This window comes from Octopus bimaculoides, chromosome 19 (genome assembly GCF_046866305.1).
Source record: "Octopus bimaculoides isolate indiv1 chromosome 19, ASM4686630v1, whole genome shotgun sequence".
Classification (NCBI taxonomy): domain Eukaryota; kingdom Metazoa; phylum Mollusca; class Cephalopoda; order Octopoda; family Octopodidae; genus Octopus; species Octopus bimaculoides.
This window is the reverse complement of record NC_142946.1, coordinates 48,054,637-48,126,725: the sequence shown is the minus strand read 5'-3', so window position 1 is coordinate 48,126,725 and position 72,089 is coordinate 48,054,637. Positions and strand designations below refer to the sequence as shown.

The 72,089-nt window shown below is 35.5% G+C and overlaps 3 protein-coding genes across 4 annotated transcripts; 1 reads left to right on the top strand and 2 right to left on the bottom strand.

The window, feature by feature from the left end:
• Positions 1-141: 141 nt before the first annotated feature.
• Positions 142-6,853, top strand: LOC106868366 (uncharacterized). Its single transcript, XM_014913585.3, has 4 exons — positions 142-203; positions 4,538-4,555; positions 4,894-4,997; positions 6,245-6,853. Exons 1-4 carry the CDS (start codon positions 191-193, stop codon positions 6,425-6,427), a joined length of 318 nt encoding a protein of 105 aa, XP_014769071.1. The 5' UTR covers positions 142-190; the 3' UTR covers positions 6,428-6,853.
• An 8,951-nt stretch (positions 6,854-15,804) lies between these two features.
• LOC106868362 (importin subunit alpha-4) lies at positions 15,805-40,935 on the bottom strand. Its single transcript, XM_089337581.1, has 14 exons — positions 40,791-40,935; positions 31,270-31,314; positions 30,257-30,420; positions 29,112-29,207; positions 24,699-24,784; positions 24,415-24,501; positions 23,300-23,514; positions 21,503-21,634; positions 20,431-20,559; positions 19,551-19,655; positions 19,283-19,354; positions 18,380-18,542; positions 16,680-16,771; positions 15,805-16,124 (listed from the first exon to the last, which is right to left on the bottom strand). Exons 1-14 carry the CDS (start codon positions 40,854-40,856, stop codon positions 16,029-16,031), a joined length of 1,548 nt encoding a protein of 515 aa, XP_089193707.1. The 5' UTR covers positions 40,857-40,935; the 3' UTR covers positions 15,805-16,028.
• Positions 40,936-49,392: 8,457 nt separating this feature from the next.
• Positions 49,393-70,194, bottom strand: LOC106868365 (uncharacterized). Of its 2 annotated transcripts, none has more exons than XM_014913583.3 (3): positions 67,599-70,194; positions 56,444-56,762; positions 49,393-49,995 (listed from the first exon to the last, which is right to left on the bottom strand). In XM_014913583.3, exons 1-3 carry the CDS (start codon positions 68,217-68,219, stop codon positions 49,550-49,552), a joined length of 1,386 nt encoding a protein of 461 aa, XP_014769069.1. In that variant the 5' UTR covers positions 68,220-70,194; the 3' UTR covers positions 49,393-49,549. The 2 variants fall into 2 exon arrangements, with proteins under 2 accessions (XP_014769069.1, XP_014769070.1); XM_014913584.3 differs by lacking the exon at positions 67,599-70,194 and adding an exon at positions 63,623-64,705.
• Positions 70,195-72,089: the final 1,895 nt, after the last annotated feature.

Sequence of the window (72,089 nt, the reverse complement as noted above, 5' to 3'; positions counted from 1 at the left end):
ACACACACTCATTCACTCACACCTGCACATATATATATACATGCGTATACTTACATAGATACACACATAATCATACACAAATGTGAGTGTGTATGTGCGTGTGTCCGTGCATATATAAGAACCATTTTCAAACAAGTGATTAAATCAGTTTGGCAAGCGGCAAGAGTATTTGGTGTTAAATCAGAAAATCATGAATCCTTATAGTAAGTAAAAATTCATTTTTAAAAAAAACCTCTTATCTCTTTTACTTGTTTCAGTCATTTGACTGCAGCCATGCTGGGGCACCGCCTTTAGTCAAGCAAATCGACCCCGGGACTTATTCTTTGGAAGCCTAGTACTTTTTCTATCGGTCTCTTTTTGCCGAACTGCTAAGTTACAGGGACGTAAACACACCAGCATCGGTTGTCAAGCGATGGTGGGGGGGGGGGGGAAACACAGACACACAAACATATACACACACATACATATATATGTATATAATAATATTAGGGACAAAATCCAAAATTACAGGTAAAAAGCTCAATTAAAATCAATTTATAAAAAATTAAAATTAAATTGAGCTTTATAGATAAAGTATATATAAAATATATAGTTTTAGGGAAAATAACCAATTTTCAAGAACTCATCGATGAAAATCCACTATCACATATAGAAAAATTAATAATTAAAAGCACAATAAATGAGTATAATATAAAGTAAAGTAAATATCATAAGATAAATATAATATAATAAAAAGATATATATATATATATTATATTTATCTTATGATATTTACTTTACTTTATATTATACTCATTTATTGTGCTTTTAATTATTAATTTTTCTATATGTGATAGTGGATTTTCATCGATGAGTTCTTGAAAATTGGTTATTTTCCCTAAAACTATATATTTTATATATATGTATATACATATATACGACGGGTTTCTTTCAGTTTCTGTCTACCAAATCCACTCACAAGGCTTTGGTCAGCCCGAGGCTATAGTAGAAGACACTTGCCCAAGGTGCCACGCAGTGGGACTGAACCCAGAACCATGTGGTTGAAAAACAAGCTTCTTATTTCTTTATTGCCCACGAGTGGCTAAACAGAGGGGACAAACAAGGACAGACAAACGGATTAAGTCGATTACATCGATCCCAGTGCGTAACTGGTACTTATTTAATCGACCCCGAAAGGATGAAAGGCTAAGTCGACATCGGCAGAATTTGAACTCGGAACTCAGAACGCAGGCGAAATACCGCTAAGCATTTCGCCCGGCGTGCTAACGTTTTTGCCAGCTCGCCACCACAAGCTTCTTACCACACAGCCACTCCTGCACCTTTGAGTACCCCAGATGTAAAATAAGAGAGAGATTAGTAAGAAAGACGATGGAGAATATATGTTGAGACATACACTCAGGGGACATTGGAGATAGAGAAGTATTGGTCACTTTTACCAAACTTTCTCATCATTATTCTAAGAAACAAATTCTGATTTTATGCTATTGTTCATTATTTCTATGAAAACTAAGGCAAGCTAGCAGAATCATTAGCATGTCGGACAAAATGCTTGGCGGGATTTATTCCAACTATACATTCTGAGTTCAAATTCCGCTAAGGATGACTTAGTCCTTCGTCCTTTCAGGGTCGATGAAATAAGTACCAGTCGAGCCCTGGGTTCAATGTAATTGATGAAATGCTCCCCTAAAATTTCAGGTATTGTTGTCTATAACAGAAATGGTTATTTCTATGAAAGCGTCAAATAATATTTTTTCTAAAATGTTTGTTATAAAATCATTAGAAATGTAGGAGATTTTAGTTAAAGGTCTGGAATCTTCAGGGTAGTAGACCTGTGGATCACATCTCACCGTTTGAATAACTAACTTTATGTCATCGGTACGTTAGATCTATGGGTTCAGACTTCAACATTTGATTCTCTATCTTCATGCCATATTTCTGTATAAGCAGGACTGACTGAAGTTTCACCTTTCAGCCTTTAAGGGCTGATAAAATTAGTCCTAGCTGAGTGTGGTAAGAAGTTTGCATCAGAACCTCAAGGTTCTGCTTTCAATCTCACTACATGGTACCTTGTTAATGCATTTGTTTGCATGTAATGTGTTGAAAAACAAAAGTAGCCATTAGTTAGCTTAATATACATGCGTGTGTGTGTGTGGGTGTGTGTGTATGTGTTTAATTGACTCCTCGACTTGACATTGTACAAATGTAAGCGAATGTCACCATCAAATAAGCAGTGTCCTTCACTCCCAATCTTCTATAAAAAAAAACATATCTGGTCATGGAGAAACATTGCCTCACTTGGAAACAGGTGAAGGGCAGTTTGCTATTGAGAAGCCACCCCAACAAATTCCTATCCAACCCATGCAAGCATGGGAAAGTGGATGTTAAGAGTATGATAAACATTAGACACAATTCCTTGTGGTGCATGTAGATGTACATACAGTCATTCATGCATACATCACTGGAACTTTAAAAATCTGTAAGACTTCCCAAAAATTTATCATTTAAGTATATCTGAGTATGTCTAGATATGCAACTACATGCATGAGAATACACACATAAAACTAAACATACAAATCTGCACACATGCATACATTCATACATACAAAAATACCCTGTTATTGATGTTGAAATTCCAATGAAGGAGCCTTGGGTTTAGGTTAGAAACCAGATCTTTCTCTATTGGCAAGAAATCTTGAAATAAAACTGAACAATGACATACATACATACAAACAACACATACAAACAATGCATGTATACATACATACTTTGTCTGTAAAGTCACTGAGATATAGTTATCTTAGACTGTGAGGGCACATGTACTGCTGGGAGTTCTTTATCGTTTGGAAATGTGTTTGCAGAGACATAGTCGGAGCAATTTACTATCAGTTCTTAGCAGCGACAGAATGGAAGATAAAAAGTATGTTGTAGATAAATGCCATATTATTTGATAGTCATTCTGATATGGGATGGAAGAATTGGGTGCAGAGAGTGATCGTCTGTCAGTCAGTCTGTGTGTCTAGTTGTCTGTTTGTCAGCTTGCCAGCCTACCTACCTTCTTGCCTGCCTCTCTCTCTCTCTCTCTCTCTCTCTCCATATATATATATTCTTTTCTACTCTAGGCACAAGGCTCGAAATTTTTTCAGGGGGAGGGGGCTAGTTGATTAAATCGACCTCAGTACGCAACTGGTACTTAATTTATCAACCCCGAAACGATGAGTGGTAAAGAAAAATGTATATATGCTATGTATGCATTGACTGTATGTTTGTGTTTGTGTGTGTAAAGCATATTTTCCACCAAACCTACATTTATAGCTGTGTACATATATACACACATACACACAAGCACAGGCACACATGCATTAATACATACATACATAGATATGTGTGTGTGTATATGTATATATATATATATATATATATATGCATGTGTGTACCTATGTATGTATGTATTTATGTGTACTTCTACAGATACCAAAAGTAATTGTGTCTAGCTTTCAGTAAGGTCACAATTCAATCAGTTTAGTTGCACCAACAAAAGACAAAAGATAAACCATTGAAACTCGAAGAAAGCAAAGTCTGAAGTCTGTCTTCATAGAATACAAAAATGTATAAATACAGCAGATAAACCTGTTTACTGATAAATACGTTGACTGATAAACATGTTTACAAATCCATACATCTTTCAATTACTTCATCTATTGATGTAATTATGAAATCAGTTAAAAGATAAGAGATAAAGAGATCAATCAATAAGGTGATCTGCCCTGATAACCTGATAGAGGAAATTCTGAGTATTGACCTAAACATCTTACAGAACTGATTCAACATAGAATAATAAGGTTTTCTATCAAGGAATTCTACAAATCACCCAAACTAGATTGAAATCTAGATTCCTGATGAGAATTACTTGGGTAGGGGTGGGAGATGAAAAGTAGAAGAAATTGTTGTGGAATAGTTGCAGAATGGTTCTAATAATAATTGGTGAGATGTTAAAAACACCTTTGGTGGTGCAATTAAGATAATGTTAAGATAACGAGATCACATAAAAGAATATTATTTTCTGTGATAATTTGTTATAGCAGCTATTTTTGTAATGATTCATAGTGTTGTTATGTTTGAGTCAAGAAATGATGCATGGGCATATTAACTGTGCCCTAATTTCAACAGCACATATTCAGGGAAAAAAGGCTCTGGTGCATTGAAGTCTATAATATAGGTCCAACATTGCATATAGGACCCAGCATGATTTTTTCAAAACTTCATTTCTTTTTAAAGAAAAGTGTCTTATGTACCGTCAAATACAGTTTATGACTTTGTTACAACACTTAATCAGTTTGACTCAACCAAAATATGAAGTTAAATGAAACATCAAACACTGAAACCAACATTATCAGCTCAATTCCTTATAATGTTTCTAATGACATCAAAAATAGAGTATTCTTACTTTTGGAACAACATTAATAAATAGTTATTTCACTCATATTGAATATACTTGCCTCCTAATGTATTTCATTTTATTTTTCTTCTTCCATTATAGATCCATATGGAAATCCAGGTAAGTACAATTATTCTCAACTCATATTAGATAACCCCATCAAGGATTATTTAAATCAGAGAGAGAGAGAGAGAGAGAGAGAGAGAAAGAGAGAGAGAGAGAGAGAGAGAGAGAGAAAGAGAGAGAGAGAGAGAGAGAAAGAGAGAGAGAGAGAGAGAAAGAGAGAGAGAGAAAGAGAGAGAGAGGGGATCCGTTCTAGTACTTTTCTGATAATTCTAAATGATGACGGGCAAAATTGACTTCACTATGATTTACTGCCACTAAATGCGATGCAAAAAAACCAAACTATTAAATGATACATCAATAACATGCAATTTTTGCTTTGCTTTTTTGTTTAGGAGGCCCTCCACCATCCGGAGCCTACCCTTACAATGGACCATATTACCCACCCCAACCATACCCACCACCAGCTCAGAGACCACCACCAACCATTGTTATAGAAGTAAGTGTATTTGACAAAGTTTTACTTCAGACATTTCTTGCGAGTTTTAACATGTAACAGGAATTAGGATAGAGATAACTTTATATACATATGTATATATACTATATATATATATATATATATTAGTATTAATGAAATAGATGGAAAAAAGAAATTTTATACTCTTACCTCAACTGCCACTATGAAGTTCCTGCAATCTAAGGATAATAACAGGTAATCGAAACTGTGCTGGTGCTTTACTCATAATCCACTTGTACATTTTGTATAATTTCTCCATTATATATATATATATGATGAGGGGGTGCTGAAAAGCCCCTGGCTTTAAGGATATCATGGAAAGCCTGATTGGAGGCCCAACTTTCTCAGTTTTTTTTACAGGGTTTATAACAACTGAAGGACCACTGCAATACACGTGTGAATCTAGGAGGGGATGATGTTGAATAATTAACTGATACTCCTTCACTTTCCTTTACCCGAAGGCAGGAATTTTTCAGCAACCCCTTGTATAAATATATATGTATATATTCTCTTATTTTTTGATTTGTTTCAATCATTTGCTTGCAGCCATGCTGGAGTAGCGCCTTTTAGTCGACCGAATCGACCCCAGGACTTAGTCTTTGTAAGCCTAGTACTTATTCTATCGGTCTCTGTTGCTGAACCACTAGGTTACGGGGACGTAAGCACACCAACATTGGTTGTCAAGTGATGGTGGGGGGACAAACACATATATAAATATATATGTATACATACATGACGGGCTTCTTTCAGTTTCTGTCTACCTAATCCTTGGTTGGCCCAAGGCTTTAGTAGAAGACATATGTACATTTAAATGCTAAACGGTCCAATTTAGCAAGTTTGGCGGCCATGAGTTTGGTGTTATATGATCATAAAGATTGTCTGACATCCATTTTTGGGTTCTGTGGGTTTTGTGAGAAGGTGCTGGTCATGTTGAAACATGTTATGGCTTAACAACCATTTCCAGTGCCTCAATGTATCCAGTAGTGTTAATTCGGTCCCTGTGGAAAGGTGTCAGGTGGCATAACATGATCTCCATTCTCAAAACCATCACAGTTGCAGGAAACTTCATGTGCATCAGAAGTAAAAGACGCAACCATTAATAGGAGATCAATATGTCTAGTGGTGATATCAATCGATAGATTTAGAACCAATATCATCCGTTAGAACAAAAAGATTCAAAATTTACATTTCTTGATGTTAACATTGTTTTCTTTTTTTAATAATTTCAGGAACATCATGAGGGTGTTGGTGGCGCCATCAAACATGCAGTACATGACATGGTGTTTGGTCATGACCATCACCATGGAGGCCACCACGGACATCATGTTCACTATGATCATCATGGTCACCATGGTCACCATGGTCATCACGACCATCATCATCACGATTACCATCACCATGACCACTGCTAAAACACTTCTTCAGTGTAACATTGAAGACAACAAAATTAAACCAATAATTGTTTCCCATATAACTTTGTTATAATGACTTTATAATAACCTTATAACAACATTATAATGTTATTATGATAGCATTATAATAACATTATCAGAAAATTATTTTTACAAGAAATGAAGGATAACGCTTCTAAAAGTTATGCTGTATTCTTCATGGCTGCTGAAAACTTCTGTCAGACATTTGTAAACCATTCTAAAATGCTCATAACAAGTTACCAGAGATGGCCACATAAAGATTGTCATATGTTTATAATAAACCAGGAAGGCACCATTTTCTTGAGTTCTTGAAAATTCAAAGTATAAAACATGCAAGCTAACAACCAATTGTTCAATAATACTTATTAAAATATTTCCAATCAATAAAATAAACATTCAAAATTCTTTTTGGATCATTAACTGGAATATTCAATATTGGTAACAAATTACTTTACATATATTTCTCATAAACCGATAAAGAAATCTCTAAAAGATCTTGTAAGAAATTACAGCCAAATCTTTTTAAAAAACTCCCTCCACTATCAATTTAACTTCTTGGCATTCAGATACATTCTGTCATACAGAACACTTATTTATTAACCTTGTTTTGATCATGCACTATCGTGGAGCTTTGCTGTCTTAATGTTCTGAGTTCAAATTCAGCCAGGGTTGACTATGTCATTCATTCTTTGAGGGTCGATGAAACAAATACTAGTTGTGCACTGGGGTGCAATGTAATCAACTAACCCCTTCCACAAAATTTCAGACCGTTACATTCTGAATTCAAATTCCATCGAGGTCGACCTTTGTCTTTCATCCCTTTCAAGGTCGATAGATTAAGTACCAGTCAAACACTAGGGCTGATATGATCAGCTAGCCCCCCCCCTCCTCCTCCCATCAAATTTCAAGCCTTGTGCTTATATAACAAAGGATTATTATACTCTCACATAAGGCAGTAAGCAGGCGAAATCATTATCATGTCAGCAAAATGCTTAGCAGCATTTCTTCTGGTTCTCTATATTCCAAGTTCAAATTCCATTGAGGACAACTTTGGCTTTCAGGGTCAATAAAATAAGTACCAATTGAACACTGGGATTAATGTAATTGTTTCCCCTTGTCCCTCAATATTGCTGGTCTTGTGCCAAAATTAATAAATATATTCTTTTCTACTCTTTGCACAAGGCCCAAAATTTTTGGGGAGGGGGAGGGGCAGTCGACTAGATTAACCCCGGTACACAACTGGTACTTAATTTATCGACCCTGAAAGGATGAACGGCAAAGTTGACCTCAGCGGAATTTGAACTCAGAACATAAAGACAGATGAAATACCGCTAAGCATTTCGCCCGGCATGCTAACGTTTCTGCCAGCCTGCTGCCTTTTGGAAATATATATCCTTTTCTACTCTAGATACAAGGCCTGAAGTTTTGGGGGAGGGGGGGGGGGCAGTCGATTAGATTGACTCCAGTATACAATTGGTACTTAATTTATCGACCGCAAAAGAATGAAGGGCAAAGTCAACCTCGGCGGAATTTGAACTCAGAACATATGCTAATGTTTCTGCCAACTCACCACCTAGAAAATATAGTATTATACACTAATATACATTATTTACAATGGACGGATAGGTCCACCCTGATATATTTCAGACTCATGTCTTCTATCTTGGCTGTCTTAGTCATTGTATCCTCCGCCATTTTTCAAGAATTATCAATATTATATAGTAATATTAAGACAGCAAACTGGTAGAACCATTAACACGCCAGGTAAAAAGCGTATTAGTATTTCTTCACATTTCAAGTTCAAATTTTGCCATGGTCAACTTTGCCTTCCATCCTTTCAGTATCGATAAAATAGTACCAGTAAAATACTAGGGATCAATGTAATAGACTTACTCCATCCCATGAAATTGCTGGCCTTGTGCCAGAATTTGAAATCAATATCATATAGCAATATATTCATCCTGGTTGTTATAGTCACAATGTCTCAGCCATTGTGCCCTAAGGCAGAAACATCAGCCACAACGTTCTGAGTTCAATTTTGCCTTTCATCCTTTTGGGATCGATAAATCAAATACTAGCGAAACATTGGGAGCGGGGTAGGTGGGTGTAATTGACTAGTCCCAGCCCAGAAAATTTCAGGCACCCGTCCCTGTCTCTAGTAGAAAGGATTATCACATATTGATATATTCAGACTAATCTTGGCTTGTTATAGCCATTCTACCTTTAGGTCTTCATCTGGTCACTGACATATTTAGTAAGTTTCTTGGAATTTTGAACTGATTTCTTTATTCAAGTCACAGACGAAGATGGTTCTTATTCCATGCCTAGAATATTCTTGTACACATGATGCTGTTTGCATCTTCTACTTGAACCAGAATATATAGATATACAGAGTATGCGTATATACCAATATACACTCTGGTATATTTGCATATACTTAGTGCATATATTTACTCACAGTGAGTATTTAGACTATATATATATATATATATATATATATATCTCATCATTTGACGTCCGCTTTCCATGCTAGCATGGGTTGGACGATTTCACTGAGGACTGGTGAACCGGATGGCTGCACCAGGCTCCAATCTGATCTGGCAGAGTTTCTACAGCTGGATGCCCTTCCTAACGCCAACCACTCCGAGAGTGTAGTGGGTGCTTTTACGTGCCACTGGCACGAGGGCCAATCACACGGTACTGGCAACGGCCATGCTCAAAATGGTGTTTTTTATGTGCCACATGCACAGGAGACAGTCCAGTGGCACTGGCAACAACCAGGAAAGTTCTCAAACCACTTGTTTGGATGCTTTTAGGATCAGCACCTTAATGTTGAGGTGACAGTTTTGTGGGAACTTCATCTACTTCAAGCTCTGAATTTTGAAAGGGTTAAACTGGGTTTTTTTTTAATCCTTCCTTGAGATGTTAATGCAAGATAAAGCAAAAATTTTGCTAAAATATCCAAAGACTTTGTACCAAACCTATAAAGGTGAAGGCTTGGCTGTGTGATAAGAAGCTTGTTTCTCAACCACATGGTTTCAGGTTCAGTCCCACTGCACAGTGCCTTACGTAGATGTCTTCAACTACAGTTTCAGGTCAACAGAAGCTTTGTGAGTGGATTTGGCAGTGATTCAGTAAAAGAGACTGAGAGAATAAGTACCACAATTGAGGAAAAAAAAAAAAAAATACTGGGACTGATTTGTTTGACTAAACCCCTCAAGCTTGATCTTGAAGATGGCCCCAGTCCAATAAATGAAACAAAAGATAAAAGATATACCTTTATCCAAATACAGGATAATCATTACGATTATATGTCAATCAAGCACATAATATCTCTAGACTGGATATAATGGTTTCTTTATTGAATATTCAAGATACAGCAATCTGACTGGACTTTAAAATAAACCGGAAGTTATGAAGCCAGGATGTCACAAGGGGCCATTTTAACAATCTTCTTTAAACAATGTCTTCCATCTAAATATTTAAACTGTGTGCTCAAGACCTCACTTAAAATATCATGCATATATGTATACATACATGTATATATTTATGCATATGCATATGTGTGTATACACACACACACACGTGCTTGTGCGTGTACATACACACACACAAGATAAGTGAATTAACTGTATAAAATCATAATCGTGAGAAAGTACCTCATTTCTTTTCAAAATGGTTCTACTGCAAAGTTTTTCTTATTCGTTAACTAATTAGTAGCAAAGTGTTGCATTAATGAATTTAGAAATTGTTTCATTCTAACTGAATTCTTCAAATCAAATCCTTTGAGTATCATCTCGGAACGACTATTACATTCTATGAATCTGGAACTGGAAAAATCAACTCTTATACAAAGTAAAAGAGTTAAAATGACCCCCAGGTTATAAAAACAATCAAACAGTGATTTGATTTGGAAAATTATTGTTAAAGAAAACCGAAAATCAATATATACAAAAAAATCCAGTTATTCTGAAAATACATTGAAATAGAAAACAGTAAAATAAAATCTATTTATGTATACACACACTAACATTTGGTTGGCTAGTGTAGAGCGGTTTAGAGAGAAAAGTTGGCAGCAGGAAACTGAAGTTTAAAAATTCATTATAATATAAGTCTTCCTAAAAATAATAAGTCTATCTTTAAATGTAAAATTCCCATTTATATGAAGCCCTATTTGGAAAGAAAAAATAGGGAGTGATACTACTTTAGCATGCAGTCTACCACAGTATCCTTTATTTATACTGTGAAAGTACCTGATCAGGGTTAGGGTGAAGGATCAGGGTTGGATTGAGGTTAGAGTTAGGGTTTAGGAATGGGTTAGACTGCATGCTAAAGTGGCACCAAAAAATATATAAAAGTGATATTCCAAAAGGTTTTGGTAAATTTATTCAGTATAGCTAGATAAAAGATTATTGATATGTTTAAAAGTAGTTAATAACTAAATTCAGAATTTGTTCCCTTTTACAAGCAACTTAAATGTTTTTTGGTTATTTTAATTATTAATATCACAGCCAAATTTTGTTGTCATTGTTAAATTTCTATAATGCTAAAAGTTTGAAGAAGATATGAATCGAGTTAGGACAAACGGTTTCACAATGTTATGGACGGAAGGTGATGTTTATGATATTTATTTTCAAAGAAACAAGCTTTATAGTGACTGACTAAATTCTTCACTAAAACAGGAAATCAAACTAAAAAAAAAAAAAAAAAAAAGCCTTAAATTCATTTTAGTGAAAAGTCATTACCACTAAGTCAGAGAGACTGAAGTCTTCATTTGAAATGTTTTTACAACCACCTGCGGCCATCATACAAGATTAAGTTACGAGATATTTTCTATTTTGCTGTTGCTCTGACATAGCTAGAGAAATGTTCAAAAATCTATTTCAGTTTCAACCACTCCTTTTGTTTGTTTTGTTTTGTTTTTCTTTCCCAATACAAAATACAAAAGTTGTCAAACTTGGCTGTATGGAAATAAGAATGAACCGTTATAAGTGTTGCAAGTAAAAAGCAACAATACAAAATATGTCTAAGAATTTAGAAACTTTGAGAACGGGAAATTAATTTTAGGAATGGTGAATCTCAAAGCAAATAAAGCAATAAATATTGGGTCAAAAACCCTTTGGATAGAGAAATTTTGAAGGATTGCTTTGGTCCAATGCTAGAACTGTCATGTTTACAGAATATGTAGGTGCATGTTCCATGACCAGCTTTTTCGACTTACTGCCTGAATGATTTTTAATCCAATGTTTACAGTTTATTTTTTTATAGCTTTATCTGCTTCAAGCTTCACTATTCTTAAAAATAATTTTTTAAATGTCCGTTTTAAAAATTTTGAAAAATCCAATAGATACAGAAGTTGTTGAATCTAAGAATAAAAAATATTGATCAGGTTAAAATATTTAGGAAAGGAAATAATGTCAAAAATAATATTTTAAAAATTAAGGAATTTTTCAAGTTATATGAGAGACATTTGCTAGTCAGGTTGAGAATTTAGTTCTGTAATTATCAAAATTTATCAAACATTGGACTATCAATTTCACAGCTGCCAACCTAAAATGTTTTGAATAACTGGAAAGAAACTGTTGTAAGGACTATAATAAAGAACATTAAATCTCATTATAAAACTTGACATGCCACACTGAACGAAGAAGACATGTCATCAACAATAATAAAAAAAAAAGAAAGGAAGAAAGAAAAAATGCACGCAATAAAAAAAAAATGGAATTGCAAGTGAACTTGAGAAGAAATATAGCCACTTTTTATTGACTAGGTGACAATAGAGGATTCTGTACAGGTAGGAAACTAAAAAAAAAAAAAAAAAAAAAAAAAAAAAAAAAAAAGTATAAAATAGAACAGATAAAACAGAATTAGAGAAGTTAAGAATGAAGTTTTCTAGCAAATAATATCCATGTATTTTGTTCAGTTAGAATTCACAATTTAATAAACATATGGCTGGACGTTGTTTTTTTGATAAAGCTTAAAAGGCCACAGAGTTGATAAGACATGGAAAACGTTAGCTTATAATTTTAGTTTGAAATAAATCAATTAGTTCCATAACTAGTGGTAACCTACCTTGAAGGTAATGAAAATAATTTTTGTGGGATTTTGTTATTTTTTATTTTTTTTTTTTAAAAAAAAAAGGAGTTCTATTCAACTCTAAAAGAAGGTGGCATGCAAGTTATTTCTTAAAACTAGCTGTATGTGTATGTGGATTTGTTTCAATAAAACAAAAACAATAATTTTAAGAAACTATCAACATTAAAATACAGGCAAAGCAATAATAACTGCTATTTTCCAAACCTGTGCCCAGTGAGAAGTAATGCTGTGTATAAATAGATACAAAGGTAGGGCCGGCCAGTAATAAAAAAAGAAAACTTATTGGTAAAACTCCATGTGCAACAAGTGTACCACTGTTATGAGGACAACCAAATAACCCAGTGAATGGGTTAAACAGAAGTATCATAATTTGACCAATTAAACATTCTAAGCAGCCATTCCACCAAAGTGCTTTGAAAGTTTCTGTTGCACAGAGAAAAACTTGTGGTAAGTTTGTGTAGAAACGTTTAAAAAAAAAAAATTTTTTTTTTAAATTCCACATATACACATTCGTTACAAAGTTTTATTTTAACAGTGTATTAGAAAATTACAATCATCATTGCTAAGCCTGTATAGCATGGACAGAAAAATCATATTGTTGGTAGAGTAAGTTACACTAGTAAATTTTAGCTTTCACCCAGCTCTTCGTTCAATATCACACAGTTGATAAGAGACACACTCACAAGAGTGGTATAGAGACCATAGCAGTCAGTCTTTTCATTCAAGAATATCCTGAAATATTTCACAGCATTTCAATCAGTCAATGTTAAGAGAAATAGCACCTTCACACTTGATAAACACTCATTCACACATTCAGTCATACAAATTTATAGTTTTTAAATTTACAATCACCACCTCCATTCTTCAGGTTCACATTTCAGAGAATATAGACACACATTCCCGAATTTCATTTTTTGACATCTTTAAAGATTTATATTTCAAATCACCAATTTCTCAAACTTCCAAATCAGCCATCTTCTGAAAAGGATAAAGACAGAGTCAAGTTTTGTTTTTTTTTTTATTAAAATTATTGTATAAATTAGTTGGCCAGTTTTAAAGTTTGAAGCCAGAAATACCTATTCTTTTCTAAATCAAACTGGGTTAGAGAGAGAGAGATGACCAGTAAAATTAATAACTAATTAGCAAAATTCATCGGAGAATTGCTAATGTAATCAAGTGGATCATATAGAGAAAGGAAATCTAAACAGTCAGTTTGGTCGATACACAAGTAATGTGTCGTCGATAAACGGCCTTACTGGAGCATCATACAACAAGATCAGTAGTAGTCGTAAATACTTTGCTAGGTCAGACCCGCAAGGAAACCCATGCTACTACCATCAGGTGAGAAGTGAAAACATGATACCACTACCACTTAGTTTAACTTAGTCACTTTAGAAAGAAAGAGCAGCTGGAATGTTTATTATAAACTATATATAAAAGAGGAAGGTTTTTTTAAAGTAATTTTCAAGAAGCCCTTACATCATTCAATTTTTAGCAACAATGCACCACCAGCACCAACATTCACAACTTAGTTCCAATACATTCTGCAGAGAAATCACAGCATCATAAAAATTTACTAGATGCATTAATAATAATAATAATAATAATAATCATAGTAATAACAATAATAGTAATTATAATAAAGCTAACACATACACCAATATCAATGATAACTAATAAATTCAGCGATAACTGGGAAATGATATTATGGCTATTTCCCCATAGTAAAGAATAATTCAACAGGAACCCTTATCTTTGTGTCCAACCAGTGCTGCAATGAGATAGCTACTGCAAAGCCCACTGATTAAAAATAGAAACTTTAGTCTCACACTTGTTCCTCTACTCAACTTCATTAACAAAAGAAAACAATTCTTGGCTAATATTTTAATTCCTTTTTAAAGTTTCTCTTTTGTCAAAGATATTGACATTTGCACAGTTTTCAATCAACAACAATAATAATAAAAATATTCTTCTTCTTATGTTTCAATGCAAATGAAGAAAATTAAAAGCAAAAAAAAAAAAAAAGAAAAAAAAAGAATAACCTATGGAAGACAGATGATCCGACTAAAATAATTACCTATTTCTAATTAAGAGAAAAATGATTCTGCCTTCCTATATATTATGTGTGTGCGTGTATATATATATATATATACATATATATACACATACACACACACAGACACTCACCATATATATGCATGTATGCACACATGCCATACACACACACACAATATATATATATATATATATATATATATATATACACGCACATAACATATATATTAAATTTTGCCATCTCTTGAAATAGATGTTCCAAGCAGCACAGAACTCTATTTCTAGGGAATAAAGAAAAGTCGAAGGAATAATAATAATGAAATGAAACCAAGTACCTTAGAAGAGCCTGAATTTTTTTTTTTTTTTACATATTTAAGAACATTTTTGAAACTTAGCAGAAGAATAAGAAACAATCGCAACCTAAGAATTAGCATAGTTCTCCTGTATTTTGATCAAAATTAATAAAATATTGAATTATGATAATAAAAGAATCCTTTTAATCTACTAAATAGTAGGATTACTGTTAAATGATAAACATGGATCTACAATCAGCAGGTATTTCTTTAAGAAGAAGGGAATAATCTGACAATAATAACAGCATTGAATACAATGCGATTTAAGCTGGATGAGAAAAATACCAGCAACAGACATTAAAAAAATGAAAGGAGAGAAAAAAAAGAAAAGAAAGAAAACCAAACAGGGTTTGAATGCTAAACTGAAACATTTTTTAAAAGGGTGATCTAAGACACAAAAAAAAATATATAAATTTTTCCATTGCCTAAATAATATAAATTATTCACATATATATATATATATATATATACATACACACACACACACATATATATATATATACACACACACACACACACGTGTGTGTGTGTGTGTGTGTATGTGTGTAGGTTTGTGTATTATATATAAATATATAACAATAGATTGCTTCTTAGAAAACACTATAATTAAAAATTTAGTTTGGCAGTAAAAGACAGTCAAAAGCTAAAATAATAATAATAATAATCATAATAAAACAAAAAAATAAATAAAATAAAATAAAACTGGGGACTAGTATTGTTGCTTGACAGTAGTATTGGGAGTTGAAGTTGATAGAATAAAGAAGTCTAGAAAACAGAAGGGCAACAGAGGCCAAGCCAACAAAACTCATAATTTGTTGTAAAGAGTAGCTGTTGCTGCTGATGAGTGTATTCTTTGTTCTTTTTTGTCTTTTTTTTTTTAAACTGCAGTAAACGATGTAGAAAAGTAGTAGTAATAGTAGTAGAGTACTTGTAGTAGTAGTTGTAGAAGTAGTAGTAGTAGTAGTAGTAGTAGTAGTATGTTCATCCCCAAAACTGATTGCAGTAATCTTCAAGTTGTTTCTGCTTCCAACAGTGCGTAGATCAATGAATGCACAGCAGACGATTTGTGGATTTTCTCAAAACTTGAAACCTTCAGAGGGGATTTGAGCATTGGGATCAAATTGATAACTCTGTTCTGCAGCTTGAGGCACCAACTGAGCATCTTCTTCAATCTGTGAAATAAAAGAAAGAGAAAAAAAAAAAAAATTAAGTCAGCATGTTCAGAGGAGAGAATAAGTCGAATAAATCAACCCCAGAATGCAACTGGTACTTATTTTATTGACCCCCCCCACCCCAAGATGAAAGGCCACTAAGCCTTTTGCCTAGCATGCTAAATATTCTGTTAGCCCATTGCCTCACAATATATGAATATTAGCGTCAATTTTTGACACAAGGGCAAAAATTTTGAGGGAGCAGGGTTGATTACATCAACCACAGTGCTCCATCATCATCATTTAACATCCGCTTTCCATGCAAGCATGGGTTGAACGATTTGACTGAGGACTGGTGAACCAGATGGCTACACCAGGCTCCAATCTGATTTGGCAGAGTTTCTACTTTTAAATTAACAATCAAATTCAAGTTTATATTCAATTAAAATCCTCCTTCTCAACCAGCTTTTTTCAATGATAAACTTGTCGAGGTAGTCTTAACAACTCCTATTTCACAGAAGACAGATATTTTGCTTAAAAAGAACAAAACTACAAGCTCAAAAAGTTATTACTTACTTCCCCAGAGAAATATTTATCAATGATGTCATAAGCTAATTTATATATATCTTCATTTTCATGGTTTTGGAGGTTTTCTATCTTATCCAAGCCTGAAATAAACAGAAAATAATGAAAGAAAAATTGCAAGCATTTCCAGATATACAGAAATATATTTTGAAAATTTAAAGGTTTCATGTATAGCAGTTGTATAAACATACAAAAGTACACGTCTTTCACTTTTTTTTTTTTTTTGAACAATGGATCTGAAAGCATACATAACACCATGTAAATATTGAGTTGAAAGAAAAAGAAAAACAGTTTTGGTTAGAAAAAGTCAAAGGCTGCCTGTGGAATCCGAACCCACATCTTTTTTCTCTACAGTTGTAGATTTGACTGCTATGGACAAGCATTTGACCCACTTTATCCAAAAAAGGTTCATCAATCAAATATATACATATTATTTATAGATTTCTGGTTTTATTCGTGTTCAGATATTCACTGTTGAAAAAAAAAAAAAAGAAAAAAATCACATTCTCTTGAAAGTTAATAAATTCTTCGGAAGTCAACGATGTAGAAATATACTTTACATCATAAATGATGTATATTTATATATTAGTAAAATTCGAGCTAACATATTTAATGCAGAGAACATTTAAAAGTTAAAGATTATTTCCTAATCAGGTTTTTATGTTTAGTTTAGAACAAAAGTATTAAGTTCATTAATGTTTCAAGACTTTTGATGTCTCATCTGAAATATTTTTAATGAAAAATACAGAGCAAGTCACAGAAATGCTTTGTGGTTTCAGTACCAAAAAATGGAAAATGGTATGGGTGATTCATTAAAAGATGCCAGTCCACCTAGTGGATCCCATTTCAAGGAATAGCCATCGCAATCCTGATCAAATTGATTAGGGAGGTAGTTCAGGGGGCCCATGACAGTGGAATATATCTACTGTTACAGCCCTGAAAAGAAAGCCACCAAAGTGCAACAGGCAGTACTTTGCCAGCTTCTGAGCTACAAATTTTGAACAGTTGGATACACTTCGTGTCACCAAACCTCACCCATTTCCAAGCTGGATACCTTTTCCAGCTCCCAAATACCTTCCCTTACACGTTCACACTCTTCATAGACAATTATATACAAACACACACACACATACTCTTCACACTCACTTATACATGCATACATCTATTCATCCACCAGCACACAGGTACATCTATTCACACACATACACAATTTCTTTTGACATTCCTTGTTTCAATCAGCAACTTGAACTCTTTCACATTCAAATTACTCTGCCAAATGTAAAGCTTATTTATTTATATTGCTTTGAATCAGTCACGTGTTGCCTCATAAGCTCTGAGATTTTGATGATGTTATTCTCTAGTTTTAGAATGCATTGCAGGGTAGGTGTGAGAGGTTAGATCAGACCAGTTTGAACATAAAACAGGAGGCTTATTTTGGCTGGACATGGCCAGTTTGAATTACCAATCTGCCCTCCTATGTGGCTTCTCCCACCAATCTTCACAAATGCACAGATGCTAACATTCTTCAACTGCTTCTCTCCCTTTCTGCCAAATCCCTCTCTCACTCTTGAAAAAAAAAAAAAGACCACATCTGTTCTTTTCTTTGTCACTTCCATTAACCTTTTTGTTTACATAAAAAATAACCAAAGATAATTTATCAACAGTTGACTAAGTAGAGCAAATATACGAACCACCACATTCTTCTATTTGCTGGCATAAAGATTCAACATCATCACCAGCCATCTTCAATATGTTGTTAATGCCATCTAAAACAACATTAACAACTTGTGGATCTTTAACTCCCAGTAAATTACAGAAGGGGCCAATCACTCCTTCATGAACAACATAGCCAACCTACAAAAAGAAAGAAATTAAGTTATCAAAAACATAAAAGGAAGCAGAATTTAATTTACTGCTTATACATTTGAAATGTGATTATACAAAGAAACAGATGAAACCCTTGCTGCAAATGCCAGCTAAACCCTTCATACTAATATCATTCCTTGGCGTTGCAATGGCTTATATGTGGGTTTCTTGCCCCCCCCCCCTTTTTTTTTCATCCTTTATTTGCTCGACTGGGAAAAAGGAGCAGGCCCCATGGCCTTCACAACCCCTTGGAGATCAGAGGAGGACTTGACATTCGACATATAAATCGTTGCAATCTGATGACTGCCAAAAAAGGCATGAGCAGAGAGCAAATTCCAGAAAGTCACTGTATGGGGGAAAAGGACTGGACCTACTTTGTTAGTGGAGAGGTTGGATACAAAGAGACAAGACAGGCAGAAATCACTGTAGCTGTAGTAAAAAATGCAGTGAGAGGAGACACAGCAATTCTGCAGTCCAGAGGCTGTACTAATGAGTTGAGCTTTCTCTGAACGTGGTGTAGAATGTGTGTGTGTGTGTAACACTTGCAGCTCCATCATAAACGTAGGAGCAGTTTTACAATGTAGGTCTCACCTGAATTTTGTAGTGGGTCAGAAAATGTGTATAGTATAGTTCGAAAAAAGAATGGTTAAACTACATAAAAATATTAGCTAATGTTTTATGAAACAAAAGAGAAAATTAGAAAACTTCATTTTTTTTTTTTTTTATACCTGTTCCTTTCTGCCACTAATAGTAAGATTACTAATTGCCCAAGCTGCTTCTTTCTGTGTCTGAAAATCACCCTGAAAGAAAATAAATTGAAACATTGAAACCATATCAAATTAAGCATTCAAAAATAAAATGAAACTTAAGAAAACAAAACACTTTTTTCTCTCAATATTAATGCAACAGAAATTCACTGGATGTTTAAATTGTACAGTTTTATAAGGTAAAAGAACAAGATCGTTAAAAGTAGTGAAACAACGAGGAAATATTTACTTGTGATAAGTGGTGAATAATCAAGTTAATTAAGCCTGCATCAATAACTGCCTGCACTTGTTGTTGATTTCCTGCTGTGACATTTGATAAAAACCACACAGCTTCCTGGAGAATAAAAATAAAGAATAATTAAAATAATTAAAAAAAAAAATCAAACAGTTTGTTTTCTTCAAGCTTACAGAACATAGAATAAGAGAAATAGAGGACTTTTATATCATCCCAAGCATCATGAAGAAACACTACTCCTTATTCCATGCTTTCTAAATAAATTAGAGTCCCAATCTAGGGTGTTCGGGCTGAATTTGATGATTTTTCTGTGTCTTCTTTCTTAAGGGACAGTCTATGGCACTGAAGAGCGTAAAGATTGAAGTTGCAGTTGAGAAAAAGTTAGCTGCCATGGAAGACTGGAAGCTATCTGAATATTGGCAAAGAGTTACCACGATGATTTACCCTGGGTATTTTTGGGCGGGCTATTGGGTTTTCTTTGCCTTTCATGCAAACTGTCGAATTTAGCCCAAACCCTCTGCATGTACATAAATATATTTACAGTCATGGGCATGGTTGTATGGTAAGAAATTTGATTCCCAACCACAAGATACTGGGTTCAGTCCCACTATGTGACACCATGGGCAAGTGCCTACTATATAGCTCTAAGTCGACCCAAAGTCTTGTGGATGGATGTGGGAAATGGAATTGAAACTCATCATATGTATGTATGAGTGTGTGTGTGTGTATATGTCTGTACGTTTGTATGCTCTCCACCACCATTTGGCAACTGGTGTTGGTTTGCTTACAGCCTTGCAATTAGCATTTCAGCAAGAGACAGAGGAATAAATTTCCAATGTCTGAAACAAACAAAAAGACAAAAAAAATAATTTACCTTGTTGATTTTCTCTTTGGGATGCATCAATAGAGGAGGGAAGTGCTGCAGTGCATCACAATTGAGGACAATTTGTGTCTGTTCATCAGTGCCAGTAACAATGTTACCAACAGCACGAAGAGCTGCAGTCTGGAAGGGAAAGGAAAAAGAAAACAATAAATAAATAAATAAACCTAAGTAATTCAATAATTCATTTCCTAAGTACAAAGTAATTTTGTATGAAAGAAGTAGACTGAAATAAACCGAACCCTTTAACATTCAGATTACTCTGTCAAATGTGATGCATATTTATTCACATTGTTCTGAATTCATCATCATCGTTTAACGTCCGTTTCCCATGCTGGCATGGGTAACTGGCTATATCTAACCTCTCATACCGAACCTACACTAACATTCTAAAAATAAACAATCACATCATCGAAACCTCAAAGCTATGAGATAACGCATGATTGATTCAAAGCAATTTGAATAAAAAGCATTACATTTTCCAGAAAAATCCAAACACTAAAGGGTCAAGAGCACCGTTCAAGCATGAACGTTGCCAGAGCAGCTGTCTGGCTTCTGTATCGGTGGCATGTAAATAGCACCATTTGAGAATGGATACCACGAAACCAAGGTGCCATGTAAAAAGCATCCAGTACACTCTGTAAAGTGGTTGGCATTAGGAGGGGCATCAAGCTGTAGAGACCATGCCAAATCAGACTATGGAACTTGATGCAGCTCCTGGCCATAACATCATCATCGTTTAACGTCCGCTTTCCATGCTAGCATGGGTTGGACGATTTGACTGAGGACTGGTGCAACCGGATGGCTACACCAGGCTCCAATCTAATTTGGCAGAGTTTCTACAGCTGGATGCCCTTCCTAATGCCAACCACTCAGAGAGTGTAGTGGGTGCTTTTACGTGTCACCCGCACGAAACACGTAACAGATCCTGTCAAATGCTCCAGCTCATGCCAGCATGGAAAATGGACGTTAAATGATGAAATCTCTATCAATTCAAGACTTGAATAACGATTCCAAGTTCAATTACAATTCTATTTAAAAGGAGAAAAAGTTTACAACAACTCACCTGTACCTTTACTTCAGGATGACTTAGGAGGGGTACTAAGAAAGGGACTACACCTGAATCAATAACCATTTGTATTTGTTCATTGCCGCCATCAGTCAGGTAAGACAAAGCCCAGACAGTATCAACTAAAATCTAAAATGAAAAAAAAAAAAAAAAAAAAAATATATATATATATATAATTGAAATTACATAAGAATTAGGAAACTTCAAAAGAGAATAATAGTTGAACTTGAAATTGAAAAAGATACAAAAAATAGCATGATATAAATAGTGGCTTATGAAAAATACCAGCCTTTGACTTCTATCCGAATGTATTTTTCACCTAATATTTTACATGCTATTTTTCCTTGAGGCCTAAGACTAACAAGGCCAGTAACTCAATTTCCATGGCATGTAAGTGACTGAAGTCACGCTACCCTTGAATGAGATGCTGGTCCATTGCAGGATTCAAGGCCAGCAAATTTCGAGGGGAAAGGGATATATCAATTACATCGACTCCAATATATGAACCCCAAAAGGATGAAAAGGTAAAACTGACCGTGACAAAATAAAAACTCAATGTAAAGAGCCAAGCAGAAATGCCAGTGAGCATTTTGTCTGACATGCTAATGGTTCTGCCAGCTTGCTAATTCCAGAATTAAACATATTTGAATGCTGTTAAAACAACATCTCAGTATGCAGGGACCGTGTTGAAACATTACTGCATCTTTCTTATTCAGAACTGATTATAATAGTCCTTTCTGTATTCTGTTTCATAATTTACTTTTGTCTTTTGTGAAACATCTACAGCTTGTGCACTGATAAATGGTTTAGTTTAAGTATTCTGAATTCTAGTGAGAATATAAACACAGAAATAAGTCTTTTTATTTAGAAAACATTGCACATAGGTTTCGTTTGTACATCAGAAATAAGTATAATACTGTAAAACTCAATTACTATGACACTTAAGAGAATATATTTGGTTGACAATTTTGTAACCATAATTCACCGACCATGTCAACATTGGCATTTACGTTGGAACTGACTGTATACAGAAACTGGTCTCAAATGCACATTTCATAGTTACTGTTCTCATTTTTTTCATTAGATGATGCTTTGTTCTCTCAGTGGCCATTTTTACAAATCAGTGGATTTGATATGTATATAATGTCTACAATCTGGTTCCTCTTCCTATACTGTCACAAATTTATGTTCTCAAGTGTCTCTGTAATGGCTCCTGTATAGTTAGTCTCACTGCTGCTATGGCTACAAGCACACAACAGGCATCCAATGGTTAAAATACTTTCTAACTATTTTTCAAATTAAGGCCAATCGAAAGAACACCCCATCAACAAGCTCCAGTTCAAGGATAACAGCATTGCTCCTTAGTGCTGAAGCAGCCAATGTCCAACATCAACATATCCCACGTTATCCTCCAAGCATCATATGTGACATTACCATGCATGGGCTCCCACAAGACAATTCTTAGTTATGAGGTCAGGATGGCACACGCTGTGAATGGCAGGCCTCTGTCTCTGCTGTTACCAAAGACAGACCAACACAGAAGTCAACACTGTCCATATTTCCCATGCAATTTATGATGATGGCGAGGAGGAGAGACTGGGAAATTGGAAAGTTGTTGTGTGTGTGTTTTCTTCAGGTAACAACATAAGTGAAATATTTTCAGGTGCAAATTGAAACTAGATAACACAAGCCTTTTGCAAGACCAATATTTATGAAGTAAAATATTCATCACAACAGACATTGACTGAACAAACGAGGAAAGACAACAAAGATTAGAAACAGGTAAATACTTACGTTAATATCTACATGGTGAATCAAATTACACAAGGCAGGTAGAATTTCATTAATTGTTTCCGGTGGAGGTGGTGGCTCTTTGTTACGACATAAATTCACTATTACCCATGCGACATTTCGTAAAAATGGCAAAGGAATTGAGGGGCTGATGAAAGACAAGAGAGGGCTGACAGCACCTAAGCTAATCACATAGTCTCGACACTGAGGGCCATCACCTAAAAAAAAATATAACAATTATCATTAGCAATAGATAAACACAAATGAAAAAAAAATCTTCAGAGAAGAAAAATATTTTTTACAATAAAGCCCTGCCTGGATATTTGAGACATCTTACAAACTAATGTAAAGACTGTGCACTACCACCCTTTCAATGAATCAAAATTTGTTTACAATAACCACAATATCAATACAGAGACACAAAACAACACACTCACACATATAGACTTCTTTCAGTTTCTGTCAACCAAATCCACTCAAGGCTTTGCTTGTCCCAAGGCTACAGTGGAAGACACTTGCCCAAAGTGCTATGCAGTGGGACTGAACCAAGGAAGCAATCTTCTTAACTACACAGTCACACCTACATTTATATGGTCATAAGTAATATCTAACTCTTTAGCATTCAGATGTAATATTTTAAATCACATTATTTTGAATTAACCATGTTTAAACTCGTAGCTTCAAGATTTCAATGATTGTTTATTTTTAAAATGACATAATAGGGAAGGTATGAGAGGCCAAATCTTGCTGGCTTCGACATAAAATGGGTAGAATATGTGGGCTGGATAAGGCCCAGTTTAAATGCTAAAGGGTGAAATCATTTTATGTGAATATAAACTATAGATATTTTTATTACATAATTTATCTGTAGTTACAATTTATTTTTTAAAACAAAAAGTTTTATGAGAATTATGCAAGAACTTATTAAAGTTTTATGCAAAGCAGTCTAAATCCACGAGTATTTTAAACCTTAATTGGAACATAAATGAAAGGTATGTTAGTTCAAAAGGTAGTAACAAAAAGTCTTTCTGGCCTTGTGTGTGTTCATTATCATAAACTATTTGACAAGCTGAAGTTTTGAAAGTTAAATATATGTAAGCTTTTCAAAGTACACTTACCTATTATATTACCCAATGCCCAAACTGCCTGTTCACAAACATTTTGATGAGGGGATTGTAATAATCTCAGAAACAACGGAACAGCACCTATAAAATAAAACAAATGAAACTAGAATATGATGTAACTAACAATGATGTTTGACCAATAACAGCTCAATTGTCATTGAAAAAAAGAAACATTTAATATTTCCAGCAGAATTACATCAAAGATGAGTCCTATCCAAAGTGTTAAATATCTCTTATCCTTACATTTTATTAATTACATTTTGAAGTCAAAGTCTTACCTGCATTGACTACAGCCTGTGTTTGTGCTGATGTACCAGAAGCTATATTAGTCAGCGCCCATGCAGCTTCAAATTGCAGTGATGGGCTTGAGAAGAAAAAAAATTAAAATTAAATAAATAATAAATTCTGACAAAAGACTCAAGAATTAAGATTCTATTTAGGAAAAGTTTAGAAACAACCCAGTAAGAAATCAGAAAGCTCTGCTTTTGCTCACCAGCACCATTTTAACCCTTTCAACATCAATCTGCCTCAGACTGCCCCTGGTTCTATGATATAAACTTCTTGTTTTAAATTAAAACACTCCATCAAAATTACATGTTTATATTCCAAACATCAGCTTTATTTTTACTAAATTCTTCATTAATTTTAATGAAGAGACTGGGTTAGTGCAAGATCTGACTAAAATTGGCGCAAAGTCATGTTGTGTGCTATGAAAATAAGGATTAGGTACCTAACAGGAATGTTGTGGTCATGATTCAAAGCTGCTAACATGGCTATTGAATTGAATGATGCACGAAATACTTGTTTGAAATGGAAAGCCAGAAATATATAATGACATTTCATGGAAATGCAACTTGGCAAAAATATTCAAAGTACCATAATCTATGTAAATGGAACTTGCTACATGTTATCTTTCCTATTTCCTGCAAGGAACAAATGGATTAGCAGAGAAGCAAGTTAAACATTTTCAGACAGACAAACAAAAGCCACACAAAAGGACAACAGAACACAGTAACAAAGACTAAAAAAAAGATTTTCTTCCTATATCTTCAGCTAATGATACACTAATACTTTTTATCTTATTTAATCGTTTCAGTTATTAGACTGTGGTCAAGGTGTAGCATTGCCTTCAAGAATTTTTCGCCAAACGAATTGACACCGGTACTTATTTTTGGGTTAAGCATGATATTTATTCTATCAGTCTCTCTGCAGAACTACCAAGTTACGGGGATGTAAACACACCAACACCAGTTGCCAGGTGGTGGCGGGGGACAAACAAATACACACACATACACGACAGGCTTCTTTCAGTTTCTGCCTACCAAATCAACTTAAGGCATCGGTCAGCCTGAAGCTATAATAGAAGATACTTGCCTAAGGTGCTGTAGAGTGGGATTGAACGCAGAACCATGTGGCTGGGAAGCAAGCTTCTTACCACATAGCCACACCTGCACCAATAATATATTCATAGAGCATTAATTAAAGGCAACTACAACTGATAACACACTAATATATCTATTTATAGGAGCAATAATTGAAAGACAACCAATTAATAATCAAACACTGTTATATTTATAGAACATGAAAACAGCTGTTGTGCTAATGAACCAATGATCATAAGCCCAATGACTAAAGCTGTACAATGTTAAATGGTTGAGTATAATAATCTCTATGGAGAATTACCATATTTTCGAGTCCTTTGTTCCAATTAAAATTTAAAATAACGAAGAATTCAGTAGAGCAACTGCCATTATTAAGCCGGTTTTCAGGACATAAATATTTGACAGGTTTTAATTTATGTTACAATTTTTAATGGAAGGTTTTAACTTACATTACATAGAACACTGCCCGGGTGGGTTGGTATCAAAAGGGGTTAAGAAATTCTCTCGTTTTTGTTGTAATGGTTTACTCAGAAACCAGGAAAGTTTTTATATTTATTGATAATGTATTGGCAAAGAGGAAAGGGAGAAACAAGATTTAGTTAATGTTACACTAATTGCATCTACCACCACTAAAACACATCATCATTTCTACACGTGTTTTCCCCAAGTTGGAATTGGTGGAATGAAATTTGCTTAAGCAAGCCAGATGTCATTCTTGTCACGAACCTCCTGTTTCCATGGTGGCACACAGAACAAACCCCAAACCACATAACTGCAATGTGAACAGTTTAACCTTGTAACCATACTTGCTTCTATGGTATGTAACTTTTGAAGAATAGCCATGAAATACAGTTCTACTTGAGATGATCTTGCATCCAGAGCAGTGTTCTTTATGTTTTTAACTAGGTCTTTAGGTTCTTAGTTTATATTACTGCTCACTCTATCATTTACCTAACTACTGTATTTTGCTGTTGTAATTAGAGGACAGAACTACATATTTTATATTTTCTGTGATACCAGTTATTTTTCTCACTACTCCCAACCACTTTGCTTGATATCCATCCTGTAAAAACTCAGACAGCTAAAGCATGGTCAGCCCTAAACAAACTGGATGTTCACCCTTCTGCACAATCAGTACCAACTCATATGTGTCATTGATCATACATTCACTCCAATACCTTTCCCAAACTCTAGTCATCATCTCTCCCTTACTTTCAACCTAATTCATATTTATCATTGATCCCAACACCACCTCAACCACTGTTCATCATTCAATATATTCCCAACCATACCCATCTCTGACCATCCCTCATTCTTTCCAGACACTCTTTCAACCACTAACTACCCACCCTTCCTATTCTTCTGCCCCAGACAGCCCCTTGACACTACTCTCTCGTGCCATGTCGACTACTCCTGCCCACTCTTGTATAATGTAAGCAGCCATGCATCTACAGCAAGAAACCTGTTCTAGGCTGTCCCTACATTTCACTTCCAAACATAATGCTGACCCTCTTCTCCTCTATTAAAACCATCAAAATTTCATGTGTTAATGTTCTAAATACTAGTTTTAATAACAGCAAAGTTACTATATTCTTCATTAATTTCAAAATTAACTAAAACAAAGGCAGTGTATTTCAACAGAAATATGCTAACAAAAAGGTTATGGTAATGTATTTTATCCAATATTATTAAACAGTGCTTCAAGAAAGCAACAATGTCAGTCTAGTCTTGTCTAGTCCAGTTGAGATGGAAATGACATTTAAGAAAAGAGAGTGGATTTTTGTCTTGCAAGTTACTTAGTGACCCTGTCAATGCAGGTGTCACATAAAAAGTATCCAGTTCACATTGTAAACTGGTTGACATTTGGAAGGGCATCCAGCTGTAAAAACCTTGCCAAAACTAACCTCGCCTGTGCTTGTGCCATGTAAACATCACTAAGTCCACTTTGTTGGGTGGTTGGTGTTAGGAAGGGAATCCAACTGTAAAAATCCTGCCAAAACAGTCACAGAAGCCTGGTGCAGGCTTCTGCCTGACCAGCTCCTGTCAAACCGTCCCACCCATGCCAGCATGGAAGGTGGACATAAAAAGATGATGATGTACTACTAGCATCAGGCTTCTTATAAGGGCACAAAATATCCCATGGCATGAATACAAGGCCAAAGAAGACACGTATCAACCTATTATTATTGCTCAATGCAGGGCAGGCTTTTATTGACCACTGTTGAGCTGAATACCAAGCCATATCGGGCATTATATTTTGGAGGCTTCCACACCTTAATAGAAGATGAAAAACTATTCAACTACATGGACATTATTAGGAAAGACAAACAACATGAAACTGAGCATCTACCAAAGATGGAGATAAGGCAGATACTGAAGAAAATATAGCTGACTGCTGCAAGTATTGCTTTCTGACAGATCTTCAGTTCTGAGAACGGGCTGGGCTCATTTTGAGCTTTGTCTTGTATGAATACACAGATTTCATCATGTGCATAATGTTCGGTATATTTTGCAGTCTGTAGCTATTCAGAGTATGGTGTCTCAGTTAGTTTCTAATTTATCAATATTGTTGTAAATGGAGACCAGACAGGAGACATATATTGTAGGGTCATTTTCTTGTTAACACATGTTCATATTTGTATGCTTTCACCCAAGTGTTTAGAATGGGTCCAATGTTTTCTACTTTGTTTTGGACAGAGTGTCATTGTAATGTGTCAGATGTAAGGTCATCTTGTTTCCAAAACATGGTGGTTGTCTTGCCTGTGTTGAGAGCGAGGTTGTTTTTTACTGTCCAATTGTATAAACATATGTAGGTAGAGGTGAGGTTTCTTATAGGAGATAGAAATAGTGATGTATGAATAAGTGAGGCATTGCACACTAGGTGGCAGTGATGATGGTGGTGTAGACATGTCTGATATAAGAGAGTGACCGACAGGACCCTACATTGCAGGACTTTTTTTTATTTTTTTTTTTATTGTGGCTTCATCCAAACCACTCTGTTGACATTTAGTCTTCATAATTTAACACCAAATCACTCTCTAAGATATTGTTATCAAAACATAGATGCCCCTCTAGTTTTCTCTCCAAATGCTTTCAGGTCCAGAAAGTCTAATGTTATCAACTTCTTTCTCTGTTTCTCTTCTGTATTGATTGGAGAGGGTGTAATCATAGTTTAGCCTCACATGTTAGATCCATTCAGTTGTGTTCTAATATATCAATAAAACAGTTACTGTTGTTTTACAAAACCAGTCTAAATTTACAATTATTCCAGTCGAAAACCGGATTTGAAAGAAAAAGAAAATAACTTACTTTTCATGATTTAAAAGGCAGTCAACAAGAATAGGTAAAATTCCAGATGATATTAAGTCATCAATTGGAGGGTTTCTGTCACTTGACAGCAGTTTCCTACAAGAAAATGCCACAGTTTAAGCAGTCTGACAATACTAAAAACAAATTAAATTTTGATTAAGTTTTATTTATAGAAAATACAGATCAATTTAGTTTTAGTCAAAATGACAAAAATACGAATAGAAGAAACATTTAAAATATTAAAAATAAAGACATTTGCAATATTCTGGCTAACAGAATATAGAATTTTTATAAACTACAATAAATAAATACGTTCAAATGTCAAAGCTATTCATAAACAACTCAAAAATACAACTAACAAATTTTAATTAAAATAGTTTTTTAAAAAAATATATGACTACATTAAAAAAAAAAAAAAAGAGAAACCATAAGATTTCTAAGAGTAATGTTATTTGTATTACAATAGCACAAGATCAAATACTGCAAGAGTTCAAGTGTAACTAATTAAAGTGGATTAATTACTTTGAAACAGTTCGTCAGGGCTTGTGGCCAAGTGGTTAGGGTATTGCACCCATGACTGTGATATCAGGTTTTGATTCCCAGACCACACGGTGTGCCATGTTCTTGAGCAAAACATTTTGTTTCATGTTATTCTGCGATCACTTCAACATCTGACATGTGGCACAGCATGCACCTGTACCGGCAATGTTGATTTGATGGACAGAATGAGCTTAATATACAACAAAGAAATCATTTGTGTATGCTGTTCAGCAAGAAATTGTGGAATTGTCTTCCTCAGACCCAAGAGACTACCACCAACAACAAAGAGCTCAGCATTCCATTCGAAACTAAGAAAAAAAAAAGTTTATTTGAGACCCGCATTAACTGTACGAAATGTTATTATCAAAGGCTATCTTATTAAAAATGGTGAATAAATATGAATACCCAAGCACTGGTCTTCCTCTCAAATCTGAGGAAGACGAGGAAGACATCAATAAGAAATAACTCAGCATTCCATAGCAAAACTGATAAAGAAAAAATGTTGAAACCTGCATTGACCGGAGGAAGTACTATTATTAAAAATGGTGAAAAAAATATGAATCCCCAAGCACTGGTCTCGCACAGTTGAGATCAAAAAGACTTACCTTGCAGCTTGAACAGCACTAAGCTGAACTGATGGTTCATTGCTGGCAGCATTTTGAACAATTGTTTGTAAATTCTGTGTTGTTGGTTTTTCATTGTCTTCAGAATCAGTACTATCTTGGGCAGGAACATTCCGTCGTTTCAGTATATGTAAATCCCTTTTATTCTATTGAACAGAACCAAAACGCTTATTTAGACATAAACATCAAACTTTTTAAAAACACCATCACAAAATCGAATCAATACAGAACAGAATTTAAGAGCTTCTGACATATTCTGCACTTTGGAATTAAAACTATGCTATAATATTTAAATAAAATTCAAATAAAGGACAATGAAATCTCAACAATTGTTTTTAAAAATTACTACTTTATATATGCTATGCCTTTAATTTAAAGCCATTGCAATCATTTATAATACTGGTTTCAAATTTTGGCACAAGGCCAGTTATTTTGGAGGAAGGGTAAGTGGATTACATCAATCCCAATGATCAACTGGTACTTATTTTATCAACCCTGGAAAGATGAGAGGCAAAGTTGGCCTTGACAAAATGCTTAGCAGCATTTTGTCTGGCACGCAAGCTGGCAGAAACGTTACGACGCCGGGCGAAATGCTTAGCGGTATTTCGTCTGCCGCTACGTTCTGAGTTCAAATTCCGCCGAGGTTGACTTTGCCTTTCATCCTTTCGGGGTCGATTAAATAAGTACCAGTTACGCACTGGGGATCAATGTAATCGACTTAATCCGTTTGTCTGTCCTTGTTTGTCCCTTCTAAGTTTAGCCCCCTTGTGGGCAGTAAAGAAATAAGCATTTTATCTGGCACGGTAACGATTCTGCTAGCTTGCTGCTTTATAATATTGGATATAAGAAGGCAGTCTGATCATTTTAAATATTGCTCAATGCAATTAGAGTCAGAAACATTCAAAAGATTTTCTCCTCATATTCTATTTTACATTATGTACAAAGTCTCAAACTATTTTGTGTTTCAATTTCTAAATGGCAAAAAACAAACAAACCTTTCTCAATTCAACTGTTACTTCAGTTCTTCTTCTTCGCATTTCCTGTAAGATAAGATATATTAACATCAGAACATTTCTCAAGCATTAAAATCATATTCAAAGAAAATTCCACCAAGACAGAAACAGTGCCGAAATATAAACAGAGCAAGATTATCCCTTTATAAGATAAGCCTTTTATACATTAAAAGTATTAATTTGGTGTTTTGGTGATTTTTAAGTGGTACATATTTCAAAAGCTAAAAACAATAATCCTAGTAATGAAATTGCAGAAGTGTTTTCTGCAAGTGCATAATCTATTGATTCTGAGAAAGCTGCAGTACACTGCACCTTAACTGTAATAGAATCTGTTTCTATGAACTAGATTTTGATGTCAACAACTCTTTTCACTGTTGGTGGTTAAAATCTTATCTATTTTAATATTAATACCAGTTCCTGCTTTTCCATTTTTCAAGGTTCTGTAGGTTTTTATTCATAGCTGCTCAATGGTTCTCTGACTCTCAAGGGAATGGTCTCCAAATTGCCTCTTTATTTAACACTCAATATAAAAAATATTTTAACCTCATACAACAGAAACACAAGTACTCTAACCAGTCTCCACTATTAATTTTAACTAGTTTTCAGAGAGCCCTTGTATGGTAGCTCAACTTGTTAGAAATAGCAACCAAATCCTCCTCAAATCACGTCTTACCATCTTACAAAAGGAAGGATTCACTAGGTAATGTAATTCTAGATGCATTATAACCAAAAACAAAGAAAGGATGGTAATAGCTGAGTTACCGTTGATTAGAGTTGACCTAAGCAAAATACCTGCCATCTTATTAAGCAATAATAAGAGATACATCCAAAATTACAGATCTCATCCAAGTAATTTAAAAAAATATAATTAATTTACCATTCATGAAGTAAAGACAAATGTCGAAATCCTAAACCTCAGAATTGATCCACAAAAAAAGCAAGAGGTCTACAGCCAGAACAAGACATTAACTTTCATATACAATATTGACTGGGGCTGCTCAAAAACTGCCCTAACCACATTTTCTGGGATTTTCTAGACTTTTTCAAAATATCTACATCTTCCATCCCATTCTTTCTATCCCAACTCTGATTACCTAATATCATGCTTCTTTCCACCACCCACAGCATGAAAACTCTGATAACAAAAGCTTTGGAGATAACTTGGAGCCAAAAACAGAAGAATCTGTTCTTTTGCACCCCTGACACATTCAAATATTGTTTCCTATTTCTGGCCTCACCACCTCAAACTATTGATTAAATTATACCACAATCTCTCTCACAACTAAGTAGGCCAAAGCTTTATCAATACATCAAAGTCTCTGACCATTGAATCCAGCCAAAAGATCAATTCTCTGCTAGTTTTAAGCAGATTATCTCAGGTGACATGTGGTATAAATAATATTACTTCATGTGAGATATTAGCCACAAAATATTGACATATTTGTATATCACCAAAATCCATAAATTAATCAAAGCAAATCATTTATCAAGAAATGTTAAGTCACCGAGGAAGTAAAAAGCAGTTTTCAAACCCGGAAACCACAAATCTTTTAATCACTATTCACAACCACTGTAAGATCATCAGTAAAACTCAGGAACTTTCAACCTCATTGTTAATTGTCTTAATTTCAACAAATTATCCTTCATTACTCATTTTGATAAACTTATTATGTCACTGCCCACTCACCCTGTCCAACCCACTGTACCACTTCACCTATATTCACCTCCCTCTGGGGGCATGCCCAGACACTTCTCCACCGCCATCTTCTCATTTTTTTCAACTAAAATAGTCATGTATTTCCTAAACAGCAAAACCCTTGTTGCTGTTCCTCTATCATACTCTAACCAAGGGTCTCCACAGTGGTCGATAGCGACCCCGCCCCACCGTATGGAATCGATAAATGCACATCTACTTAATTATTATTTCCTTATACATGCTGGGGGGGGGGGGGGGCAATGAGGGGTGAAGGATTCCATGAAGGGGTTGATGGTGTAAGAAGTTTGGGGACCCCTCCTCTAACAATGGTTCTCAACTATCTTTGCCTATGAAACCCTTTGATTCCTATTTTATTCGGAGTGGGGGAACCCTCATAGCTATTCAATGTTTAAAATATTCTATTATATTTTTATAATTGAATATTATTAGGAATTGCATGGCACCTTGGGCAAGTGTCTTCTACTATAGCCTCGGGCCGACCAAAGCTTTGTGAGTGGATTTGGTAGACGGAAACTGAAAGAAGCCTGTCGTATATATGTATATATATATATATATATATACATATATATATATGTGTGTGTGTGTATGTGTGTGAATATGTTTGTGTCTGTGTGTCCCCAACATCGCTTCACAACCGATGCTGGTGTGTTTACGTCCCCGTAACTTAGCGGTTCGGCAAAAGAGACCGATAGAATAAGTACTAGGCATCCGAAGAATAAGTCCTGGGGTCGATTTGCTCGACTAAAAGGTGGTGCTCTAGCATGGTCGCAGTCAAATGACTGAAACAAGTAAAAGAGTAATCCCATCATCAAAATCTCAAAGCTACCAAGATAATACATAATTCAAAACAATGTGAAAAAAGAAGCATTACATTTGTCAGAATAATTTGAATGCTGAAGGGTTAAATACATGACTTCTTATCTGATCATCATCATCATCGTTTAACGTCCGCTTTCCATGCTAGCATGGGTTGGACGATTTGACTGAGGACTGGTGAAACCGGATGGCAACACCAGCTTCCAATCTGATTTGGCAGAGTTTCTACAGCTGGATGCCCTTCCTAACGCCAACCACTCAAAGACTGTAGTGGGTGCTTTTACGTGTTACTCGCATGGAGACCAGTCAGGCGGTACTGGCAATAGCCACGCTCGAAATGGTGTATTTTATGTGCCACCCGCACAAGAGCCAGTTCAGGGGCACTGGCAACGATCTCGCTCGAAAATCCTACGAAGGCCAGTCAGGCGTTACTGGCAATGGCCACGCTCAAAATGGTGTATTTTATGTGCCACCCGCAAGAGGAAAATTTTATTAAAAAGTTCTGAAGGAAAAATAACTTTTAGCGTCCACAGTAAAATGAATCAAAAATAGCCCCACAGATTAAAGGCTGAGAAAGTATCACAAGCTGAACACTGAATATGCAGGCCATACTATTTGGGGACAGTAGAAAATAATTTGATTCTTATAAATTAAATCCTTTCAGCAGCGAAGATAAGTCAATAAATATCCAATTTTCACAGGAGTGATTCATATTGTTAATATTAACCTTTTAGTATTGAAACCAGCCATATTCAGGCCCAGCAGTCTACCTGTTCTATGTTCAAATTGGCCAAATCTGGTGTAACACCTACCCTACAACATCATTCCAAGAACAATCACACCATCAAAATCTCAAAGCTACAACATAATAAGAAGTGCAGCAATATCAAAGGAAGGCTAACTGGGAAGATAGTTTTTGTGTGTGGCAAATGCTCAGGGGCAATAAACACTGAAAATGTGCAGAAAACAGCTTCCGTCAAATGCCAGGGGAAAAAACTAGAAGTAGTTGATAGCTTCTGTTACCTAGGTGACCAAGACAGTAGCAGGGGTAATTGCTCTGAGAGTGTAACTGCCAGAATAAGAATAGCCTGGGCAAAGTTCAGAGAGCTCCTACCTCTGCTGATAACAAAGGGTCTCTTGCCCAAAGTGAAAGGTAGATTGTATGACGCATGTGTGCGAACAGCCATGCTAGAGGGAAGTGAAACATGGATCATAACTGCTGAGGACATGCATAAGCTTGCAAGAAATAAAGCTAGTATGCTCCACTGGATGTGCAATGTCAGTGTGTGTATACAACAGAGTTTAAGTACCCTGAGGACATAAGAAGCATCAGATGTGGTGTGCAAGAGAGACGACTGCACTGGTATGGTTATGTGTTGCATATAGATGACAACAGCAGTGTGAAAAAGTGTCACACCCTAGCAGTGGTGGGAACCTGTGGAAGAGGTAGACCCAGGAAGACCTGGGATGAAGTGGTGAAGCACAATCTTCAAACACTGGGCCTCACGGAGGTGATGACGAGTGACCAAGACTTTTGGAGATATGCTGTGCTTGAGAAGACCCAGCAAGCTAAGTGAGACTGTAACCGTGGCCTATGCAGCATAACTGGCCCATTTAAGAGCACCCTTCAATCAATGGGCAATAAACTGTGCTTGAGAAGACCTGTTGAGTCAAGTGAAATCATTGTCGAGGCCGATGCCAGTACCGCCTGACCTGCTCCCATGTCGGCAGCATGTAAAAAGCACCATTCAAGCATGGTCATTGCCAGTGCTGCCTGACTGGCTCCCTTGCTGGTGACACATAAAAAGCACCCACTACACTCTTGGAGTGATTGGCATTAGGAAGGACATCCAGCAGTAGAAACCTTACCAGATCAGATCAGATTGGAGCCTGGTACAGCTTTCTGGCTTGCCATCCAACCCATGCCAGCATGGAAAGCGGACATATGATGATGATGTGGATCAACCTTCGTTATGGAAGACACCAACCAACAACATCCATTCAGTGGAACTAAACCATTAACCACAAAAGTTCTGAAGCAAACTTCTTAACCATACAACCACCCTTACAGGTCAAGATCATAAATTAGAAAAGTGTATAATCCAGTTTTTGAAGAACCACAAACAAAAACAATAACAGCAACATCCAACCCTCACAGTCATTGCAACTATGTTCAGTTAAAGCGAAACACTACAACACCGAATAAACTCAAACACCCACGCACAAAAGAAAAAAGCTTAAACTAATAGCAGCATTGTTGGCCCTAACACTGTGATGCACCCAAAACCTCAATATCCTCATTAAGTCCAACATAATGTATTTGCTTTATATGAATTATTTTAACTACACACATACAAAAGCTAGATCCTAATCTCTCTGGTTCTCTTCTAATGACCTTGAATATACAACATTCCTGTTTTTTCTTTTCTATTTTTACCTTTTACTTGTTTCAGTCATTAGACTGTGGATATTCTGGGACATCACTCACAAGGCCTTGATTGGTTTGAGACGATAGCAGAAGACTCTTGCCCAAGGTGCTAAGCAGAGGGACTGAACCTGGAATCAATGTGGTTGGGAAGCAAACTTCTTACCACACAGCTACACTTGTGCCTAGATAAAATTTCATCCAAAAGGCTAACATACTGTAATGTCTCTTTCAGGACATAAAATACTTCAGCAGTGACCAACTGCTGTCCCACAATAAAGCTCAAGCAATACCTACAGTGGGCCACAGTTCCTGTGAACAAGGCAAAGCTGCTGCTAGGCACACAAACATCATAGATGGTATCCAAAAGGCCACCCAACTGAATGGTAAAGACTATTAATGTACTGTTGTCTTGTCTGGGCCTATACTATCATTACTACAAACACTTCTATTATACCACCACCAAAATTACCCGACACCTACCTTTCCACCTCTCACCGCTCCTACTATTACAACCACCTATGACTGCCCTTTCCGAGAAGGAAATGAGTTTTGATTAATGACACTAAAATACAACTGAGATAACGGAGAATGTCTTGTACAAACAGGAACAACACACAAATGTGTAAAATTACTTAGTGGGTAAACCATTTGTTGAGAAACAAAGACTACATGCATGTTCACCTAGGAATAAATGACACCTGAGCACAATCTAAGAGTGAACCTATTTACCAAAAATACTCTGCAGATCATAAAATTTATCTTAACCATTTCCTACTAATAACCAGTCAAGTTTTTCTAACCATCATTGAAAACAAAGTATGAAGTAAATATATAAATAATATCAATTATAATAATCAAGTTTAATTTATATAAAATACAGGATCATTAATTTGATACTATTAACGAATCAGAACAGAAAATTAGGGCTTTTAAAAAAAATTTTTATTTTATAGAAAGGCAACAAGATTAGTTACGGAAATCAAGAGAATATCTCCTGTAATGCCAAACCACCTGAAAATATTCCTAGTTCGATGATATTAACTTTCTGTTTTAGAGTGATCTACATTAAAACCCTCCATCTAAAATTCCTGTTGATTGATATTCCAAATATATTACAACAGAAATGTGGGAACGAAATAGTTAAATAATAGAGAAAATTTTTTATTAATGATAATGAATAATAAACCTCTAAAATAATTGATAAATTTTCAAACTGGTAAACAAAAGCTATCTTAATCACAGGGACAGAAGAGATAGTGACATTTTTACCTATATGAACCAATTACAACTTACAGTATGTTTATAAGAGACTTGCAAACGGGTCATTAAAAGTTCTAGACAGTTAGATGGTGTGGTCTTCATAATCTACATTATGTATTCGGTCGACCAAGTATTTTCTTTTTTTAAATAAATGAAATACAACATTAACAATGAATAAAACTATAATTCTGGACAATGAAAACCTGAAATAAAATGGACTGACTGAGTGGTGATCATAATTTCAGTTGTTAAGGAGCCTATATATATCAGAAATAGGGCGATTACTTCATGGAGGAAAATCGAGGAGCAAAATATAAATGGTTGTTATGTGAAAGAAGTATAGAAGTTTCATTGTAGAACAAATGTGTTAAGTCTTTGACTAGATGCCAACATCGAAAAAGTAGACAAAAACAATAGTGATATATATCTAAATAGAACAGCTGATGGAATACTTGTGGATTATATTGCATCATAAGTACTGAGAAGACAACAAGATACGAACTTCTTCGCTTTTAAATACATATACTGATCAATTCTCCAATGGTATATCGTCAGGAAGTTATAAACATCCTACGACAGATATTGAGATTACTTCAAATTTAATTTCTAAACACGTCTAGAGCAGTTAAAATAAAAATATTAAATGTTACTCCAATTAAACAAACCCATATTGGGTAGACGTTGGTAACGACAACTTTCTACAGGAACTGAACTCTCATATTTTCGTATAGAGTTGTACAGTATTATTGCTATATAGCATCAGTTCAATTTATGGCAGTCCACAACTAGATAAAAGCAATTGGAGTTAAATCTACAAATATAAAACAATTCCCCACCCCTATCACTCGCATTTATCGTGTTGCCTAATTTCCTCCACGCTTCAACTATGTTGCTTTCAAGCCAATATACTTAAATACAAGTTTTACTGAAGTATTTACTTCAAATATTTTTTAAAAAACTAAAATTCAGGATTGCGATTGTTCTTGTACTGAATGTAGCCATTGTGCAGACAAGGCACATAACTCTATTGGTCAGCTTGGTACCCTAGCTCTAGAATTAGTAGTAATTAGTAATCCAAGATACAGAACAACAACAGCCAGTTTTATTATAACATTGTGGAACCCATCAATGAAAACACCATCAGCAACACAAAACATCTAAAACTACCAGAAAAGAAATTACAAAAAATATATCGTACGGGATTCTTTGTTTGAATATACTTTATGCTAAAATACAGCTGCTAAGTAAACAATAACTTTCAACCGATTATTATTATTATTATTATTATTATTACTATTATTATTAAGTAGTTATATTCTGGGAGAATATTGGCAAACGATAAGTTATTTAACACATCGTCTCTCGTTGACAAACTACACCCAATGAAACTTAGTTAAATGCAAATAGAAATATGGAGACAAAATGTGCGTATTATGTTTCGTTGTGTTATTTCAGTTCTACCAAAGCCATTTATTTCTGTAAAACAAATGGCATATCCTTAATAATACCAAAAGTTATGTCAACAACAAGTTACCAGTATTCAATAGCCAATGTGACAGGTTTATGCACTATTGGAGAGGTTTTATGGTGATTAATGGGCACGATATTAAGGTTGTTCCTGTTTAAGTCATTTAACGATAACACACTATATATATATATATACCTCTATTTATATACATACACACACATACATATATATATACATATATATATCCCATGCACAATGTCGCAACATCTAGGCTTTGGAACACCTACCTTCCTGCACAACTAAAAATCGGCCGTGAAACACGAACATTATTATTAAAACAATTCTAAAGAAACTTCACGAAATTCTTTTTACCGAACTGAAAGACTTAAATTACATATATTTTTAAAGGGGGGGGGGGAGAATCCAGGCCTCAGTGGTTTATAATAAAGGTACCAAAATAATGAAGATAATAACCCGAGGCTCGTTAAAAGTAAGGAGTATTGGTCGTCGTTTCTATAGCAAGTGATTGGAGACATATGCAGTAGTTTTTTTACATCCCATGTTCAGAAAGAAATCGTTTATATTCTTAAATAATAGAGGCGCATTACATAAAAATAGCGACATTTTGATGTGATTTTTATACTGAACAACCATTTTTGAAGTCAGTGCGACATAAATGATTTGTTTTAATTTTTCTTTTTATATTTTTGTTGATAGTAAAAAGAGAGGGTGATTATTTTAACCAAGACAGAAAATGTCAAAAGTTAATAATTAAAATAAGAAATCGCCTGACAAGAGAATATTAAAGGAAAAAACTGACAAATTAAACAGATCTAAGAAACAAGAGAATCAGATTTTTTTCTTTTTTTTTTAGAAAGAATCTCGACACCAGAAACAAGGGGAAAATAAATAAAGTTCGAAATCAAGTGCCATCCCTAATAAAGACTTCGTTAGCAGATGACAATAAAAGGACTGGAGGGATGTTTTAATTAAAAAATAACTCATTGACGAAGCGAACAGTTTTGTTAAGAGTATATAATAAAATGTTGAGTGAAGCTTCGTCACACCTAATTATTAAAAGCAAGTTGCCCGTTCTTATCTGGTCTTGAAAAAAAAAACTATTCCGTCTTTTGTATTAAATGTTATAAAACGAATCACATTTACAAGTAATTTTCTAAGTTTATTTTATTTTTAGACAATGGGAAGATCTGAAGAAGAATATAACAACGAAGGAATCAGTTTTTTTTTGTTTTCTATAGATTAATCGGTGAAGAAACTATCGAGTGTTTGAGACATAATCAAATAAAAAAGGAGAGAGAATTGTTCTTGCTAAGACATACCACATGTAACAGAGAAGCTCAAAGCATGGATGTCTTTCCATTATTTAAAACATGGACAAAACATTCCCACCCAAGCCATTTACAGCTATTCGATTATATATTTAAATTAAAACGTGTAAGATGTGTATTTTTATATTATAAAGCAAAATACCTGAGATATTTTTTTTTTCTGAAATCACTAACGAACGATATAGAAGACCACATGCTTTACTAAATCGATTCTTCTATTTGCAATTTTAGACAGACTTTGCACAAAACTGTTAGATTATATGGAATTCAGAATAAGACTATTGCAATATTTTGAATATAATGCACCTAAAAAAGAATATATGTTAATAGTGAAATCCATTTATTGAGATTTATAAAGTATAAAAGAGAAAAAAGCTTTGGAAGTGGCGGAGGGTTTGATAGAAGCCTAAGAAGAGAAAGGAAACTGATAAAGGATACAAACATATAGGTTATCATGGCACTTACCTCAGCATCTTTTCCTTTGTTTTTAAAAAGATGAGCCCTGCCTTTGAGATTAGGATCAGATGCCATCTTTATCAATAAATTTAAATAAAAGTATGACCTTCTAAAAAGTTTCGAAGGGATTTCAAAATGCCGGCCTTCTCATCACGCAGAGTGTACCGAGGCGAGATGTAAAGCTTTATCTGATTGGCTCACAGAAACGAGGTTGGCCACTCTGCCATGTGCTACCATACATTGCTGTGTGCCCATGGCCACCTTGGCTTCCAACACATTTGTTTCAACACCTCCACTCACCAACTGCCATAATACTATTATATTTATGAAAGTGTTGATTTATTAATATTAAATACGCTTTCATTAACGATTTTCCTTTTTTTATATTCCATAAATATGTTGCTCTTTAATTTATATATATACATATATATATATACGTGTTTTTCCTATTTACGTTTATAATTCAAATTCCTAACCAGTCAAGCCTAACATCATTTAAAAGTGAAGCAGTCGAACGAAGAAAGCTAGCCAGTGGCATTATTAGACGGCTTTTATATTCAACTTTTACGTCAGTTGCTACATTACGTGACTTCAGAGCTTTTCAAAGTAAATTCAATATGGAAAACTATTTTTTTTCTTTCTTTCTTCGACTGATCATAATGCAAATTTTAGCTAGAGAATTGGTTACGATAAATTCAATTCAGTTGGTTCTTTATCGAAAAAGAAGACGTGAAAACTCAAAGTTGATGACGACACAGTAAGAAAAACGTTAGAGGGATAAGACTTAAACTCGAAAGCACATTCTATTATTTTTCTCATTATTAAACCTTTTTTTTTTTTTAATTATAGACTTCTAAACGATTTTGTTTATGTTTAGAAGGTGGTTTTTGTCTCAAAGTCTTTAAAGCCATCATACTATTCAGAAGTTTTGATAAACGAATGAATTTAATTCCGTTTATTAAACGTCTGAGACGAGTTGTTAATACGATTATAAATTTCTGGGCGATTAAACCTTGTTTCGATTGTGTATTTATATCTACACAGCATCTCTGTCGCCGATCGTCTCGTCAGCTGTTTTATTCCTGGATGTATACAAGGATTCAGATTGGATTCGAAACCTTGGAAGCCAGCCTGGGACCAGATATGTATGGGAGTAAAACACTAGGTAACCATCGGCGATTGAAATAGGTTGTAGAAATAAATAAGGCTTAAAGGGTGGGAAATTACGGTCTGATAAATTCAGTTACTGACTACTTTTAATATGGGCATGTTAGTGGGACGGGGACGGGGTTCGTATGGGTACAAAAATGCTTTGGGAAAGGAGACGATCAATGGATTGAGAAGAAATATCTCTTTTCTGTTATTTTCTTTTACATAAGTTAATCCGGAAAAAGATTGGTCAACGCCCATTATCTTTTCGTACTCTCAACACTTGGTGAAAAGAGTTTTAATTCAAATTTTTAACTGGCTTAAAAAGCACACACGCACGCACACACATACATACAACCCGCTATATATATATATATTACCTTTTTTTTATTTGTTTAACTTATTGAATTATGGGGCATCACCTTCGAGAGTTTGGTTGAAGAAATCAACCTCAATATTTATTCTAACCGAACCGTCATGTTATGGCGATGTAAACAGAGTAACCTCGGTTGTCAAGTGGTGTAGGGAAAACGAACACAAAGACACACATACACACACAATCATCATCATCATTTAACGTCTGTTTTTTTCAAAGTAGCGTAGGTTGGACGGTTCGACAGGAGCTGGCAAATCAGAAAACTGCACCAAGCGCTGCTGTCTGCTTTGCATGGTTTCTATGGTCGGATGCTCTTCCAGACGCCAACCATTTTACAGAGTGTTCTGGATGCTTTTTATATGGCACCAGCAACAGTGTAGTTACCAAGTAACTTGCAAGACAAGACCCTCCCCCCTCAATTGAAGCGAGAGTAGTTCTGAAAGACAGAAAAATGTGTCTTGTAGTAGAGAAGAAACATGGCTACCTCAGGTGGAGCGAGAGAGATGGTGAAGATGAGACGGGGGGGGGGGGGGTAGGTGTATGGAGTGAAGACGGACGAAGAATTGGAGAGAGTAAGTTCATGGGGACGGCGAAAGGAGATTGGGAGGGATGCAGTGTGTGGGGACAATTAGAGGGAAGAGGATATGTTGTGGGAAATAGATTTGACAGGGACAGTGCAGGTAGGTTCGTGAGGGAGAATGAATATCCGTATATATATATACGTATATATATATATATATATATATATATATATATATATGTGTATATGTATAATTGTCTCAAGGATTTATAATCCTTTAAGGGATGCTAGCATCCCAGTTCTCCGGTTTATACCAGTGTTCAATGAAAACTAATTATATTAGTTGTGCAAATATATATGTAGGCATTTAAAATATTTATGAATGAGAAAAGGAAGAAAATTGTGAAATTGACATGCAGACATCAGTTTATTCATGAATATTCAAATCCACACATACACACACACATACACATAATTTCATCATATGGATTTGAAACTGATGCCTGCATGTCAATTTCTCGTTTTTCTTCCTTTTCTCATATATATATATATATATATATATATATATATATATATATATATCTTTTTTGAATTTTGCTTGTTGCAAAAATCAGCGACTACACACACACACACACACACACATATATATAATTTATTTTTTAGAGATAAATTTTCTCTATATACAAAGGACACCGAAGCGCTCAAGACATTTGAGCCATGAGAAAAATGATGAGAAACAAAAGATGGATTACCAATAAAATATATTCCATTATAAAAATATTATGTGCACAAAATCGTACAATAAAAATATATAGATAAGAAGTGGCTGTGTGGTAAGTAGCTTGCTTACCAACCACATGGTCCCGGGTTCAGTGCCACTGCATGGCATCTTGGGCAAGTGTCTTCTACTATAGCCTCGGGCTGACCAAAGCCTTGTGAGTGGATTCGGTAGACGGAAACTGAAAGAAGCCCGTCGTATATATATATGTATGTGTGTGTTTGTGTGTCTGTGTTTGTCCCCCCAACATCGCTTGACAACCGATGCTGGTGTGTTTATGTCCCTGTAACTTAGCGGTTCGGCAAAAGAGACTGATAGAATAAGTACTAGGCTTCTAAAGAATAAGTCTTGGGGTCGATTTGCTCGACTAAAGGTGGTGCTCCAGCATGGCCACAGTCAAAAGACTGAAACAAGTAAAAGAGTAAAGAGTATACACACACACACACACACACACACATCCAAATTGAGGGAATGGAATACGTAAAATATACACTACATATGTTTTTTAACTAGCCAAAGCTCATGATGCAATTATTATGTAATAAACTCTACTCGCTGTAGCTAATCATCAAGTTGAGATTACCTTAAAGAAGACTACATAGTCGCAGAGAATTTCTAAGTCGGCCAAAACACGGCAGTGAGTTCAACGAAATAGAAAAGCTAGTAGTAAAAAAATATAAACAACAAAAACAATCAAAACAGTAAGTTTGAAGGGCCAATGAGCAGTATAACAAATGGTAAGACCCTAAATATACGAGAGTTGGTGTGCAGACGTACGTAAGCATGCCTGTGTATTGGCACCTTGACCTCAACTCCGCCACGCCTTTACCCATATAAATTTGGACGACAGCATTCTAGTAGTCCACTAAAAGGTGTCATCACATCTCTTGACAAGATTTTTATGGCCACAATGTTATTCGCCATAATGATAACACTCCTTTTCTTTTTCTTTTTTCTTCTTTCTTTCCTTCTCTTTCTCCTTTTCTTTTTACTTAACTTAGTAATAATCCTATCGTCTGTAGGAAGAGGGCATGAGATTTTGAGGGGAGGGGGCTTAGTCAATTACTTTGACCCAGCGCTCAACTGGTACTTGATTAATTAACTCTGACACCTAAGGCTACTAGATGCAGCTTTCCATCGGAGTAGAAAAGTAACCGGGTTCTTATGGAACCATCTTGAGAAAAAACAACAACAACAACAACAATAATAATGGTCTTAGATTTTGGCACAAGGCCAGCAATTTGGGGGGAGGTGGTAAGTCGATTACATTGGTCACAAGGATCAACTGGTACTTACTTTATGAACCCTGAGAAGGTAAAAGGCAAAGTTGACCTCGGCAGAATTTGAATTCAGAATGTAAAGATTGATAAACAACAAAAATAACAAAAATGGTTTCAAATTTTGGCACAAGACCAGTAGTTTTGGGGCAGAGGTTCAAGTCAGTTACATTGACCCTAGTGATCAACTGGAACTTATTTTATTGACCCTGAAAAGATGAAAGGTAAAGTCGACCCCAATGGAATTTGAACTCAAAACATGAAGACAGACAAACAACAACAACAATAACCAGTAATTTTGCAAACACACAGACAAACACACAAACTGACAAAGACCAGTGACTACAATAACATTGCTTTGCTTATGCATGCAGGGTTAATGATAATAAGAGCAGTCAGAGAGCGCAAACCTTCGCCAAGGCAACACCAACGTCCTCTCAACGATTAGCCAGAGATGATTTTTTAAAATGAGAATATCTGAAATAAACTCAACTGCTCTCACAAGCAAGACTACTAAAAATGAACCCAGCCGCTCTTAAAAATTAAGCAAAAAAAATATGGAAAAATAATCCAGGATCCTTATCCAGTACCAGATTGATCCCAAAATCTAGTCAGTTCATGCCAGTAATGAGGTCAAACATCCCTGAAAGTTTCATCTGAATCCATCCAGCGGTTCTTGAGATATCTTGTCCATTGACTAACAAACAAACACAACTGGAAACAACACCTTTGCCTTCGCTAAGGCAGACGGAATAAGTGTTCCAAATTTTCACACAATGCAATCAATTTTAGGAGGAAATGGACGGTCATTTCCGTTGGCCAAGTACTTGACTGGTACTTTATGTTATTGACCTGGAAAAGATGAAAGGCAGATTTGATCTCGGCCGGATTTGCGCTCAGAAAGTAAAGAGCCGGAAGAAATCGCATTAAGCGTTTTGAGTATTGTGTTTACCACCTTCATAATAAACAGTTTTGAAATTTTGATACAGAGCCAGCAATTTTGGGGGAGGGGAAAAGTTGATTACATCAACCCCAGTGTTCAACTGGTACTTAATTTATCAACCCTGAAAGGATGATAGCAAAGTCAGCCTTGGCAGAATTTGAACTCAGAACATAAAGATGGATGAAATGCAATTTTGCCCAGTGTACTAACAATTCTGCTAACAAACCTTAATAATAATAATAATAATAATAATAATAATAATAATAATTTTTTTAAAATCAAAGCTTCTATAAATTTCTTTATAATTATTTCTTAGGTGCATTCAGTTTCAAATACACCATTTTCTTTGATACAAATTCAGCTCATCCCACCTGGAAGTTATCTCTTCTGACAGCAAAATGTAAACTGAAACAGTTTATGCAAATAGCTAACGAAAAGCATTGAATTCTTTCCAACCAAACATCAGTAACATATCTAGGGTGGGCAAGGCAGCCCATCTACCCTTGGTGGTGCTTTTATACAGGCGGCACATTTGGGTCAGCTTGTATAAGCCTGTATGAGGAGGAGGTGGACTCAAGGGCTATCCCAGGTGGCACACATGCTAGCAACACCACTGCCAAACGTCAAAGTGTTTGAATGTAATATGAGACGATAATTTGTTGCTTAACACAAATTTACATGGAAGAGGAAGTAGGATGGTGGTATGTTCTCATCTTTCACTCGAGAATTACTGACATAACTAAGAACTGGAACTAGATTGTGAATTCCACTGGCAGTAGTAAAAGTGAAACAAGATCATGTCTCACACACACACACACACACACGTGTGCATGCACAGACTAATAGTAAATGTAATAATTTCCATGAAAAGATTCACCACTATACTCTTTACTCTTCTACTTGTTTCAGTCATTTGACTGCGGCCATGCTGGAGCACCGCCTTTAGTCGAGCAAATCGACCCCCAGGACTTATTCTTTGTAAGCCTAGTACTTATTCTATCGGTCTCTTTTGCCGAACCGCTAAGTTACAGGGACGTAAACACACCAGCATCGGTTGTCAAGCGATGTTGTGGGGACAAACTCAGACACACAAACACATACACACACACACACACATATATATAAATATATATATATATATATATACCCGCTCCCATTGATTGCACCTAGTATAGCACTAGTGTAGCAATAATTGGGTACCCTCCCAGCAGTATACTGGATAGATACTATCCCTTAGTGGGTTGTACCCCCAACCCCTAACTCTCTCACGTTATATATATATATATATATATATATATATATATATATATATACATATACATATATACGACGGGCTTCTTTCAGTTCCCGTCTACCAAATCCACTCACAAGGCTTTGGTCTGCCCGAGGCTATAGTAGAAGACGCTTGCCCAAGGTGCCACGCAGTGGGGCTGAACCCAGAACCATGTGGTTGGTAAGCAAGCTACTTACCACACAGCCACTCCTGCACCTATATGTATGATACAAATGAAGTCTTTCCAATTATAGATGCCGCTCACATTCTTCTCAGTTTTGTGTCAGTCCAAATCTGATGCTGAGGAACTTCAGTCTGCAGTCGATGCCTGTTTAGCCCCTTAGCGCTGAGATTATGGGACAAAAGAGTTAAAGAATGATTAATTTTTCATGATGGTTTTTTTTATTGTTCTTCAATGAATAAGCAATATGTGGAGTGTCTGATCAGACCAACTGGAATGATAAACCAAAATGATGGTTACTACTGCTGTAACAAATTAGTTCCAAATTACTTTAGCCCTTAAGCATCCAGATTATTCTGCCAAATGTAATATTTATTTATTTATATTGCTTCGAAACAATCATGCATTATCTCATAGCTTCAAGATTATGATGATGAAGTGATAGTTTATGACATTGTAGAGCAGGTATGAAAAGCCAGATTTGGCCAGTTTGATCATAAAACAAGTAGAATATTCGGGTAGGATATGGCTGGTTTGAATGCTAAAGAGTTAATGTTACTTTTAATCATCCTTACTACAAGTGCTGTGGGCAGCGCTTTCTGCCCACTTGGAGAACAAACACTTTCTCTGGGTCCCTGTTCTTTCTCCTTCGCTTAAAATAGCCAAACCTGTTTAGTTCTACATTTAAGGTAAGCGAACCAGACCTTACACAAATATAAATTTTGCTCTTCTTTTAGTTTCAAAGTATTTCTCTTCACTGATACGCTATTGTCATTCTTCCCATCGTTTGTTTCTTTTCTTTTCTTTTCTTCACCTTTTTTTACTATTTTACCAATCTACTAAGTTTCCTTGCATTTCAACTTTTTTTTTATTGTATGTGTATGTAAATCCATTTTTTATTGTATGTGTATGTAAATCCATTTTTTATTGTATGTGTATGTAAATCCATTTTTTATTGTATGTGTATGTAAATCCATTTTTTATTGTATGTGTATGTAAATCCATTTTTTATTGTATGTGTATGTAAATCCATTTTTTATTGTATGTGTATGTAAATCCATTTTTTATTGTATGTGTATGTAAATCCATTTTTTATTGTATGTGTATGTAAATCTATTTAAAAAAAGATGCAGCCTGACAGCGCAGCAATAACCAGTGCATTATGGGTAACTGAGTATCATATATGGTTGTTGGGGTGTGCTTTTGTGAAACAAACATTATCCTTAGTTGCAAACCATTGTCATCATAAATCAATTTGTGATAAATGTAACATGGTTCACAACTGAGCATATCATCTTAGGCTCAGCAACATGGGGTCAAAGCACACCCCCTAGAATTTTTTTTGGTAGTGAGTGACTAATGAAAATGCTTTGCACATTCTGGGTTGGACCTGGGTTAGCACCTAAAAAGCAAATTTCATTCCTGCACTTATGCATATCATGTTATCCCAGATCAGTGATCAATGAACCAGAGATAAATAAGGATAGGTGTAGTTTGTACACGTGTGGACTTAGAAGAACAAAACAAGGCAGATTAAATTTGTTTGGAGAATAAAATTACTTTCACCTTAAAAATGATTTTCATACTTCATAGATATTTGAATCTGAAAGTGGTCCTATTCTGACGACAAGGGTTCCAGTTGATCCGATCAACAGAACAGCCTGCTCATGAAATTAACATGCAAGTGGCTGAGCACTCCACAGACATGTGTACCTTTAACGTAGTTCTCGGGGGAGATTCAGCTTGACACAGAGTGTGATAAGGTGTTCTAAACACCAGGTTAACAATGACAAAGTTACTTTACAAAATTCTTCATCATTTTCAAAATTAATTGAAAGAAAAGCAGTTTATTTCAACAGGCACATAGTAATAAAAGAGTTAACCAATCTTCAAAAGTATTTTCCCCTCTTTACTTTTAACAGAAAATTAATATTTTCATTAGATTTTCTATTTCGTTACATTTACTGATCATGATCAGTACAATTGTTTTGGTATTTTATATCGATACTATAGGTTTGAATTTTGTGAATAAAAGAATCTAAATGACACTTGGTGAGAAATAAAGCTAATAACAATATACTGAAAAAATAAAAAAAATAAAATAACAATCCAGCCACAGGTAAATAAAGATGTTTTAATAAATCTGAAATAAATATCCACAATTTCTTCCCTGGTACAAATTGTCATGGGCTGACCCTCTGAATAAATAAATATCTTTTGATCTCTGTGAACTTAGAACTGCATGCAAATGTACAAGACAATTGTGATATATTAGCTGTCGACTGAGAGCAAATGATTTAAAAGAATTTTGTTGTTAATGAAAGGTGGAAGTTTCAAACTCTTCAGTTTTTGGGAAATATTTCCACCGAAACATAATCGAATCGTCCTGATGCAATAAAACTGAAGTGATTGCGTTGTGCGTGTATAGTCTGTGTACCATTTTGCCATTTCTTCACATGCAAGTAGTGGGTTTCTGAGGTCTTCATTATTTTCAACTAAGCCTGCCTTCCATTGATAACCAGCAAAAAGTAAAAGTTTTGCTATTTCCCAGTGTTTCATGAAGATAGCCAGTTCAAAAGGATCGAAGTAATAATCAATTCTTTTGCGAGAGATTCTACCTCGATTCTGAAACTCACAGTTCCAATAAAGTAAATGTTTAACCACATTCATTTGATTACGGCTGACAGCAGTAAGGATTGGTGTAACGCCAGACGGAACTAGAAAAAGAAACAAATTGAAATAAAAATTAATCAAACTGAGTAGTTAGATCATATGCAAGAGTATTTTATTACAGAACTGTTAATTAAAATCAACTCATCAACTGAAAGGTGCGGGTGTGGCTATGTGGTGAGAGGTTTGCTTCTCAACCATATGGTTCTGGGTTCAGTCCCACTGTGTGGCACGTTAAGCAAATGTCTTCTACCTTAGCCTCAGGGTGACCAAAGCCTTGTGAGTGGATGACATGGAAACTGAAAGAAGCCTGTTGTATCTGTGTGTGTGTGTCTTTGTTTGTCCTTGACAACTAGTGTTGGTGTGCTTATGTACCAATAACTAAGCAGTTCAGCAAAAGAGACCAATAGAAAAAGTACCGGGTTTTAAAAAAATATAAGTATAGGAGTCAGTTTGTTTCATTAAAATTTTTCAAAGTAACATAGTAGAGATTTTATTGAACCATTACAAAATTTCACAATTGCAATGAGTTGGAAGTAAAGATAAATGTTAGACAGTTTCCATAGATTTTATTGTATTTGGGGAGAGGCATTCTCTTTTAGTGCCTTATTATTTAACACACTCACCAGTTCGATTTCCACTCATTTACTTATTTATTTTTTCTAAAATTTTCATTGCATCTTGCAACATTTTCAGTTGTCATTGTCTCTATCCATTTTCAGAGCTGCATTCTTCTTTTTGAAAATAGTTGTATGCTGTCAGCTTAATGTGACAGTCCCCTGAAGGGAATAATACTACTGTTGGTTAGACCTAGGAAGCTGCACTGCTTCCTGTCGGCCTTGACACATTTCCTGTGTCCTTATGTTTACAAGGGGGAGACAAGCACCTCCACCCAGCTAAGCCTGCGTCCAGAGACATGTTTCTGAATCTGGATGCAGGCTTAGCTGAGTGGAGGTGCTTGTCTCCCCCTTGTAAACATAAGGACACAGGAAGTGTGTCAAGGCCGACAGGAAGCGATGCAGCTTCCTAGGTCTAACCAACAGTAGTATTATTCCCTTCATGGGACTGTCACATTAAGTTGACAGCATACAACTACTTCATCATATCACTACTGCATAAATCTCTCTGAGAGATTTAGAAATGTATTATTTCTGCGTTCTTTTTGTTTGTTTGTTTGTTTGTACGTCAGTGTGCATGTCTATATTCTATGTACTGTTCATGTAGTTTTGATTACTTTTTCTGATGAGCTGTAAGTGCACCTGAACACTATGTAAGTTCATTATATAAAGGTAAGAATAATTGTATAATCATCAGACGTAGTCAACTGGAAATCTAATGCTTGGATTCTTTTGCAGTGAAGGTATAAAAGTAAAGGTCTGGCTAATAAGCCAATACAATTTTTGGCTGCATTAAAGAAACCGAAAAAAAAAAAAAAGCGTTGAAAATAGGTGCAGACAAAATGAAATGCTAGGTCTAGTTCTTCCAGAGTTATGTCCCTTGGATTGGATTATGCAGTCAAAAGGAAACCCAGCAGGCGAGGCCAATGTGCAAAGAATTTTCATTGCATGTGTGTGTGTATACGAATGAAGTAGGGTGAAGTGTTATGAGGAGAGGGTGAGAGAAAGAGAGGAATGGTGGGAGATGGGGAGCTAATGAGCTGGTTTGTGAAGGAGTTTTATATGTATGTATTATATTGTAAGCGTGTATGTGTATTGGTGAGATGTGTGGTGGGGCAATGCGATAAAGCGAGTGCAAAATTGTGAGAGGAGAGAGAATGGGGAGGAAGGTAGGGAGACAAATGGAGGACGAGACTTATAAGAGAAAAGAAATAAATAAAGAGGAGATTGGAAGAAAGAAAAGAATAAGTGTCAAAATACATAAGAAAGGGAGGAAAATAATTCCAATAGGGCCAAATGCCAGATATGACTGGTATGGAGGACTAGATCAATTAGTGAAAATATAATTCCATTCATGAAGGCAGGGGGTAAAAATTTTGTATCTAGAGTTTAGGAAGGTCCACAGGTAAAGCAAATTCTTCAGGATAATTCCTTTGGCTTTCTGCTGCTGTGAAGACATGGCCTACACTTTTCTAGCAATCTCCAGTTGATTTAAGACAGTGCAGCTTTTATCTTCAAAAAATCATATATACCTGTCTAACACTGAATTATCATACCTTTCTTGGATCTTAAAAGGAGGTTTGTGGTTGCTCAGTTTGGTGTTGGAAAGATCTTCCATTCATCCAACATATCAGTGACCCCTGTATCTTCCCATGGGAATCCTTTGACATTGCTTCCATCTTACTCATGATACAATAGCATTTTAGTGGGTATTTTTTCTGTTATATCTTCGCTGCACAAGAACCCAAGCTTACAACTCTCTCTCTCTCACTCTCTCTCTCTCACATATACAAACATGCACATACCATTCCATCAACCTGAGGATGGTAGGCTTTAGTGTATGCACGGTGATGACATCTGGTGCAGTAAAAAGAATCAATTCAAAGGTGATTCTCACATGTTAGTTAATTTTAGCTCCTTGATATTTCAGGCAATACCATGCTCACAGGTGTGGGTGCAAGTGTATATTCCAGTACCGCCTGACTGGCCTTCGTGCGGGTGACATGTAAAAGCACCCACTACACTCTCTGAGTGGTTGGCGTTAGGAAGGGCATCCAGCTGTAGAAACTCTGCCAAATTAGATTGGAGCCTGGTGTTGCCATCCGGTTTCACGAGTACTCAGTCAAATCGTCCAACCCATGCTAGCATGGAAAGCAGACGTTAAACGATGATGATGATGATGATGATGTATGTATATGCATATATATATGTATAACAGTCTCTCTATCCTACTTAACGTGGATGTATTATAAGAGCACATTAATACTGCAGTACTTGTCTTGGGAAAGTCACACATACAGACGTTTAGTGCATAGAAGCTCAGAGATATTAGAAGCAGACAAGAAACGCTCAGCACTGGTAGTGGAACTACTATATCACTTGATTTCAGTGAGTTTTGCATTTCACCTAAGGCAGGTATTCAATAACAACATGCTGACCAAATCTCGCTTTCACCAAAATATGGTGAGAAACACTGACTATTCAGTCATTAGTATCACCATTGCCAACAGGCCAAGCAAAAGTCAGATATTAGTGACAGACGTGGCTGTGTGATAAGAAGCTTGCTTCCAGCCACATGGTTCTGAGTTCAGTCCCACTGAGTGGCATCTTGGTTAAGTGTCTCCTATTATAGTCCCATGGGTGGACTTGGTGGATGGAAATAGAAAGAAGCCCATCATATAAATGTATATATATTATATTATATATATATATATATATATATATATATATATATATATATATATATATATATATATATATAAACATACATACATACATGCATACATACATATATGCATATATATGTATATATCTATGTGTCTGCATCTTTGTGTATATGTTTGTCATCCACCACTGCTTGACAACTGGTGTTGGTTTGATTATGTCCCCATAACTTTTTGGTTCAGCAAAAGAGACCAATGGAATAAGTCCTAGGGTCAATTTGTTTGACCAAAACTCTTCAAGGCAGTGCCCCAGCATGGGCTGTAATCTAATGACTGAAACAAGTAGAAGAGGCAGTATTATTACTGAATGGTAGTCTCTGTTTCTTACTTAATGTACAGTATTCATCTATGGGTACTGGTGTAGTTATGTACAGAAATTAATTACTGCAAGGTATATATGGCCAGGAATTAATCATACTGTACACTTATGGGTGTGGTACTTCTTGAAATGTTGTCATGCAAAAATTAACCAAGATGTGAAATCATCTCCTGACATGTTTATTACACCAGATGCTAGGTTCCAACACATAGGGAGTGATTTGATTGGATCCTTTGTCCCTTCGGAAAATTACTTCTATTTGATGGCTTGTGCAGACCACTGACATGCACGGACATGTTGACATGACCAGGGTCTCTTCCCATCACAGATATATCAGTGGAAGGCAAGCTGGCAGAAATGTTAGCACGCCAGGCGAAGTGTTTAGTGGTATTTCGTCTGCCGTTACGTTCCGAGTTCAAATTCCGCTGAGGTCGACTTTGCCTTTCATCCTTTCAGGGTCGATAAATTAAGTACCAGTTGCGTACTGGGATCGATTTAATCCCTTTGTTTGTCCTTGTTTGTCCCCTCTATGTTTAGCCCCTTGTGGGCAATAAAGAAATAAGAAACGTTAGCATGCTGGTCAAAATGCTTAGCGGTATTTCGTTAATAAAAAGAAGTACTAGTTACACACTGGGGTCGATGTAATCGACTTAATTCCCTTGTTTGTCCCCTCTATGTTTAACCCCTTGTGGGCAATAAAGAAATAAGATATATCAGTGGAAACAGCAGCATGAACTTTATTTACAAAACTGGATTTTTCAGTTTGGTTTCCGTCTATTATCATACACAGCCTAGGCTTGCAGTTAGGATCTACCCTTTTCCCTGCACTCACAGACCTTGGATATCAACATATATGTTCTACAGCCTGAGGCCAATGAAACGGTCAACAGGTTCCATCAACAACTGAAGGCTGCTCTCTGTGCACAACATAACCCTGACCATTGGCATGAGCTTGTTCCCATTGTTTTACATGGTTTACATGCAATGATAAAGGCTGAGACAAGTTGTACCACTGGTATATGGAAGTACACTTAGGCTACCTGGACACTTAGTCACCCATAACTCAGAAACTACGTCACAAGATCCAACCAAGCATCTGGACTGACACAACACATGTCAGACATCTCTTCAATCGGTCCACATCAAAGTATTTCAATGGCACCAAAAGAACTGAGAAGACTCATTCATGCTTTTGTATGAATCTTTCAGCAAAGCACATCAACCATCATACCAAAGGCTGTATAAAGTTGCACATAATATCCCAAATATTGCATCTTATTCTTCAAAGGCCAGCATCTGACTTGACCATTTGACCATTTGAAAATAATATTTTTTTTATGGAGGACAAGCTTCTACATTTCTTTCCCTTGTATGAAGAGCTGTTAGCAAGAAAGATTAATTGGAGCTCCTCATGCATCTCAAGCTGAACTGGGATGGACCAGAAGGTCAAGACATTACATTCACAAGGGCAATGAAACTAATCTTCAGTTTGAATATTCATACTCACATTTTCTTTTCATTATTTTGGATTCTGTGAAACTTTGATTCTTAGGTGGTGTTCATGTAGTGACTTGGCACTGACTATAATGTCACCAGTTACAGACGCCTCATTGCTCTATCAAATTAAATATGATAAAGTCATCAATTTGACTAAGAGTTTTGTTGTTTGGTGGGTTCCATTATCATGCATTTAGCTTGTCAGTCACTAATTTTTCTTTGACATCTCATTGATCATTGTTCATCAGTCACAGTTTTCCTCCACCAAACAATAAATGAGGGATTTTGCCTATCTATTAGAGAACCACACACCATTTAGCTGAATCAATGTCTCATGTTCTTTCAACCATTCATACAGCATTTTCTCTGTAAGCATATTTTGTGGCTATTTCACGCATGCACGTACACACACACACACACACGAAAATCAAAGAAAAGACTTTCTCATATTGTTTCACGTAGATTTTCAACACACTTCTCTTTGAATGAATAATTTTACCTGCCATGCCAATTTTAATTTTCCTCTTTGATATTTTATCTACTTGAACATTTTTTTCTCTTTTTTGTTCCTTACCTGCCACATTTAACTTTTTATATTATTTCTTAAATTCAGGTGGTGAGCTTGAAGAATCATTAGCATGCCAGGTGAAATACTTAGCGGTATTTTGTCTGTCTTTGCATTCTGAGTTCAAATTCCATCAAGGTCGACTTTGCCTTTAATCTTTTTGGAGTTGATAAAATAAATACCACTCAAACGCTGGGGTCAATCAAATTGACTTACTAGCTCCCCCGAAATTGCTGGCCTTGTGCCAAAATTTGAAATCAATATCATTTCTTAAATTAAGGCAGTGAGCTGGCAGAATTGTTAGCATGCTGAGTTCAATACTTAGCAGCCTTTCACATGGCTTTATGTTCTGAGTTCAAATTTGGAGTTGATTAGACAATTATCAATTGAATACTGAGGGTGATGTAATCGACTTACTCTTCTCCCTAAATTGCTGGCTTAGTGCCAAAATTTGAAATGACTATTAATTCATAAATATATATATCTATATCTATCTATATATATATATATATATATATATATATATATATATACATATATATATATACACATATATATATATATATATATCTTGCAGGATTATTTATTTTTATCAGCTGAGTGGATTGGAGCAATATGAAATTTAGCTATTTGCTCAAAAAGTATAATGCATCACCTGGTCCAGGAATTGAAACCATAATCTTACGATCAGGAGTCCAACACCCTGACGACTACACCATGCGCCTCCACTTTTAATTGATACGAAGGGAAGAAATTCAAGAAACTAATACTTACACACCATGTTTGGAATGGAACCTTGGTCAATAAAAAACTGAACCAATTCAGCCGAACCAACAAAAGCTGCACATATCAAAGGATGGCTATATTCACACATTGTCAAGTTTAAATTACTTCCTGCCTGAGTCAGTAAAAATATCATAGATTGGATATTGGCATCAATGTCAGGAGCAACTCCAGCTTCCTGTTTTACCGTGATATTTTCAAGGATACAGTTTGTGAGGGGAATCTTGCCAGACCTGTCAGCCATATTAGGGTCGGCTCCGGCTTGAAGGAGGATTTCAACAACATCAACATTTTTGGTGAGCACAGCCAACTGGAAGTTAAAAACAAAAACAGAAAAGTTATTAAAACATGTTAATATGTTTTAAAATGTTTACCTTTTTCTGTAGAGACGACTATCACTCATCATCAGTCATCATCATCATCGCCATCGGCATCACAATCATCATCATTGCCATCATTGTCATTGTCATCGTCGTCGTCATCATCATCATCATCATCATCATCATCATCATCATCATCAGCATCACAATCATCATCATTGCCATCATCGTCATCGTCGGTCAAACAGAATTTGTTGAGGCAGATTTTCTATGGCCAGATGCTCTTCTCTTTGCCATTCCACACTTGTTTCCAAGCAAGGCCAGACATGTCTTAACAGAAGATCAGAAATGAAGGACACACCTGTATGACAGTGACACTTGCTTACAACTATCATGTGATGTCAAGGCAAGGAGGCAGTAACACACACACACACACACATGCATATATGCAAACGATTGTTTCATGCGACTCCATTTAATTAAGCAATGTGAACATTACATCAAATGTAAAATGCAGAGCAATCCTGTTTACTGTCTACAATGTTTACCCCTTACCCTACAAAGAAAATGCCAGTGTCCCCTTAAGCTTTGAATCCCTAGGTCTGATAAGATAGTCCATAAATCAGAAACAAAGAAACAAATAAAATCAGTGACACTTAAAAATCTGCTTAAAATTATTTACTAGCCTGTATGGTCTGGCTAAGTCAAAATGGTTTTTTTGTATTCTTCCTTTCTACTTGGAGAGTTTAGATGTAGTTACAAAAATATGTCCTTCTGTTGAAATGTAATTTCATTAAATTTCTATATCTTTGTGCAGCTGAAGATTGCTCTACATTCTATATTTGATGTAATGTTCACATTGCTTAAATAAATGGAGTCGCATGAAACGATTGTACTGCATTAACTTTGGATATCCTTGTTGCTTATTTTGACTATACATATATATATATATGATATTTACCACATGAACTACGATGAAAAATATATGAGAAAGATATAGTATATAATTTTTTTGTGTGCAGGGGTTCCTTGAGACATGTAATTTATTTTAAGGGTTATGCAAGGGTAAAAAGGTTGAGAAACACTAATCTATATATAGACACAAGGTTACACTGGGTGCACCGATTGAAACTGAGTAAAAAATTGAAATATTCACACATTCAATTTAAGCTACTGGTACAACCTGAGCCTTAACCATTAAGCATTTAAATTGGCCATATATGGCCTAATAATCTATTTGTTTTATGTTCATACTGACCAGATCTGGCCTCTCACACTTACCAAACAATGTCATTCTAGAAATATACACTCACATCATCAAAATTTCAAAGCTATGAGATAATGCAGGATTCATTCAAAACAATGTGAATAAATAAGTTTTACTTTTGACAGAGTAATGTAAATACTTAAGGATTAAATAAAGGGAGACACACCTTGTGTTTATTTGATCAATTATGTTTTGGTACCACTGACAAGACACAAAACTTGTTTGGCTATGAATCTTTTGGTAATGAGAACGTTTCTCACATGGTAAACTCATATTTATACAATGTCTGGTGTGTGTATGTGTGTGTGATAAATGCAGTTTTTTTTTTTTACATTTCATACTCACTGTTTTGTTTCATTTTTATTCTGGAACACTTTGATATTTGAAAAAAAAACCTAGCAAAAGCAACAGATTAGTAATTTAACAATGTTAAATTTTTTTAAATACGTGTCCTGCCTATATTTTTAGCAATGTCTAAGGTGCTCTAAATAACTCTTATAATTCTCAAGGCTGTCTACATCCAACATGATCTGGAAATCTTCCAGCTGTTATATGCATAATAAAAACCTGATAGAGATATCTAAAATTCCTACAAAGATTATCCAAAAGATTTATGAATTTCCAATGGACCTGCAGTAAATAAAGATGTCCATCATATCTTTTACTTGTTTCACTCATTAGACTATGGCCATACTGGAGCACCACTTCGAAGAAATTTTTAGTTGAATGAATCAACCTCGGTACATATTTTTTTAAAAGTCCAGTATTTATTCTATCAGTCTCTTTTGCTGAACCACTAGGTTATGGGGACATAAACGACACCAGTTGTCAAGTGGTGGTGGAGGACAAACACACACACACACACACACACACACTTACATATGACAATTTTGTTTCAGTTTCCGTCTACCAAATCCACACGCAAGGCTTTGATTGGCTTGAGGCTATAGTAGAAGACACTTGCCCAAGGTGCCATGCAGTGGGACTGAACCCGGAACCATGTGGTTGGTAAGCAAGCTTCTTACCACACAGTCACTCCTGCGCCTCAGTGAGGAATTATGTTTCTTTAGGTTATAATACAGAAGTGGTTTTCTCGAGAACATTTATATTCTGATGACCATGCTTCCATAGCAAATCTGTCAAAGAACTGAAGAAAAAATTCAAGACAATGAAGAATTGTCTGGAGCACCCAGAAAAAAAAAGATAATTCCTAAGAGAAAACACATAATTCTATTGGAAAGTGGCCTTGATTATAGGTAGAAACTTAATATTGTGAATTCAGTGCAAGCTTTGAGTACACAAGGAGGAAGATTTCTGGCAGGCTGACAGAGAAGCAGAACTTCAAATAAAGCAGGATATACCAGGGTCGTTATCAGTAAACGATGGTTTCTTTATTATTTATGTGACGTGACTAATGATAGAGAAGGTTTTACATAAAACATTAGTTTACTGCAGTTGGAAAGCAGTGGTAGAAGATGAAGACACTGTTAATTCCATTGACAACAAACAGTTTATGTGTAGGCAGCTTGTATGATGTTGCATGGTAGTGAGACAACATGGTTAGTCAAAGATCAACAGCAGCTGGAGAGAGGAAGAGTGAGGAGGGAGGGAGAGAGAAATGAGGTGAGCATGAACTATTGGAGATGTGATATTAACTAGCACAGTTGATGGAATATGTGTGTACTGAGACAGAAGTTGTATATTTCTGGCATTGGCCCATATATACATACAGCAGATATTATTGCACTAATGGGACATGTGATGTGTACTTGACGACAAAAAGGTGTCAAGGAAGGCAGCTTCTTAATAAAAAGCCATAGGAAATATGGAAAAAAGTGGCAAAGTTAAATCTTAGAATGTGTGGATTTACTGATGATTGTTTTTCTGATCTTGTGATGTACACTGAAGATGTTGAACAATTTTTTAACTGAGTATGAAATAGATTTGATAAGAAGATAACAAAAAAGTAGATTTAATGCAATAGCAACTGCACTTTTTGCTTGGTGAGAAAAGTTGATCCTAAGACCCTTACAAAATGCTTTATTAATTAAGTAATGATGAACAGTTGTACAAACAGCGGTTGGTATTGGTTATAGACAGTCTTTACTTGCACAGAGCTTCATATCCTAACATTTTTCAGAGGCATTTAATTTTAATGCCACAGAAGTCACTCTAATGTTGTCAAATTTTGCTTGCCTGATGTTTCAGCCAGTTTCATCCTTCATTAAGTTAATTCTAAATGAAAGATTTTATTGTTATGCTTACATAAAGGTATTTTGAAGATGAGTGAAAATTCATAACACAAGAAATAAACTATGTAACCAATGAAAACACCACAGAACCAAATAACTTCCTGTCATCATCATCATCATTTAACATCTGTTTTCCATCATGGGTTGGATGGTTGGCATCGTCTGTCTTTACGTTCTGAGTTCAAATTCCGTTGGGATCGACTTTGCCTTTCATCCTTTGGGGTCGATAAATCAAGTGCCAATTGCGTACTAGGGTCGATCTAATCGACTGCCCCTCCCTCCCCCAAAATTTCGGGCCTTGTGCCTAGAGTAGAAAAGAATAATTTACCCCGTCTGACATGAACACACACACACACACACACACACGAATCCCGCCCCCACACACATTCACCACCACCACCACTATACGTACCCCCACAAAAACAAATCGTCCCACAAACACACATCACAAACATGTAACCCCCACACGCATATCGATATCCCCCCCTATAGACACTCGCACCCAAACACCCCCACCTCCCACACATACCATTACTCCTTACACAGACACACACACAAACAAACAAATTGTTTCCAATTTTCGCACAAAACCAGCAATTTTGAAATGAATGGGCTGATGGTGGTGGAGTTAAGTCAATAACCATCTACTTCGATACTTGACTGGTTGCTTATTTTATCGACCCCACCCACTGAATGAAGCTTCCCCGATGTTCTTACGATTCTACCAAACCTCTTTTACCACAGTGAACAATAACAATAAATAAATAAAATAACACGGAAGTTTTATTATGATTCGTGTTCCCTTAGATTCCAGTTTGACCTCGATTAATTACGATGTAGAAAATATACATACATACAAAAATACACACACACACACACATTCTTTTATTTTATTTGTTTCCGTCGTTTGACTGCGGCCATGCTGGAGCACCACCTTGAAGGGTTTTAGTCGAACAAATCGACCCCAGGGCTTTTTAAAGCCTGACACCTGTTCTATCAGTCTCTTTTGCCGAACCGCTAAGTTACGGGGACATAAACACACCAACACCGGTTATCAAGCGGTGATGGAGGACAAACACAAATGAACAGAAACACACCAACACCGGTTATCAAGCGGTGATGGAGGACAAACACAAATGAACAGAAACACACACATACGCATATATATATGATGGGCTTCTTTCAGTTTCCATCTACCAAATCTACTTACAAGACTTTTGGTCGGCCCGAGGTTATAGTAGAAGACACCTGTTCAAGATGTCACGCAAAGCATTAAATAACTGTGGGCCCCTGAATCTCAAGTTATTGCAGTACTTGGTCCTCACACTAGACGGGATGGGTGAGAACAGTGTAGTGACGTCCAGTTCGGAAGCTGGTATAGCTCTCGATGCCACAGTTTAGTGCCAACCCTTCAGGATCTTTCATACGTATATCATTGCCTATCTTTCCCGTCTTCGCTCCAAGGAGCTGAATCGTAGGTCTTTCAGTCTCTCTCAGAAGTTCAGCTGTTCCATTGATGCAATCTTCCTGGTGTAGGACCACTGAACTGCCTCAAGTTCTGCTATTAATTTGACATTCTGGGGTGACCACGTTTGAAGGCAGTAGCCCAGACAGCTGAGGACAAATGTCCTCTATTGAACCAGCACAGTTTCCTGGTTCCTTGTACTGAAAGTTCTCAGAATCCATCCATTAATTCGCACGCGCATTCCCACCATCTGGTTGGCACAAAAAAAAAACGGTTTCAGAGGAGAGGTAGAAAGAAGGGGGAGGGAGATTTGTAATCGGGCATGCTGGAAAAAGGAGAAAAAAGAAAGAGAAATAGACATGTATGTATGTATGTATGCATGAATTATGTATATATGTATGCATGTATGTACGTATGTATGTATAATGGAATACCCACAGAGGAACCGTTCTCTAAACGAATAGATTGAATAACGAACAGTTAAAAAAAAAAAGAAAATAAACTCGCATAACGAACTGGGATTCGATTAACGAATCACGAGTGGACTACGCATACATATAACTGACTGCGAATCTAATCGCTTTGCGATTTGAAATTTGAAAAACACACATGTAGACAACGCACGTGCAGGAAGAGCATATAACGAACAGTACGCTAATTTGGCTAATTTTATAGCAAACAGATTTTCTGAAAAAAATTCGATTTAGCCAATGTGCTAAAATTTGAACAACAAACCACGAGTAGATTACGCACACACATTTACTCAATCACATATCTACATATAAATATATATTTAGGTATTTGCTATTGACGGATAGACAAATAAAACATCATTTTATGCCTTTGGATGAGGAAATATCTCGCAGAGATGAGGACTGACTGGGACACAGCTTCCGAGGGTTTCTCGGGACAACCCGAGCAAATAGTGACAAACGGTGGTTGTAGAGATGCCCTGCAATGGCGTGTACTTCCACACCTGACCTGACCTGAGTTTAAGAGTGGTTTGGAACGGTTTGTCCTTACGTATATGTATTTCAAATATTAATGTTACGAACAATTTGGTTTACGAACACGGCTCCTGAACGGTTTATGTTCGTATATAGAGACTCCACTGTATGTGATGTTCATGTTAGTATATATATGTAAACATACATACACACATTTTTTATATACATACACATGTGTGTGTATATATATATATATATATATATATATATAAAAAATGGCGGAGGCCGGTTTATGGGATTACTTTAGGTTTCCCGTCCTTAAAGGGTTTAGCTTTATGGCGTATCGTCAGATCCCAAAAGACCTGTTGACCCATGACCTCTTCATTTTAATATATATATATATAGAACGTTTATAACTATGAACAAGTCACAATTATAACTATTTATTATTTATAATATATCCTCCATGTTTTGTTACATTATTTTCTAATTATATATATATATATATATATATATATATATATATATATATATATATATATATATATATATACATATATATATATATATATATATATAGAGAGAGAGAGAGAGAGAGAGAGATACATACATATACACACACATATGTATGTATATAAACACTAGCATACATACATACGTACGTACATACATTATTGCAAACAATTCCTTCGCCGAGTTAATTTCGTAATTATACGCGTGAGAGACACGAAACAATAGAACAACATATTTTAGGAATAATCGACAAGAATATTCATATATCTGGACACCGATATAAAAAAATTATATGAAAGAATTATAACTGATTTGAGAATTCTCCCAAAGTCAGTTGTAATATCTGGATCTTACATTTGGTCTGAATTCTAGAAAGTTTTTTAAGAAATAGAGGAAGATTACGTACATGTAAAGCCGTAGAATTATTTCTATATTCTCTCATATTGATGTCAGCTCCAGCTTCAATTAAATAATTAACCAAAGAGGCTGAATATTCTATACAGGCCAGCATAAGTGGAGTAACACCTCTCGTTGTTTGGCGATTTATATCAGCTCCTCGACTAAGAATTAACTTGATGTCTTCGTGACATACAGCCTGCACAGCACAATGAAGAGGCGTGTTCCCTTTGTGATCAGAATCTTTCGCTAAACCAGGTTCTTTTTCCAGTAAATATTCGGTAATTTCCCGTCTTCCTGCCATGATGCTGTACATAAGTGGTGTTTGACCCCAGCGGTCACTGGCATCCGCTGATCCGCCGTAATCCAGTAAAACTTTCAAACATTCCAACCGACTTTTTTCCGATGCAATGTGAATCATTGATTTGGATGGAATACCGTTCAAATCATAGCAATATGTGTCAGCCTCAGCTCCCATTTTTAAAATTTCCCGCAGCGCTACCGGATCGTCGTCTTCTATGGCAAGCAGCATGGCCACATCTTGGTCTGTGATATCCATTTGGGTTGGTTTTATTAATTGGCAATCAGACCCCAAAAAAACAACAACAACAAACAAGGGTGTTATGTTAATTTTTATGAACTTACTTTGCTTTACTTTTAAATTTTAAAACCAGATAAGTTTAGTTGTTAAGTGAAATTGATAATTATATTCATAGAATTCTAAATTATTTTAGAATTGTTTGTCCCCCTCTATGTTTAGCCCCTTGTGGGCAATAAAGAAATAAGAATTCTAAATTATAACTTCAAAATGTCTACATCTGTATATGTAATTGTTTTGTTGATGTATCTTAGCAGAGTATACTAACGTGAGAGACTGTTCTTGCTAATAACACAAAAGCTGAAAAGAGCACAATTATGAAAATAGTCTGTTGAAACTCTATCGCTTTTACTTCAAGGAGAGGAGTTTGCCAGTTGTCCTCTTCTTTTAACAAGATCAGTCTGCTAGTATCAGACACTTCTACATAGAATCCTTCTCGCTGTTATCTTAACTACATTCTTGTGCTTGTAGTAACGGCATTACTACATGCTATTTACCAATTGGCCTTCAGCTTTTGCAATTTGCGCAGATATAACTTGGGCAAAATGCCAAATACTTTACAGTGACAATAAACACATATTTATATTTACAGATACACACACACACACACACATATATATATATATAATTCAGAGGAAACAATTGTTTTAGTACGCAGATTTCGCGCTTTGGGAATTATTTTTCTTATCACCATTATATACACATACCAACAGGATTGTTTAACTTACCTGAGAAACTAAATTTTAAAACATATTCGAATTAAGATAAATTTAAATCTCTTTCTTTTTAATTTCTTTCGATATTAAACAATGTGTGCGTGTGTGTGTGTGTGAGTATGTATGTGTGTATATATATATATATATATATATATATATATATATATATATATATATATGTATATGTGTGTGTGTGTGTGTGTGTGAATGCATGTGTGTATAGATATATACACGCATACATGCATATAATATGTACGCATACATATATGTATTTAAGTATATTCGTTAACTGGGCAATAATTCTCTTTAATGAAAGTATATTAATGATATTCATTTAGGTTACAAAGAAATGCCTTTATTATTTGGTTCGGGAGAAAAAAAAACTGTAATGTAGCTATATGTTTGTTGATAGTATATCAACAGAAACAAAAGACCCCCCCCCCCTGTTTACAATGGAAAACAAACAGAAAATCATGATATCCATGATTTCCAAACAGCAACGGTAACAGAAATTATGACTGCAATCAATTGGATTACTTTGGATGACTAAAATGTGCAGCGTCTCAGATCTTTTTAATAGTATTCTGATTTGAGGTACTCTTGTACAAAAGGGTCACCAACTATTCAGAGTTGAAACATTTTCACATCCTGAAGAGGAACCTTAACTTTTGGTATGCAAGCTTAGTTACGTTGCAAATGCCCCAGCAACATCGACTATGAGGTTTGGTATCTTTAGCTGTTTGAATTGAGTTGCGATGACATAAGACAGTTACTGGCCAACTGCGGCTCGTGGGACTCTCTGAAAGGCATGTCTAACGTAAAATTAGCTTCGACTCTTCTTTTTAGTAGTGCTGCCCGCTTGATAATGATGTATGTCTCATGCTGCTAGCTTCTCGAAGAAGGTTGCCAATGCCTGATATAAAGTTAGCGACAGTGTTTGTAACTGGTCAATAAAACCAGTTGTCGTGCCCCTATTGCGCGATGGGATCATATACAAACAACTTTTTCTAGGTATTTCTCGTTACTAATTTGCAGAAAGGCTCTGCAGACTTTTCTTCTTTTTGTTTTTTTGCCATCGCCATAGGCATCCCAAGTTCTCATGTCAGTGCAATCCATTCTAACACCTTCCCGTCACTTTGAGTTTGAAGTCGCTTCATTTGTCCAATTCCCCGAGAAAGACTTTAACCAGAATACGTCACCAGTTCCCGAGACACAGAACATCCTTTACTCAAGATTGACAAATTTATTTTAATTTCAGTTGAATTTGAAATAGCACCCAACATTGTAAACAAACCTACCAGGCGGTCAGCTGTTGACCTGATTTCTAATGATGCGCTTACAAAAGGTTTCTTCTGTTGTTTTAGCTGGGATATGTATATGAAAGTTTCCAATATTTTGGCCTTTATCTCTCTATCTATCTATCTATCTATCTATCTATCTATCTATCTATCTATCTATCTGTGTATCTATCTATCTATCTATTTGTCTGAATTAATGTCTGCTTTAATGTTGAGTTTATAATAAAACAATTTTACGTTAAACAAAAGGATTACTCAATACTTTTTGAAGAGAACATATCCATTATTCTTTACCAAGAAAAGTGTTGACAGTGCAATGAAGCCCAATGAAGGCTAAGCAAGCCGAAACTTCGAAGTCACTATCAACATTCTTGCTAAAGACTAATGTGTGTGTGTGTGTGTGTCTGATTGACAGAGAAGAGAAAAGTATTTAGGTTTTTATTTTGTAAAATGCTCGCAGTAGAAGTATCATTGTGAAATGTCTTTGCGCATTATAATATTAAATGATATCAAATGAAAAAATATGATAATGGACCTCTTTCCCTGGAATCACTTTCATTAATAGAAGTTTTCAAATCTTACTCTTGCACACATACTTATGGACTTTTCCCTTTTCCCCTTAAAACTTTTGAGTCGAAATTAGAAACGTGAGGAGGGAAGGTTTTCATAAAATGTACAGAAGACTCAACAGGTGATCAAAAGGTGGACATTTAAAATGACAACTGAGCGAGTATACATGAATAAAATCCAGAGAGGCAGGGTCATTTTAGAAGAGGGATATACCATCAGTTCATTTGTGTGTGTGTGTGTACATACAATGATGCATACAAGCATGCATGCATGTATGAATGTATGTGTGTATATATATGGGGAAGGAATCTGATATGAAGAGAAAGAAGCTAGAAAATACTAAGAGAAGAAAATTGTTTCAACTTTGTCCAATATGAAAGATAGTTTAGTTTATTTTCATGCTTTTGAAATAAGTTTTGAGTGTAATGAAGAAACAATGTGTCTTTACCTACAGATTGTTTATATATATAGTGATATATAAAAAAGTGTTAGCTTTGATATTTTTTATGAATAATTATTTAAAATTATGTAAAAGATAAAAGATCCATTTGCAGTAACTTGTCCTCTCCAGTTTGACTATAATGATACCAAAATATAATAATAATAATAATGATGATGATGATGATGATAATAATAATAATAATAATAATAATAATAATAATAATAATAATAATAATAATAATAATATTAAAAAGCAATTATTTTGAGATGAATGTCATTTAATTTTGACATTAATTTCACTTACCTCAGATCGCTTGAAGTGTGACTGGGTAAGTATGATAGGTGGGTAAAATTGCAACTAACCTGTAGGGGGGTACGTTTTCCACGTGGCTCGTACAGATTAATTTCAGCACCTACGGCAAGCAACAAGTTGACAACATCTTTCCGTATGTCGGTAGATTCGATCTCCCTGGACATAATGACACTCATCAAAGGAGTAAAACCGTTTTGGTTGAGCGCATTCACGCGTGCATTGTAATGAAGCAATATTTCCATAAACTCCAGCATACCGTTCAGGGCAGCGAAATGTAGACAAGTGTCTCCATACTTATCGGAATCATTTATTAATTCTGGCCTATGATCCAACAGGATTTTGACCACTTCTGTCCGTCCAGCTAAAATACAAAACATTAGCGGAGTTTGACCCCAATTGTCCCGTGCGGACAAATTGGTGTCTCTGTCTAGTAAGATATTAACTAATTCTTTTTTACCCTTTTCACAGCAAACATGCAAAAGTGATTTGGTGCTAATGTTTGCTTCATCGATGAAGAAAGAATCCACATCGCAACCCATGTCTAATAATTCTACAAACCGCTCGTTATTCCCCTCTTCGACAGCTTTATATAATTCCCACTCCATGTTTTCCAAAATTGGATCGTTGCTTCTTTGTTCGTCTTCTGAATCAGCAGCAAATTCTTCTTCCATGATTTAATCTTATTTGAAGACAAGGTTTTAATGCAAAGAAACCATGAGCAAAACTTACAAGAATTCTGTTTATATATACAAAATATTATTACTTTCTGCTAAACTAAAAACCATCAGCTGCTCCTTCTGCCCGAGACTACCTTCTACTAAGGAAACGGCACTAAGTCTTCAGTTTCATTCTTTCTTTTTCTTTTCTCTTGTGGTGGTGGCGGTGTGGGAGATAGGGATGGTGGTGCGGCTGCGGCGGCGTCAGTGAGGGTCGCGGGGGAGATGGTGAGAGAGTAAAAAAACAAAAAAAAAACGGCGACTATCGTCGAGTGACTGCTGTTAGCAGAGATGCAAAATGTGCTGTGAGAGATTTTATGAATCTGAGATCAAACCAACACAGACAATGTTATGTATATTTTCAGAGGAATATTAGTCGGTATTTTTACTCGTATTCTGGAAGAATTTCAACAAATGCCTTTTTTTAGAAATAAGTTTTTTTTCACAATTTCGCGCCGCGAATATTTTGGAGATTCCGTTCTCCATCATATGAAATATTTCACGTATTAACAGGACTTACAGCAGACTAAAACTCAGATTAACCCCTTTGTCAAGGTATTTCTGCTGAAATTTACTGCCTTTGTTTCTCCTAATTTTGAAAACAGTCAAGAATTTAATTAAATAACTTTGTCCATTAATAAGAAGGTGATTGGTACATAAATTAACATAAAAATTTGATGCAAGTTTTTAATATAAATCGCTTTAAAGCAGTAAAATTTGTATCAAAACCAAAGGCAATCTTGAGCAGATTGATATCAAAAGGGTTAAAACAAATAATTTAATCAATGACTTAGAGACGCCATCTGCATGGAAATGAATAGCTAAATTGGTATTATCGTATTTACTGCCAGGAAAACTAACAGGTCAAGTTGGTATGATTATGCAGTGAAGGAAAACAATATTAGTCAACAATTAGTAAATATTGGTTTCAAATTTTGGCACAAAGCCAGCAATTTCGGGAGAAAGGGTAAGTCGATTTCATCGACCCCAGTGCCCAACTAATACTTATTTTATCAACTCCAGAAGAATGAAACGTAAAGTCCACCTCGACGCGATTTGAACTCGGAATGTAAAGATGGATAAAATGCTGCTAAGCATTTTGCCCAGCGTGCTAACGATTCTTTTCTACTCAAGGCACAAGACCCGAAATTTGGAGCGGGGGGACGCAGTCGATTAGATCGACTCCAGTACATAACTGGTACTTAATTTATCGATCCCAAAAGGATGAAAATGAAAGTCGACCTTGGCGAAATTTGAACTCAGAACCTAAAGACAGACGAAATACCTTTGAGCATTTCGCCCCGTGTGCGAAATAAATATTTTATACTCCATCGTGAACGAGTCATTTAAGAACACTCAAAAGCGGTTATATTCCACTTCTCGACATTCTCTCGTTTTATAATCATAGATTAAAGATGGAGAATTATCGTAAGCAGCTGATGTTAATATTACCTTTTTTTCATTTATCTCTTACTCGTTTCACTTATTAGGCTGTGGCTATGCTGCGGTTCCGCTTTGAAGGGGTTAGTCAAACAAATCGCTCCCAGTTCTTTTTTCTAAGCCTGGTACTTATTATATCGGTTTCTTTGCACCGAACTGTTAAGTCACGGGGACATAAACGAACCAAAATCAGTTGTCAAGCGGTGGTGGAGGACAAACACAAACACAAAACACACATTATCTGTCTGTCTGCTTACCTCTATACCTGCCTACTTGTCTGTCTGTCTCTCTGTCTCTCTGTCTCTGTCTCTACCCACACACACCTGTCTACACACACACATTCATAACTGGCTGCTTTCAGTTTTCACTTATCAAATCCACTCATAAGGCTTTGATCGGTCCAGGGCTATAGAAAAAGACATTTACTTCAGATACCACGCAGTGGAACTCCTAAAAGCAATAAAAAACATGGCTGTGGGTGTTGGGACTTATTAATTTTCCCTTTTAGATCAACCACTATCAAATATTGTACATTTACTCAGTGATACACCCTCAGCACTTCAGCAACTACAGTGAAGTTTATGTTTAGCTGATGAAATCCTAATAAGACCAAAATGTATTTGGAGTTATCCCCCCTACATCCCAAAATAAAATAATTTTAGTCATTGACATATATTGTTGTTTCCTCACTATATTAGTTAATTTTCTTTTAAATTTTCAATGATTCCCACATTATTTTAATCAATATTGATTGGTTTAGAGAAGCTTACATTGATAATTGTTTGAAAATATATGTCAAGATAAAAACAACTATTAATAAAAGTTTCTAACATAAATACAAGTCGTATAAGGTTAGTAAATTGAATGATTATAGTACTTGATTGGTAACCACTAGTGTAGCTAAGCGGGGTGGCACTTTTGGTTCTGCTGTAGGCAATGTGTGTGTGTGTTTTTTGTTTTTTGTGGGATTTGTATCAAACGAAATGTATGTATGTATGTGTGTGATTGTTGACATTTTAGTTACAAAATAAGTTAATTAATTCAACGGAATACACTGTCTGCAAGTCGTTGGGTACAGCATATTATCCTCCATTTTCTAATTGCTATATATATATATATATATATATATATCTTTTATTTTCTCCTTGTTTCAGTCATTAGACTGTGGCTGTGGCCATGTTGGGGCGCCGCCTTGAAGGATTTTAGTTGAACAAATTGATCCCAGTACTGAAGGTGATGGTGCTGCCTAATCTCCTTCTCTCAATTTTGCTGGCCTTCTGCCTAAATAAGAAACCATTCTGTCTCCGGCAAAGCATTTTCCACACCATTATAATTATTTATCCTAAAAAGGTGGCAAGAAGCATTAGCACGCCAAGGAAAATGCTTAATCACATTTCATCTGTCTTTATGTTCTGAGCTCAAATTCCATCAAGGTCAGCCTTGTCTTTCAATCTTTCAGGGTCAATAAAATAAGTACCAGTTGAGTACTGGTGGGGTGATGTAATCAACCAGCCCTACCCCTGCCCACCACAAAATTCCAGGCTTTGTGTCTGTAGTAGAAAGGATGAATATTATTTATCCTAGGGCAGCTGGAAGGTAACTTTGCTTTTTTAAATTTAGCAATCTGGCAGTATTGTTAGCATGCCAGACGAGATGCTTAGTGATATTTCATCCACCTTTATGCTTCGAGTTAAAATGTCATCAAGGCTGACTTTGCCTTTCGTCTTTCCAGGGTCGATGAAATAAATACCATTTGAGCGCTGGGATTACTGTAATTGACTAGACTCCTCTGCCGGAATTTCAGGCCTTGTGCCTGTAATAGTATTATGTATCCTATGAAAATGGTATTGTAAAACAATGGGGGGGGGGGGGAGAAAAAGAAGAAAGAGAAGAAAGAAAACTGTTTAAACTAGTTGTTTGTTTTTATTTGAAACTTTGCAAAGTTGATCCTGCGGTGATTACCAGACAAGAAGGAAATGCTGGAGTCATTTGATCCATAGGTTTCTTAAATATTATTGCAAACAGATGTTTTTATGTTCCACACGGTTGTTGTTGTTGTTGTTAACCAAAATTTTATTGACTCAAAGTTTTTTTTAAATTTTTTCTTGAAGTTTTGCCATTCATAAAAACAAAAGTCTTGAACAATTTTCTGAAATTTAGCCAAAAGACATTTTTTTGGTTTGTATGTAAAAGCAAATTGGATGAAAACTGGATGGGTGTTACAGTTGTATGCTAAATATGCTTTTGAAAGAAAAACTTGGGCCATCCCAACATCATATTCTATTATATATATATATATATATATATATATATATGTATATACACACTCACACACACACGTATATATATATATATATATATATATATAAACATACATGCATATAT

Excerpts from the sequence above, each read along its gene's own strand:
- LOC106868366 (XM_014913585.3), top strand. Across the intron at positions 4,998-6,244 it reads CACCAACCATTGTTATAGAA|GAACATCATGAGGGTGTTGG; the intron begins GTAAGTGTATTT and ends TAATAATTTCAG.
- LOC106868362 (XM_089337581.1), bottom strand. The coding sequence starts at position 40,856 with ATGGCATCTGATCCTAATCTCAAAGGCAGGGCTCATCTTTTTAAAAAC. Across the intron at positions 31,315-40,790 it reads ACAAAGGAAAAGATGCTGAG|GAAATGCGAAGAAGAAGAAC; the intron begins GTAAGTGCCATG and ends CTTATCTTACAG. Across the intron at positions 30,421-31,269 it reads TAACAGTTGAATTGAGAAAG|AATAAAAGGGATTTACATAT; the intron begins GTTTGTTTGTTT and ends TCTGTTCAATAG.
- LOC106868365 (XM_014913583.3), bottom strand. The coding sequence starts at position 68,219 with ATGGAAGAAGAATTTGCTGCTGATTCAGAAGACGAACAAAGAAGCAAC. Across the intron at positions 56,763-67,598 it reads GAAAACGTACCCCCCTACAG|TTGGCTGTGCTCACCAAAAA; the intron begins GTTAGTTGCAAT and ends TTTAACTTCCAG. Across the intron at positions 49,996-56,443 it reads TTCCATTCCAAACATGGTGT|TTCCGTCTGGCGTTACACCA; the intron begins GTAAGTATTAGT and ends TTCTTTTTCTAG.